General features: G+C 40.9%; 3 protein-coding genes across 6 annotated transcripts in view; 2 read left to right on the top strand and 1 right to left on the bottom strand.

Annotated features, from left to right (window-relative positions):
- LOC121859708 (leucine-rich PPR motif-containing protein, mitochondrial-like) overlaps window positions 1-9,125 on the top strand; it is a 13,523-nt gene extending 4,398 nt beyond the window's left edge. For 2 of the 3 annotated variants that reach the window (XM_042356631.1, XM_042356633.1), the window contains 6 exons: window positions 271-466; window positions 686-902; window positions 3,954-4,100; window positions 4,528-4,678; window positions 6,239-6,398; window positions 8,373-9,125. In XM_042356631.1, coding sequence (XP_042212565.1) covers window positions 271-466; window positions 686-902; window positions 3,954-4,100; window positions 4,528-4,678; window positions 6,239-6,398; window positions 8,373-8,515 — 1,014 coding nt within the window. In that variant the 3' untranslated portion in view covers window positions 8,516-9,125. The remainder of the gene's footprint in view (window positions 1-270; window positions 467-685; window positions 903-3,953; window positions 4,101-4,527; window positions 4,679-6,238; window positions 6,399-8,372) is intronic. The other variant, XM_042356632.1, reaches the window with a different exon arrangement.
- A 3,295-nt stretch (window positions 9,126-12,420) lies between these two features.
- On the top strand, window positions 12,421-32,965 carry LOC121859706 (leucine-rich PPR motif-containing protein, mitochondrial-like). Of its 2 annotated transcripts, XM_042356629.1 has the most exons (18): window positions 12,423-12,570; window positions 13,313-13,668; window positions 14,827-14,903; window positions 17,462-17,652; window positions 19,481-19,724; window positions 20,614-20,799; window positions 21,726-21,939; window positions 23,510-23,722; window positions 24,822-24,943; window positions 25,374-25,484; window positions 26,172-26,339; window positions 26,601-26,741; window positions 28,617-28,812; window positions 28,945-29,161; window positions 29,788-29,931; window positions 30,810-30,942; window positions 31,484-31,643; window positions 32,092-32,965. In XM_042356629.1, the coding sequence occupies exons 1-18, from the start codon at window positions 12,443-12,445 to the stop codon at window positions 32,232-32,234; spliced, it is 3,144 nt and encodes a 1,047-aa protein (XP_042212563.1). In that variant the 5' UTR covers window positions 12,423-12,442; the 3' UTR covers window positions 32,235-32,965. The 2 variants fall into 2 exon arrangements, with proteins under 2 accessions (XP_042212564.1, XP_042212563.1); XM_042356630.1 differs by lacking the exons at window positions 30,810-30,942; window positions 31,484-31,643; window positions 32,092-32,965 and adding an exon at window positions 30,541-30,795 and having other exon boundaries at window positions 12,421-12,570; window positions 29,788-29,978.
- Window positions 32,966-44,784: 11,819 nt separating this feature from the next.
- Window positions 44,785-64,479, bottom strand: LOC121859764 (paired box protein Pax-1-like). Its single transcript, XM_042356752.1, has 5 exons — window positions 64,440-64,479; window positions 61,993-62,034; window positions 50,219-50,399; window positions 49,729-49,926; window positions 44,785-47,804 (listed from the first exon to the last, which is right to left on the bottom strand). The coding sequence occupies exons 1-5, from the start codon at window positions 64,477-64,479 to the stop codon at window positions 47,156-47,158; spliced, it is 1,110 nt and encodes a 369-aa protein (XP_042212686.1). The 3' UTR covers window positions 44,785-47,155.
- Between the last annotated feature and the right edge of the window lie 7,610 nt (window positions 64,480-72,089).

Raw genomic sequence — 72,089 nt, 5'->3', positions numbered from 1 at the left:
AACTTAAAAATTATGGCATGGAAAATCTTTGTCAAATAGATGATGTTCATCATGAGGGACAAAAGGTGCTCATCATCTATTTACTATCTTGTCATTTAAAGGCTAACAACAGGCCTAGGGGAATCATTTTATTGTTCATAACCAATTCCCTTGCTTCAGGTACATGATAAATTGAAACCATTGACTGAGCTATAGTTTTCCAATTTTTTGGCAGTCTTCTGACATCAACCCTCACTCTTCTTATATCCCATCATCGGTTTTTCTTTACAGAAAGCAAAAATTAATCATGTGAAACCAAGTGTTGAAACAATGGCCAGGATATTAGTAGCCTACATCAGGAACAAAAATGTTGATGCAGCTATTAACATGTACACCAGCATCCAAGTGGCTCATCCATCATACACCCTGGACTGTAACAAAGTACTTGACCTTTGTACGCTCTTAGTTGAAAAGGGGAGAAGACAAGGCAAGGATTTTAAATGTTACATTCTAGAATTTAAGAGCTCATATATGACATTATGAAGAGCTACTGAAAAGTGCCATAACAAATGTTATTTTTCACTAATTTAAAGTTTGTAGAGTCAGGACCTAAGTTGATTGAACAGGTGTTTTAAGGTGAAATGCAGCAGTAATGGATTGTTCTCTATTTACTGCATTGTAAACAAGATATCTTTCTCACTTACAGAGGCAGTTAAGACTTTGAAAGAATATATACACTTAGATGTAACCAGGACTATAGATTTCAAGCAAATTAAAGAAAACTGTGGAAATCTGTTGACTGCTGCAGCCACAACTTGTGATTACAAGTTAACAAAGCAGCTGCTTGATACACTTCTCTCTGCAGGGCTTGTGAGGCCAGAAAATTATATTGTGGTACCCTTATTGCAGTGCAAATTAAACAGGTTTGTTATCTGTATTGTTTTTAATGTACAGTAATATTGCTGAGGATATTATAATTTGAGGAGCCTTTATACAAAATTCTGAAAACTGAAAAGAATCCAAAAATGGAAAGTTATTAACGGAGCCAATTGTATGAGCGTATGAAAGCCTGGGTATCTTTGATGAAAGGATAATTGAACTCTAATAATTTTTATGTCCGTAATTTTGGTTTATGAAGAACTGTACGTGCAGTAAAAGATCAACGTGTAAATTCCATTTGTAAAGAAATGAGGAATGTGAGAAAACTGTGCATTTGCACCACTATGCTATATCAGCCATTCATGTGATGTGCTTGAGCCAGACCCCCTGTTTATTAAACCCATAACTATAACAAAGACTGCAATGAAACACACAACAAGCTGCATTAATAAAGATAAATGTAGGCCAAGCCTACAGAGTAGGTAGTTAAAACAATCAGCTGACCTGGCTGCCAATGTATCCACCCATCTTAACATGTAACCTACAAACTTCAGTGTTCACACAAATCACTACTAAGTTAAAGAATACCCAAACAAAATCATATTTACAGTAAAAATATTTTAAAGTACTGGTATATAAATACAACAAACTAGCAATAATTGCATGTGGCTTGAAGCAGTAGCGTTAGTGAGTGAGAGAATGTCATTGGTGAAGTTTACTCAATGTTTTATGTACAGTTCATCATCAGTAGATTAAACCAAACATTGCTTAAGCCTAAAGTATTGAAGAATACCTAAGCAAAATTATCACTACCTGTACTATAAAAATATCTTAAATGCAAGAGGTGGGAAGTGGTGCTGTAAGTAGAAAAATTTAATTAATTAAATTTGAGGTCTGGATTCAGGCCTGTGTAGGGTAGCCTAAGCTTTGGCTATTGTAGTGCAAGTAAGTCTAGCCATCTGGAAACTGAAAATACAGTATCTGAAAACTAAAATGCAGTTGGCCCCAAGGTTTTTGGATAAAGGATCCTCGACCTGTAATAAATGTAATGTGTATTTTAGTAAATAGAGTACTGTATTCACCTCACAAGTGAAAGGTCCCAGGTTTTATTCTCAGCTGGCAAAAGAGACTGGGTTCTCTCCTTGCACACTAGCCCTTACATGCTCAGCAATAGAATAAAGCCCATTAGCTGATGGTGCAGCACTCTTTAGTGGACTACCAACACAGTAAGAGAGTGGGTGACCCACATTAGTGAATCAACCACTGTCTAGCCAATGTTCATCCTAATGGGAAAATCTTGCAAGCGTCATCATCATTAGTATTGCCATTTTATCGTAATTTTCCATGCTTGTGTGGGTTAGCTGTGATTTCCCGATGGTAGCTATCCATGGTACATGGTCTCTTGCAGCCTCTCATCAGGTTCTTATCCCTGTGGTTGTTTCTTTTAACCTTCTTCCCTTATCATTCTTGGCCTACCCCTACCTCTCTTCCTTTTCACATTCAGATTCATGAATCTTTTGACCCAATTAGCCTTTACCATTCTCTCCACATGCCCAAACTACATTAACCTACTTCTGTGCTAAACCATGTCACTACTGTACATTATTTTCAACACCCAGCTGCCCTCACACCCTTAGAATCCATTCCGTCCTTCCTTTTTATTTTTCTCCACTATATCTTTAATATTATCAGCTATCAGCATTAAGACATCAATACACAGCAAGTCCCAGGGCAGACAAGTTCCAACATTTCACAATACAGTGTACCGTAGTGTATCTAACACACTGACAAACCAAAAGGGGTTCAAAACAGATCCTTGATTGACCTCAACTTTCACCCCAGATTCTTCACTTTCCTCACCATTTACTCTTACAGAGACTCTTGAGCCTCAAATAATGCTATAACCATTTGTACAAGAAAACTTCTCGACCCCTAACTTTCCCATTGCCCATTTCACTACTGTACCTCACAAGACACTGGAAATCCAAAGTTACAAAAAAATTTAATTTGTCCTATGATTAGATTTACAAACAAAAATTCTATTGCTCTGAAATTTATTTTTTACCCTTTTCATAAATTTTCTTGTCATGGTAAAAGTATGCTAAATAATACAGTACGTATATATTTTTTTGCTACCAATATTCTTGCTTATTTCACTAACTTTCTTCAATATTCTTTAACACTTAAAGTCTACAAACAAACTTTCAGTGTGTCCTCAATCTCCTACAGGTTCCATAATTTTCTCCTCAAACTCACTGGGGACAAGTAGACTCATCTCCACCAGCACAGTCACTCAGCCAGTTGCTTGTTTGTCCAGTTTCTCCTCATTTACTCTCATGTACTACTGTAATGTATGATAAATTAAATAAAAGGAACTTACAATATTTGGTATTCTTAAATTTCATTGCTAATTATGTACAATATTATAAGAGAAAGTGTGGAATTTGGAACTGAATAAAATTTTGGTGGTGTGGATATTACCAGCAATGCACGAGAGAGTGTGAGTGTAGTGTCAGTTAACTGACAACAGTGTTTGCACCATATAACCAAAGCAACATGTATTTAGGATGATGTAATAACTCATCAGGGGTCGAGTGTGAGATTTTTTTTTGTAGAGATTCTATTTCCAATTAGTACTGTAGGTGTACTACTATAGAAATATTATAGATTTTGGTGAGCATTTCATACTGTTCACTTTGTTTCAAATCTTGTCTGGATTCTCATAAGTACAACACAGGTATGAAATCATTATTGTATGGAAAGTTTCACTTATTATGAATATTATTGGCTTATGATCATTGTACAGTATACAGCGCATTTAAAGTTTTTCAGGCAGGGAACCCTTTCATAAATTGAAGAATGCTTGTATACTGTATTTACAGGCTGTCAGGACGATGGGACCCACTTTCAATATTACTTTGTCATTATGCATCAAGGGAAAACTTAAGTGAAATTGTTTTATAATTCTCTTGATGGTTCGGCATGGAGAGCTGCCACCAGATAACCCACACAAGTCTAGAAAATGGCCATAAAATGCTGCTGATGACTTGTTCTGATGTCTAAAAACCTTGTTAATACTTTACATTTATTTACAGTGGTGATATACCAGGAGCAGTAGAAGTTGCCAAAGTTATTTACAAAACTTACAAACTTCTCCCCAAGAGGATGGAAATGCTACTTCTACTCCTTCATCACTATAAAGAATTAAGCATGAAAATAACTTTACCGAGTTCTGTCAAATGGTGAGTCCTCGATTTTTTTGCCTAGTTGGATAAAGTCAGTGTCTGTGCTGTTGAGTTTTGTTAAAAGTTTTATAAATAAGAATTATAGAAGAATTATGACATTTTATTATTGAATTATTAAATAATAATTATGTTCGATTATAAAGCAAGGTTTTGAATGACCCAAGGGGATGAGGTGTGCTTGTGATGTGTGATTTGTTGTGTGAATTATCAGGAGTAGGCCAGATTCTGAAATTGGTACACTATGACTGAGCAAATCTGTTCCAGCAGTTGACAAAACCATAAATTGGAAAAAAAAAAAGTGTGGTATCGAGTGATTTTTGGGAAAGCATGTGGCACTGGGTTGTGTGAAGCAATGAGGGTTCATAACCACCGTGGGTAATTGAGAGTGTACTGTAAAACAAATTCTCCTCTTATTTATCAACAGTGGTGATGAGCAGTCTGACACAGCCAATGGGCTTTTGGAGCAGATGTTTAGCCTCATTGTTCATCAATATGGGTCTTTACAAGCTCAGCATGATTTGATGTTTGCCTGCTTGGAAACAGGGTGTCCTGATGTGGCTAGAAATGTTTTACAGGTTAGTTTAAGGGACACCAGAGAATTGTTAGTTTTATAACTGGAACAAGCTCCACTATTTAGTGAAGCCCACTAATATTCTTAATTTTGCTATCTGTATGGCACTTGACAATTGGACCAGAAATTTAGTTGCCCATCATTAATTTCTTACTAAACCTCTCGTAACAAGAAAAAAAGAGTGTTTTACCTTTACGGAGCAAGTAATATCTGTTCGCCGGAATCCCTCAAACCCGAAACTCTCCGATAGCCGGAATTGAAATTTTCTCGGAAAATCGTTCTCAAAGCCAGGAAATTACAGCTTTGGGAACGATTTTCCGAGGGGCACATTTTCTGAAAAATTCCAAGAAATTTTTCCCAGTACAGTAGGGTCGGGATATATAGCAATTTTTTATAAAGATTTTTTTTATATCGCAACTACCAAAATTATCGACATTTTTCAATATATAGCTATAAATCTATTTATTTTGCGAGGGAATCGGGCAGGAAATATTTAAAATGTACTGCCATGGCAAACAAATGCGTTATTTGCTCACCAGAGGCGCCACCGTGGCTGCTCACTCACACATTCATGCTCGCCCGTACAGTCTTTCTGATTCACCTCTTGAAAATATGCAATGGCGTAAAGCTGCGATATCTGGTCCAATGATAAAGAATGAGGAAATGGAAATACAGACACGTCTGCTTCAGCGAGAAGGACAGCCAGCAAGTGAATGTAAATTCACAGCTAGCCAAGGTTGGCTTCACAGCTTCATCAAGAAAGTGCTCTGCACCAATTGTTTCGGCTAATGGAGATATCACTGTACTGTAGTTTTACCCTCAGTGGTATTCATGTCATAAAGTTGTATTTTTTTCAGAACAGATGAAATGGCTAGGCCAAGTGTTTGTCATGAATAATACAGATTTTCTCATCAGTGGGGTTCCCAAATGAGTTAGACCTGTGTGTTGCAAGAGTGAATTTTCTCTTCTTTTTTTTTTGTAAGCATTCTTTCATTTACCAGATAAAATAAGTATTGGAACAGATAGTTTAATATTTGATTGAACTTGATGGCAGTAATGTTAATGCACGTGCTTCCACCTAAAGTGCTTCTCCAGTAGCATTGTAACATGTGAAACAGGAAAGTTGTGGGAATACCCTTTATAAGTTAACATATGAATATTCTTGTTATATGAAAATAATTCATTATTAGTCCATTATATGAGGATTTACAACAGCAAGGGCATATCACTGGATTGCTCAATTTCCAATTTTCTATGTCACCTCATAGCCCCAACATTCCTCTTTTAAGATAATGGTGTCAGGCAATGTGGATATGCCTCCAGCATGGTGCAATCCCTAAAAGAAAACAAGGGCAGAAAACATTGAACTGAGTTGAGTGATTCAGACATAGGCCCTTGCTCTTCTATTCACCTCATATGTCAGAATTGGTTGTTTGCAGTGTGTAAATATTACTGCACACAGTATACTTTCAGCAAGTCTTTCATATATTTTTGGTGGTTATAATTATGTACAGAAACACATTATTAGCTTGTTCTGTTACTCTCTTTTTTCTCTTTTTTGCAGAATTTAGATGAAGAAGTTGATGTACACCAGCTGACTAAAATGTGTAAATTGTATTCCAAGATGGAGCGAGAAGATGCTTTACTACATCTCCTCAGTGCCTCCAGAGGAAATAGTGTCATTAACCGCCAAATAATCTTTTGTTCTCTACTTGATATATACAGTTAGTCTTTTCTTAAGTAGATGTTAAAGGAGAACATGATGAGAAAAATTATAAAATCCCTTTTCTCTTTGTTTATACAACCTTAGAGAAATTGACATACCCTGTTAGCCGGAACAATTGGTGGAAAGTTTTCCAAGAGTCTAAGAGAGTCTAAACCAAGCATCTCACCTCGACTCTAAACTACGCATCTCCTCATTTCATCTCCCAAGGACAAACACTTTCCCATTACATTTGGACTACGGGCACGAACAAAAATATTTATGTCTTGCCAAAAAGTGTATAAACTGTTATTCACAGTATCTGTTCTAATACTGTTAGAGAGATGATCCAGATAAATTCTCTATAAGACTATTCTAATAAAAGATCCTTTAACAAAATATTTCAGCACAATATAATAATGGGGACTCAATCCTTTTATGAAAAAATTAAAAAAATTTTGATACTGGAGCCCTTAAAATCAGTTCTAATTAAGTTAGAAAACTTTACCTTTTCCCAAAATTATCCTGAATAGTTTATCGTAAGTTTGGTTAAGTAAGTACAGGGTATATTAAAAAATAAATCTATATGATATGGGTGTGAATGGAGCTGTGTGTCACAGCCAAGACAGTGAAATTTTCTACGCTGCACTGGGGAAAACTTTCCCATGTCTAAACTACGCACCTAGCACAGAGCTGTACATGTGTTTATTTATGCAAACACCTTTGTACACCTAAAATATATTGTAAATAAAAAAATAATGTATACTACAACTGTACTGTATATACTGTACTCACCAGCAGATGCTGTCATCTTGAGCCTATAGTAGGCACATGCTCTGCCTAATGTAATACGTAACTGTAATTACTTTTTACATTTTACCACTTGTGATGGAGGTGGGGTAGGGAATTAGTAGGTCTCATGCTACTTACCTGACCTGATACAATGTCAGGTCACCCAGTGTCAGGGTGGGGGATTAGTGGGTCTTATGACCTGAAGATGTCTTGAATATAGACAAACACTAAGGTGCTCCAGTGTTTCCCACTTACTGAATGTACAGTACAGTATACATAACTAATAATTTTTTACATCTTAACACTGTTTTAACACTGTAATCTTGGCTGATTGTGTCCTGACACAGTAATGTACAGTACTGAACAACACAAATTGTAAGCAAAAACAGCAGCTAGCGAGGGAACAACCTTATACAATTGCAGCAGAATATGAGCTAAGAGATTCAAGCAGCTAGACCACCCACACACCTGGCACATGGGGATTTGTTGGAGCATGATGCAATTTCACGGAACTCTGGGACAATTTATTCCCAGGCCCAGAATTGAGAGGTTTGGAGATATTTTCTTGGAACCTTCTTGGAGTTTTTCTGGAAAATGCACCCGGAATGGAGAAAGTTTTCCCAGAATTTTTCCAGCCTGATTTCTTTCAGTCTCTTGAGAGTTCCGGGGATCAGGGATTCCGGCTAACAGGGAGATTACTACAGTACACCTATATTTGAAAGGTTAAACACATGAAATACCTTAGTGCATGTAAGGACAAGTAACCAATTTTCTGTTGAACTTATATTTTGATATATCAAAAGAGTGAGAATAGATGTTGAATTAAATTGCATGAAAAGATTGAGGAAGGAAAGAGAAGACTGGTAATTTGAATAAATGTTCAGAAATCACTAAACGAAAGCAAATGAATGCAAATCAGCATAACATAAAATAGCTACCATATTTCAGTATTCTTGTGGAAAAGATTGAAAATTTTACTTAGTAAAGTTTTACTTCTGGTTCCACGAATTCTATTCACCTCTGATTATATTGAATATACAGTACAGTATACTGTATCTGTACCTTGTGGTGTGTTTGTATGCTGCTGCAGTAGATATTCTTTTAATTAGGTTTATGGATTGCAATTTGCATCTTTTTATATAAAGATATCACATTGCTTCCTTTTGAAATGGAATATTCAGCTAAATTATTACTTCTTCTTCAGATGCACAGAATGATGGTAAAAAAGGACTATCACTTTGGACGTTGATGCAGGAGGAGAATGTGTCTCCATCAGACCCTTTCCTCTCAAGCCTTGCAACACTTCTCAGGACCAATAACATCATGATACCATTCAAAGTTCAATGACCTGGCAAAGATTATCTTGTCTATGAGACTATCATTGGCAATTTTTTTTTTATGTAAAATATATGTCAGGGTTATGTTTTGCAGATATTTATACAAAGAACAACAGGAACACCACCAATAACAACTATAAAAAGGTTCAAGTAATGTTCATTTGGAATGCATAGGAGGTGGGCATTTATACCTATACTGTATGTTAAAGCCCAGTGCTGGGATTCTTAAAGGATTGTGCTTTAAATTTACCTCATAGTTATAGATGTGAAGAAAGAATGTGCCTCACTAGCTGACACAACAAGAACTTCCAAAGTAGCATAAAGTTTACATTAACATTCTATGTTCACATAACTCCATTTAGGAGACAAGTACACTTTACAGAATCGTTGTAAATCTGGCATCAGACTGCAAAACCTAACCCTTCTCATGTAGATGGATGCTTTACTACAATACTAAGAGACAGTGTAAACAGGTAATAGGAGATGCAGTAAAAGCATTATTGTGCAAGAAAATTTTGTAGAGGATTGAAGAGTAAAATAATAATGCCCGTATTATTAAACAACATCTTTCATTGAAGAGGGTCGTCGTGTTTCAACCCGAGTTGTAAACTAAGTGAGTCCTGAGGGACACCGCAGTACAGTACTTAACGGGGCGGTGTGGTGGTAAAATTAACTAATTCCAATAAAATTAATTTATAATATTGGAATTAGTTAATCTTACTGCCACACCACCCCGTTAAGTACTGTACTGCGGTGTCCAGGACTCATTTAGTCTACAACTCGGGTTGAAACACGACGACCCTCTTCAATGAAAGATGTTGTTTAATAATAAGGGCGTAAGACTGTTGGATTTGCAAAGATTGTCTTCATGTCTTCTTGAAAACTTTGTGAATACAGAAACCTTGAATTTAAAAACCTCAATCAAGTGGGAAAAAAGGGGTTAGGTTCATGGTACAACAATGACTGCAATAAACACTGTCCCTGTAAATAATAATAATCTATAAAAAGTGATGTTATTTTTTTTACTTCCCTTTGATGATGATGATAATGATTTGAGGTGTTGTGTGTGGCAGCAAAAAGTATGTGAAATTTGCGTTTCAGAAGTGTTCATCAAAGTTTTAAAATGTAAAATAGCCATCCACTATGATATACAAAACAGTATTACAGTATTTTCACCCTTTTCCACAATTCTATACATTACTATCTCTAAAAAGATTAGCCTGACATGCTGGGCAGTAAATCATTACAGTATCAGAAAAAACTATGAATGTGAAGAGGATAAAGTAAAGCATCACAACTTTATGCTGATCTGAAACCCATGCAACTCTGCTTATACTGACCCAAATCCAAGCAACATTTTTTGTTGTTGTTGTTGTAGTAGGCATTTTCTACATTATTAAAAAATAGTTGTGTTTGTTGCAAAATGTGTTGTGTCTATAACAAAATTTTTTTACAATTTGGGCAGCAAATTCATAAAGTCGTCAAGGTTAATCTGGTGAAGTGAATGTGTCGATCAGTGTAAAATTTGTTGTCAATTGCGAATGATGATAAATTATTTTTGTGGGAGTGGAGACGAGGTGTGGGTATACAACCAACATGTCACAATATATACAGTACAGTATAGAAGATTTAAATTATTGGTGTCCAGGACAGCGATTCACCACCCATAAGGCAATGAGAGAGTGTGGTGAAAATCTCTAAGGCAGTCTGTTGTGACACTAGTGGCTACTGAGGAAACTTGAAAATAAATTGAGTGGAATAATAGTTAACCCATGGAGGAAACAATACGGGCATAAGGCACGCTTGGGTATAATGGTAAAACAGAATTTGTGTCACATAGGTATAAGGAAAGATTTTTAATGACGGTGATTGTGTATAATATCCTCCATTCATAGGAAGAAGTGTGGTGAGGAATGCTGTAAGGCAGCACAATGGACCAGAAAAACTGTAAAAAAAAAGGTAGAATAAAAAAAAAGTGTATTTCTAGGATGTAACACTGGAGTAGCGAGGGTGCCACTGAGGTCAACTTTTACTTTTACTTTTATCCTCTTCGCCACTGATCAGCTTGTTAGCCGCTTGGTTTATCGGTCACGACTCTTTTCCTTTATATTCTTCACCAAAAGGTCGGCTCGCTAGCCGCCCGGGCGATCGGTCACGTCTCTGTCACGCACTGTTGGCAAATACTGGGCATGCACCGGCTCCTGAATGTACCTGAACCCGCTCCAGTGTTGGTCAAGTCTTCTCTTGAAAGAGCTCACACTCGGTGCCGTCACAACACTTTCTGGTAGATTGTTCCAAGAGTTTACAACCCTCACTCCGAAAAAGTTTGCCCTCACGGTTTTCCGGACTTGCGGCTTCTTCAATCTTGAGCTGTGACCCCTTGTGGGGCGAGCGTCCGCCAGCTCCAAGTAAGGACACTCAACTGAGTAGTGCCCCCTGAGATGCTTATAAACCTCAACTAGGTCCCCCCTTGCCCGTCAAGCAACAGCAGGATAGCTAGGGCACAAAGACTCCCCAGATCTAAGTACATATTGAAATTATATTTATTAAAAGGTTGTGACAATACGTAAATTCATCTCATTAGCGAAGTGAATTTTGTTCAGAATAAAGGTATGCATTACAGAAGTTTACATTATCACCCCGCCAGCCACACTGGTCACTGAGGTCGATGGGAACATCATGATAATGTAAGCAATTCATATATTTTAAAGACCCTTGATGTTAGGTGGTGTCTAAAATTAGTTAGTACAAGTTTGCTAACATTCTATCCTCATTTAGTACAGTTATTAAAAAAAATAATGAGAAATATACATAAATTAGGTATGTCATTATAATGGAATAGAAGTACATCGCTTGTATTGTGAAATAGTAGTGGAATCGACCACAGCCTAACAAACCTTTAACTTACCTAACCTAACCAAATCTAAATTAACATATTGGCCAAACCTCACCTAACCTAACCTAACCTAACCAGACCTGAACCTATCCAAACATTACCTAACCCTAACCTAACCTAACCTAGCATATCCTATTCTACCCTTACCAAATCAATATATACTAGGGGGTCCTAATGATCCTGTAATCCATTTATTCTAATACATTTTTGCTCTTAATCTGTAACTAAATATTCATTTTGCGAAAATTGAATAACGTTCCATTAAGTGATCTTTTTGTTAACAAATTTTGTATAAAATAGATTAATTTAATTTATATAACTGTCCTGAATTAATTACATGTTAATTATTCTATACATTGTTGTTGTTGCTGCCGTTGTATTATTATTATTATTATTATTATTATTATTATTATTATTATTATCATTAATATTATTATTGGTTAATATTACCATCAATAATTTATACAATTCTAAGATATTGTTCTTCTATGACGTTTCCCTCTCATATGACCTATATTATTGTTATTTGATTAAAGTGACACTCAGTAGTACTACGGTAACCCCTTTAAACTCATTCAATGTCTGTACTTTAATTCCCGTATTTAAACTCATTCACCAAACTGTTTATTTACCTCCATTTTCTGTGTCGCGGTAAAAGAAAACTGAAATTTGAAATGGGTGGACTTTATTATTATTATTATGGTCTTAAGATATAGCAATTTTTTCTTCTTAATTTTATTTCATCCTATTCGCTGCTGGTCAGGTTGTTAAGCACTGTTGGCAACCATTGGCGTCCACAGGTTCCCCCACAAGAAAGCAAGACTAGTAACTTTATCCTCCACCACTGAACGGCTCACACCCATAATCCTGAACTTATATAAAATTTTCTAAGTTTACCGTTGATATTCGCAGATAATAAGGCTTTATTGAAGTTTGTTATTTAAAGATTTAGTATGTTGTATTCTTACATTTAAACCTTAAAGAACGATGATCCACGAAGGTCTTTACTGACAACAACACGGCCGTTTGTTTTTGTTGACCATGGCCAGCCGCCTGAGAGTGTCCCTCCTGCAGTGTGTTGTAAGACATTATGGCATCAGGCGAGCACCGCTACAACTTGCTGTAGTTAATGGATACCAAAATAACACGACATCAAGAGTATTTTATAGGTAAGTATCGTGAATGGAATATTAAGTGTGATAATGTAGTGTAATGTACGGTAGTGGAGACAGCTGACTGTACATTGTTTAAACGCCTTTTAAAGTTATTCAAGAACAGAACAACTCAAGTTATACAGCCCAGCAGCAGACGTAAATTTGCTGTAAAATTATTGGTGATAGTTTTCTTTTTCACCGTAACTATAGTTACCTCCAGTTTTTCATAGACTACAACATCCTTCCTTCCAAAAGAGACTGTCCAGACTGCGGGAACCCTTGTGCTTTACGACCAGCGAGTAATTTGTTCCAGTGTAACAAAAAATAATTAATAAGAAAAACAAGCAGCCACATTCACTAAGACCATAGCACAATCCTTCATCACTACCTTATCGCCTTGGCTGTTTTGCTCATTTTCTCACTGCAAATATAATTTATCCCGTTCTCGCTGAATCAGTTGATAAAATATAAAGATTGTGAAGATAAAGTGAACCTTTAGCCATGTCTGCACAGTAGCTGCCTTTTTTGTGAGCTCTTCTCAGATACTTCAATACTCAAATACATTTGAGTCTTAGTTGTCATAGCCAAACTTAACCCAATCATTCAACTTGACCACCAAACAAGGCATGAATGAACCTGAGAGTGGAGCTCATTGTACAGGTTGCTTACTGATAACTTGTTAACTTCTGTTATTCTAACTGGTCAAGTGCTTTATTGTACAAAATATACAGTAATTTCTTTTCTTTTTCTCTTTCAGGGCAACCGTACCTGAAACCCCATTACCTTCGATAGACAAACGTATTGGAGGTAGACTTCTGAAGCAAGATTTAGACAGAAATAATGAAGCTTCATCTCAGATTAACCCTGACAAGAAAGAGAAAAAAGAAGTGGAAGAAACACTTAAAATTTTGAAAATGAAACTAGAAAGACTTGGACGTTTGAATGTTAGTGACATTGAGCGATGTGTGAGAAGTTTGAAGAACCACTTGGAGGAACTAACGGATGATGATTGTCTAAAGCTTCTGCAATTCACCCTAAGGATGGCGGAAGACGATTATCGACCCTGTGCAAATGTTGTGTCATGTGTTTGGATGCTGTGCACTAACAGATCAAGTTAGTTCATATTCTGTACACTATATACTGTAGATTTTTTTTCGGTTCACACATATTATTCCTTATCTTTTATATTTTCCTTATAAAGTTCAGGTAGTTCAACTTTATTGCAAGTGTTCCATTTCAGCTGATATAAACAAAGTTGATCATCTAATTTACCACTCAATTGCCAGTCTACTAAGCACCCAAATATGGAGAAAAAAAATTCACTGGGTAATCACTCTACACTGTACTGGTATTCATAGAAGCATTTTCCTTTTGTGTTTCATTGAGGGTTGTTTCCATGAAAATAAGAGTAGCATAATATTGTCTGTTAATCTGTTTGTACATGCAGTATACAGGTTTAGGGAGCCTTGTTTGGAACTAAATGTCATAACCTGGATGTCTGTGAGCAGTGGTGTTCTATATACTGTATACTACTGTACAATTGAGAGGCACATGTTTGTTCTCCCTCTCTTGGCCATTTGTCAAATTATCTTTCTTCACCACACTTATGTCATATAATATCTCAATTCAACTAAAAAAAAAGAAAACCATCTCCCTGTTTCTTCATACAAAGTGTTCCTTGTGAAGCACTGTTGGGCCTTTTTTCACTTATACATGATTTGGGGCAATTTGTAAAGACGTAATTGCATAGCTACATGTGTAAACAACTCTTACTGTAAGCTTCTCTGCACATATAGAAGGTTCTCTATTGATTCTTTCTCGTGTTTTTTTTTTATTTTTCTTACCGTAGCATTGTGATAAAATGAAACATGTTGCATACTCATAAATACTGTACAGTATTTTGCTCTTAAAAAGAAACTGTAATAAATCGAAACTGTAAAATGTGAATACACCTGTACAGTATGTACAGGGTATGTGGTAAAGGAGAACTAATGGTATGCTGTAGTGATTATTTAAAATTGATTAGCATTATTATTTACAGAAGCTTTTTTCTGTTTGTTTCCACAATATTATTTGTGAGAAATCTTTTCCCATAATTAAACTTCTTCCTCAGGCAGTTATTTTTTTAATTCATTACATTAATATTTTAAGAAAATTTAAGTGTATTAGAATTACAACAGATATATGGATACAGTACAGTATACTGTACCATACTGTGATGCATGTGTAAAATTTGTTAATAGAATTTGTGCAACATTTAAATCATTTCAGGTGCAAGTCTTACAGTGGAACACTTTGAGCTGTACCTACGTACAAGTCGACTTGCTGAGTCTACCTGTACATCTGAGGTAAAAAATGTTTAAGAGATTAAAGTTTGTTATTGATACCATATTTGCAGAACAGATTTCAGGTAATATAGAATTTAAGTACTGTACTGTACAGTAGTACTTGTATTTTTTTTACATTATTTTATAAAGATATTTAAATAGAGACTAAAATATTAGATGTATCTATGAAATTTATGTATACCTGTAGAAATTTATGTACCTGTAGTATATTGTTGGGGCTCAAAGAAAGTTAATGTTAAACTTGTACAAAAGAATGCTGAATGTAGTAAGGTTTGCTTTGAGGAATGATTCAAACACTGCTACCTGAGTAGGCAAAAAATGCTTTCTGAGATAATGGATGAATGTAGAGTTATGAGAATGGATTGAACAAAGAATTAATTACAGTCATTGAGGACACTGAAAGTTCACTTCTTATATTATGTATGAAAGTTTAAAAGTTGAAGGTATGAAGAGGTATGTGTGACTGTTTCTACATGTTCTGTTAGCACTTTTCTGTTACTGTCTACAAGTGATGTAGGTCCCAATGAGATATTTGCGAGAGTATTAAAATAATGCAAGGAAGACTTTAGTATGCCTTTAGCATACTTGTTTAACATGTCATTAAAAATGGGTGTAGTACCAGAATCCTGGAGGAGAGTGAATGTGATACCGATTTTCAAGAAGGGAGATAGATCACTATACTCTAATTACCATCCAATCAGTTTAACATCAATAATAGGCAAATTACTGGGAGCAATAATTTCAAACTCAATTTAAAATCATCTCGAGAAACACAAGTTGATCAATGATTCCCAGCATGGCTTCACAAGTGGGTGTTCATGTCTGACAAATCTATTATCATTCATTTCACCTGTTTTTGAAGCAGTGGATGACAGACATGATTATGATGTGGTTTACCTTGACTTTAGCAAAGCCTTCGACAGGGTCCCCCATGAAAGACTAATATGTAAAGTGGAGGCTCATGGAATTGGAGGAGATATTTTAAACTGGATTAGGGCATGGTTAAAGGAGAGGAAACAGAGTCAGCATTAATGGTACTAAATCCGATTGGGGTAGTGTCACTGGTGGAGTACCCCAAGGCTCACTACTTGAATCATTACTATTCATTATATTCTTAAATGAAATAGACAGCAGCATAAGTAAATTTGCTGATGACAGTAAAATAGGGCATGAAATTAAATCTGATGAGGACTCCACAAAACTACAGGAAGACCTTAACAAATTTTTTGCATGATCTGAAAAGTGGCTGATGAAATTTAATGTGGACAAATGTAAAGTCTCGGAGTTTTAAACATAAACCAGATATCAGATGAACAATGTTGATATAGAGAAATCTGACTGAGAAAGATTTAGGTGTAATGATAAGTAGGAATCTTAAACCAAAACACCAATGTGTATTTTCTCGAAACAAGGCTAACAAAGTACTTGGGTTCATACAATATCTTGCACGTGTGAGATCTCACTTGGATTATGCAATTCAGTTCTGGTCACTGTACTACAGAATGGATATCAAATCCCTAGAAGGCATTCAGAGGAGGATGACAAGACTAATCTTGGGTATTAATAACCTTGAGTATTGAGACAGATTAAAGCATCTGAATTTGCACTCCCTCGAGAGATGTAGAGAGAGGGCCGATATGATTGAGGTGCAAAAATGGAAGTCAGAGTTAAACAAGGGTGATATAACAAAGGTACTTAAACTATTCAACCAGGAGTGAACTCGTAGCAATGGTTTTAAATTAAACAAATTTAGATGTAGGTGTGAGATCGGCAAAATGTTACTCAGTAGAAGTAAAAGTATCCCAAATTCAATGAGCTCAAGTAGAAGTAAAAATGTATCTCATTCATAAAGTACTCACGAACAATAAGAAACCCACAATATGATACCTAAAAAAATAAGGCAAACTAATTACAATACATATACTGTATACAGTTGGTACAATGCAATATCTTATGTATTTGGGGGGGCAAAAATGGCCACCCCAGCTGACTCGCAAGCCATGCCTGGCATATGATTTGAAATTTTGATCAGACCAACATTTGGTTAAGTGAATACAGTACTGCATTATCTTTGGATAGCAAAAAAATGAGGAGCAAGAATATAAAACTTGGATAAGCAAATTTTAAGATTGCAGGGATACCTATAGTCACCCATGAGGATTGTCCCCCTCCCAGCATATCCCACCTGAAGTTTACTAACACCGACACTACCTGGGGGCTAATCTTCAGGTGGTCCATAAATGCTAAAATTGCGAATGGTCATGGTCTTGACTACATCACTGCTTTCTATATAAGTTATGCTCCACTCTTCCCTTTTACTTATGATTTCTATGCTTCTTCAGCTACCACATACAAGAATGACAAAGAAATAATATACCTGTAGATAGGATATTGTTTTGGGTATTCTAGATAATGTAATGTTGGTTAACCCCTTCACTACGGGGATGCCAATTTTAATACTTGTACAGTATTTTATTTGACTAATGTCAGTCTTATTGCAATTCAGTAGTTGGTCAGGAATTGATTTCATGTATTCTTTTAATCTTTATTTTAAACAGGATATACTCAGCCTGTTGGAGAAATACCACCTCGAACCAAGTTTTGAAACCCTGGAGTTATTGATATTAATGATGGGTGACCTTGGAGACCTGGCAGGGGCTACCAGTATTCTCACCTTAATGAAGCAAAAAAATTTACCAATCACAGAGACTATATTTAGTGCCCTTATCATGGCACATGGTGTTAACAAGTGAGTTTTACATATTTAATCCTTGTATGTTCTCTGACAAGTCATTCTGTGCATACCTGAACTCAAAATTTTGTATTAATTCACCAAGTGTCATTTCTAAACACAGTCTTAATAATGTAAAATACTGTAGTACTGTACAGTATTTCAGCATAATCTTTCATTTTACAAATAAGTCTGGAATTCCCTCTTTTATCATGAAATGAAATTGGTATATATTCAATGTTGGATGTGGGAATAATGTACAATCAGGGTAAAAAGTCTTGAACACTTAGCAATATCTGGCATCAACTTCTGAGTTATATATATATGATTGGGATACTGTATACTAATAACACTACTTGTTATCACATATTATGCTTGAATCACAAAATGGGATAAAACTCTCCTTAATACCCAAGACCTTCGGGTACTACATGCCAATTACTGTTAAAAATGTTCAAGACTTTTGACCCCGACTGTACCATGATTGTGGTGTGCAAGAAAGAAGGGATGATTTTAATCACAGTACGTATACATGTCTGCTCTTGTAGGTGATACAGTATACCTATTGGTTACTGGTAACTTCCTTTAAAGAAATATTCTACAGTATTGTTTTGTTGATCTTTTTTAACCCACTATAGACTCCTTGTCTCTGCATAAATTTATACAAGTCTCTAACAGGTGTCACTTTCATACTTATTGCAAAGTTTTATACATACTGTACTGTGCTACATTTTACCACACTGAGATGATCTTTCACACATTCTGCTCATCCATTCTCTCCAGATGTTCATCACACTTGCCCCTCATAATATGTTTCAGTGACTTGTGAATACCATCTCTCTCTCTCTCTTAACCCATAGATGGTCAATTAATTTAACCTAAGTTGTGCCGAGATGGTAAAAGATTTTCCACATTCTTTTTGTTGGCTAAAACAATCCTAAAGGACCCTCAAAATCACATGGTAACAGTAAAAAGCACACCTGTAAGCTCCTTGCATGGTTTAAAAGTCCCAGGTAGTTGAACGTTGCCATGCATGCAGTGTCATTCAGAGATACCAGCATGTCTGCTACCACTTTTACTTCATTATGTTATATAATTATCAATATTGTATACCTATAAAATTAGTTCTATACATGTATATACACCATGTATACTGGAAGCACAAAGTTGCATGTCAGCACCCTGAAATTTTTCACTGGGAGATATGGCAATGCTGCAGTGTGGAAGGCGGGAATATGACGCTCTTCCCTTCACCACACGCACACACACCCTTGTCTCTGTTTTTGTGGCATTCACACATTCATCTATTTATAGCCACAAGTTGCCAGGTCTTATAAAATGAGTTATTCTACAGATCTAGACCCATAGGAGCACTTAACAAAGCCCAAAGAACCCTAGCTTAACATGATGTAAACTACGTCAGTGACCAATTAGTGTATGGCAAGGGATGATGTAATTTACGTCATTGACCATTAACAGGTTAAAACCCCATCTCATTTCTCTTAACCACTTACAAAATTTGTCTTAAAATGTATACTTTGTACAGTACATTGAAGTACAGTACAGTGCAGTGCTGTGCAGTGCTGTGCAGTAAAGTACAGTACAGTACAGTTATCAGCAATTCTAGTATAAGTGGTGCACATTTATCCTGCATATTTTTGAGCAAGTTAAATGGTTGTTGTCATCACCACCTGTTTTTGTATGATAAAATAATTTCAGAAGTACTATGTGAGGTAAATGATTACAGTATTAAGATCAGTAATAAATGAATTATTTTCTTTTTATTGCAGCAAAGGTAAATGCACCCAATTTATGTAGAACCGTAATTGAAGTTTCATTATTACAGGGATTGTAAAGGAATAGAATCAGTGTATGATGCCATGAGAAGTGTACAAATAACCCCCACCAGCATTACTTATGAAGCCTTGGTAAATGCATACGGAATTGCTGGTCAGATATTGCAGATGAAGCAAGTGGTTGCTCAGATGAAACAAGCCAGGGTTGCCTTAACTCATAGTCAGTTGGCATCACTACTACTTAACCTAGTCAAGAGCAGTCAAGCTGGAGTGGAATTTGAGAATATGGATTATGTAAGTTTTATGTTGCATCCACTTCTTGTCTCTATTGGATGCTGTACTGTTCCACAATGTGAGTTTGTCAGCATCTAGCCTTTATAATTTTTTTTAGCTTCCAGTTGGATATTTGCACGTGGGTTATATACTGTATGTATGAAATACAAAATAAGACTATTTTAGTTTATATAGAATTAAGATGATGAATTCATTCTCTAAATAATTGCATACACATTATTTGAGACAAGATTTTATTTTGTTGATTGTTAAGTATGGGGCTGCCAACATTCATATGGCTAATGATACTTTGGGGGGGGGGGGGCCTGTACGTTACAGCATTTGCTGGTAACACTATATTCTGAAGATGTTTTTTATTATTATTTTACACGTTCTCTCTGGTAGTGCATTCTTATATACTCCCGAGAGTATAGTGCATTTAAATAATAATCATTCTTTTGTGCCTTGATTGTGTTTTGGGTTTAGTAAGTTTAGCTATGGGATTCTCAGGTTTGTATTGTACACCCCTAACTGTTGATGCCTGTCGCTTTAACTTTGTTGAGAAAGTGTTATTTCATTACTTTTAAGTTATATGTAGTGAAAAAATAACACCACATGGATACAGGTATGCATGCGCACACAAACACAGTTTTTAACCTTTAAAAACTAACTTTGAGAAAAATTTAAATTGTGAAATTTTTGAGAAACTATGTGTTATCTTCATTACTTTCTTGCCACTTTTGTGTGAGGTGCATCATGGGGTACAGAAACTTTAGAGAAGGGGAGAATTATTAGAGGGAGTGGTGCAAGATGAATGTGTACAGTACTGTATAGTACAATACTGTATTAGGAAAGAATGAAGACAGCACATAGAAATATTTTGTTCATATCCTCACTCTTTTTTATCAAGATTGTTGAGCTGATGACAGAATGTAGCAACAAGTTGGACTTGTCCCGAGTGGTCCTACAGATGATACACTGTGGCCATGTGCGGGAAGCTGTTCATCTTCTGCCCACATTCCCACTGATACGTAGTAACAATCACCTCTATTCCAATGCCCTGGTCTATATTCGTGAGATGGTCTATGCTCATGTGGTAAGTGAAGTTTTTAATAAAATAGCTATAAACAAAATAGATGGCAGTTTAATTCACTTGTAAATCACAACATTTAAATGTACTTTTCTGATGATGCATTTGTTTATCATGTCTGCACAGGACTCTTTTCTTTGGGGTAACCTGCAGAGTGAAGTGTGTAATACTGTACAAATGAGATCAAAACAGACTCGGAGAGAAAATTGCTCCCATAGGTGTAGATAGATTGAGAGCAATAATGTTTTGGTTAGTTGTGGAGAGAGTATTAAAACAAATGGATTTTCATTGGAGCCAATTTTTTTAAGAGATAGGGCTGCATCACTAGAAAAGAACATACTGCATAATTGGAGTAAACTGCCATGTTTGTGTTTAAAGCTTTTACATTAAAACATTAAAGAAATCATTGTGTTATATATGCAGTAAATGGGAAACCCTGTATTTGAGGTTTATGTTCAGATAAATACAGTAATATAGTGAGCCGCTGCCAGAAAATAAAACATATATTTTGCCATAAATTTTAACAAATTTATCCAGAGATATTTCAATAATTATTTCAATTTTATCATGCATAATATTTCCACCAGTATACTGTAATAACTTTGTGGAGAAGCTTTCCACATTGTAATAACTGTAAGAAACATTAAAAATTTTATATTTGTTAAGTAATGGGTTCCTCATGTATAACCTATGTTGTTCTTGATTCCTGCCAGCCTGCACTATCAGAGAAATAGGCTTACAAAAGTGATACTTGTGGCAGTCAGAATTTTTATAAAAAGTTCTGTCAATGTCACCCTTCTTTAATTAATATACCGTACCTGGCATGGAATCTACTTAGAATTTATATTATTTTGTAATTTACCATCATTTGGTATTTATTTTATTTCACTATGAATACAATACAGTATTGTAACTGATACTTTTTGTAACAGGAACCCTGTCTGCTAGTTGAAATGTGTAAGGAGCTTCAGCACAAAGAAATAAACCTGTTTGCACTACAAGTCGCTCTCGAGTATACCTTAAGAGAGAAGAGGGAGAAATTGGCATGGGCTCTTCTGAAAGCAGTTAAGGAGAGTGGCAGCCCTATCCGGCAACACTATTTTTGGCCTTTATTTCACATGAACGCTGTGGCCAGTGAACCCTCAAGTAAGCTTCAGATAACTTGATGTAATTACAGTAGTAAAGTTTGTACTTAATCTTGGAATTTTCTGTACCTGGTGTGTGATCAATTGATTTGAAAAAGATAAACAAATGTTACACTGAATGAAAATTGGAATGTTTTAGATCAGGGGTCACCAAACTTTTTTCACAGTGGGCCGGATAACTGAAAGAATGACGAGCGCGGGCCGCATAATCATTCTGTTCAATACTTGCAAGCCAGAACAAAAGCTCTGGTAACGTCAGAGCGTAGGCGGAGCTACCACGAGCCGGGGAAGGACTTGGGATCAGGCCCGCGGGCCGTAGTTTGGTGACCCCTGTTTTAGATTGATTGCAGATGAGGATTTTTGAGAGAATGAACATGGAATCTTTTGGGAGTGAAAGATGGTGGGAGACTTTGAGAGTAAATGAAAATGGGAATAAATCTGAACATTGCATGGTGATTGGAACCTTCATGACATTTCAAATTTGTGATGAAAATGAATTGGATAGACAAAGAACATTCACTTTTTGTGACAGTTTTGGGATTTACAATATTACATGCAGCATGAGTTAAGATATGTAGACTTGTGTTAATCACTAAAATTGTTACTCATACAGTAGTTTCCCCCATTAGCCAGAATAATTGGCGCAGAGCAGTTCCGGGTTTGAGAGATTTCCGGGTATGGAGACAAATTTTTCTCATTCCTGGAATTTTTCTGGGTACTGGTTAAAGTTTTCCAAGAGTCTAAACTATATATCTTGCATGGAGAGATTTAACTGCAGTTGGACAGACACGGCTGTATTTATTTATGCAAACACTACTATACATGTAGTACAGTATAATATATTGTAAGTACACAAAATATACTACTGTACAGTATACATTATGCTGTACTCACCAGCAGATGCTATTTCGTATTAAAGTACAAACAGTATTTAAATCCTTGTGCATGCTTTTCCGGTTCTATATATCTAGTTATTAAGAAATTATAATGAAGATTAAGTCAAAAGAATTTACTACAGTAATAGGTACAGGAATTGATGTAAAAAGTTGTGAATCAATGTGGATGTCAGAGGTTCACTTTTATACTGTGTGTGCTAGTTGAGGATATGAGAAAGTACTACTGTATGTGCGTATACTTCTACTTGCTGTCTTAGCTCTGTATTTGATTGCAGTGCTTGTATTTTTTATGTAAAGAATTTTGTTTTCCTATCATGATACCTCTGCAAATTTTCTTTCTAATTTCAGTACATGTTTCATTCTTACTAAACATTTTACCCAAGGTTGTAGCATAGTGTGTGCCTCCTCAATGGTAAAGATATTTTTGAGTCCAATTAATCAATCGATTAATCAGTCAAAAGTGTCATCCTTATGTCAGAGGGTTGGCAACCACAGTCCTCCACTCTAAACATTGTTGGGCTGTTTTCACCAATCCCTCAAGATATTGCATCTCACCGAGGACCCAGTCTCTGCTTTTCCCGGGCCCTCCTCCATCTTCATCATCATACTAAACTAACACATTGATATTAAGGATTATTAATAAAAATATATTCTGAAAGCTTATTGTGCTTACAGAACTAATAGAGTGTGTGCATGAGATGTTAGAGATGGGTGAGAGCCCCAGCTTGGAAACACTGAAGGATCATGTTATTCCTGGTCTCACTGTCAACCACCCAAATTTAACCATGAAGATGCTCAACCGTGCAGGACTGACGGTAACCGTGGCAGCAACTCCATTACTGATTGTACTCATAAAAAACAACATGTATAAACAAGCATTTGAATTTGGTAAGTATTGTTTTCTGTAACACTGATTTACTCTATTTATTGAAGATAAGTAATACTGCATCAGTCTCTCTCGTTATAATTTTATTACTACTGTACTATGTCCTGTTGGGGATGATTCCCCTCCCAATCCATTAGCAGTGCTCCCCCTCCTACTCTAGCACACAAAGAATGTTTAATCTCTTTTTTATTTGGCTTTAGGGTAGGAATTTCTTTTACTATTTTTGCATGTGTGCATTGAACTAATAAAAAAAATATGAAGAACGTTTTATTTATCTACCTAAAATTATGACCTGAAAAATAGCCATAACATAACTCCTCTCAGCTCATCCTGTTAACTGTATAGATTTATGTTTATACAGTATATCTTAATATCAGATCTGGTTGGTTGGTACTGAAGAACATATTTTAATATACAGTGTAGTTGCCACTGTAGATTAAACTAGACTGCCCTGGCTTTTTGCATGACTTTTGCATGCCTTTCTCCTTATTACATCAACTTCACATTCAGTGTTATTGTTATATGTTATCTTTTGGAACTTTTCTTGTCAGTTCCACTCAGAGGCGTGTTTCCAGTCATGTTGCCCGTTTATTAATGTCTAAATAATGGGATAAGTGATCAGAACAACATTGCATCACTGGAGGCTCAGTTAAACAGAATGTGAACAGAACCACACCATGTATGGCACATATGAACACTTCATGTACCATGTACAGTATTAAACTGTATGAAAATAGAACCTTTTAGTTAGAGGTCCAGGCATTTTCTGATGGCAGGATAGCTGATATACTAAGACTCCATATTTTGCACCTAGTAGATAAGTCAACTCTTATGTAAACATCATCTAGACAATATACTGAAGTATTCTGTACCAATAATTAAGATGGCTTACACTTGCTTGCATGCTGGTGGTTTCTAATAGATGAACTTAAAAATGAGTTAGAAGATATCAGAGAAATGAAACTCCAGCTCTGGTTCTGTGGCACATTATTAGTGGGTGCATTAGGATGTTGTGCAGTAGAGGCTATAGTGTAACTGCTATTTCTTGTTGAAAATGAGTCACTTTATTTGAATTCATTGAGTTTGTAATTTCTGTTTCAGTAAAGGAGACAAAAGTTCCCTTCTCTCTCCGTGATCTAACTGCCACTTTAGCTAGGTCTTGGTCGACCAGCCCCCGGGCCATCATCACCTTGTTGGCTCTCCTCATTAACAAGAACAAAGAGGTAAAGTGGTTGAAGGGATTAATTTTAGGTTATACAACAAATATGGAAAGTATGTGACAGTTACCTTTTAAATTAATAGTACAGTACAGTACTCCAAAAAGAGTAGATATTTATATGCACATAATTGATCAAGCTTACTGAAGTGACTACAAATCAGATGAAAAGAATGAATACAGACAGTCCCCGGGTTATGAATGAGTTTAAAAACCCACTGTATCATAGCCTAAGTCCTTATACTGTATACATCTATAACCACTTCATTTAAGAAAAATATAGTAAATTAAAGAAAGAAATAAGTCAGGTAAATAAAATACAGTATTGTACTGTACTGTAAATTTAAAGTTTAACCTCGTTCATATTAGTGGATGTTCGTATGTTCATAACCTGTACAACCTCTTTTTGTTAAACTTTATATTATGTATAACTTCAGAATTCGACTAAGAATGAGTTTGCTGAAGAAGATTGGGGAGGACAGTTTCTACTTGATTTAGCCACTTCAAGAACTGGTCTTAATGATGAGCAAATTTGTCCTCTGTTTGAGGTTAGTAGTTGGGTTTTTGCTTCCTCCCTTTGTTACAGACTCTAGTTCAGTACCTAGAAGAAACTTAGTCTAGAGTCTTAAGAATTTGGAGTCTGGCATATCATAAGGAAAGCAAGACCTGAAAATTTCTGGTATCCAAGTGACCAGAGATATATACCCAGAACAGGAGGATAGGCTTACTTCCTTCAATGGAGGGATGCTTAACTTCAACACAGGGTCACCACTTTTACTATTTTATTTGGCTAATGCCAGACAATTTTATTCACCAGAGAGATGCCCCTGTACAAAAGGTGTTAAAGAGTAAAAAGAAAGGAGAAAAGGGGAATGAAAAAAGGCATATGACATGATTTGGGCAACTTTTCCCATGAAGTTTAGTCTTCATTAAAATTTTGGATGCCAGAAATGATTTTTTCTTTAGGCTCAGGAAGAAGGTCCTCTCTCCCTCTCTCCTTTTTTATAACTGCATGGTGGACTAGGGAAAGTACACATACCAGTGTTTCCTCTGAAGGGCAGTATAATTTAAAAGTGACCCATATTCAAGTTCACAGTTGTTTAGTATACCACGCATTGTAACAACTTTTACTCTTTGTTTTGATATGGAAATTATACATTATCAGCTGAAATAAAAATAAATCTCGTAGCTTAAGTGCTATAGTGTACATATACTTGATTCCTCCGACTCTTCAGGAACTACGGAAAAACAACATTGGAATCTCAGAAAATTCTGCTGACCTATTGATGACTCGGTCCAACAGGTCTATACAGCAGGCCATCAGGAATAATATCAGTATTATTCTTAATCCTAAAATGGGTCAACCTCCTAAGGAACAGGAATACAACATTCTGCCTCATCCGGTAAGTGGACAAGAACGAAATACAGCACTGTATTGTAGTGTACTTATCTCTCTCTTACAGCCTGGAGCATCTGCCACTTTGTTTTATTCATACATTGTATAAGTTTTATGTTATTCAGAAAAAAAAATAATCAAGTGAATGTGACACTGAGATGGTTTTAGCCTTACTCTATTTGGAAGTCTCTATAATACTACATTTTTCTGTTGATGATTTTGTGGCCAAATCAAAACTAATATTTTGTAATTAATATTCCTCATGTAGAAGAGTATGAGTACAGAGGAACTGGATGGTCACATGGTTGAACTTCAAGCAAAAAGTCTGAATGTGCGAGGAACTCTCCGTAAGCTGCTTCTCCAGCAAGCTACCAAAAATGAAACTGAGAATGTTTTGAGCCTCATGGAGGTAGGGCAAATGGGGGTTTATTTTACTTCATTCAGCCTAAGTGATAATGGAATATAATTCTTACTGCTTTGTTAGACATGTTTCAGCCACCTTACATTCATACAGGGAAAAGGTTTGGAAGGGTGAAAAATTATTCAGTCTTCAAGTACAGTATAGCAACTTATAGAAAGTGTATTTTTTACTGTTTTGCTTGTGTTTACAACCAAATATGATCTTATATAAAAATGTACCTTTTAATTCTTTTCCTTCTTTCATATTTCTTTACACATTTTATATGCCTCAGCTCCGCTAGTTGTTATTAGAACTGACTTCCACTGGGATATATTTTTTTTCACAGTTAAACTGTGTAAGAAGGCTGCCAGTGATTCTCCTTTGTATTAAACCTTTTCATACAAATGACTGTAACTGGTATGAGAGCTGTGATGTCATTCAAGACGGTGGCCAGCATTCAGCTGGCTGGATCTCGCGAAACTCACTATATTTTACGCCAATTATAAGACTTGGTTACATTAGGTAATGCTCGCGAAATTAAAAACGTGAAATGAAATCGAGCGAAATATGAGATCTTACTGTACAGTACTATATAGTATACTGTACAGTTATTGAAAAACAATGTAATGGAGAAGACTCCCCTACCCCGCAAATGGTGTGTGCCCGACCTCAGCACTACCCCTAACAATACTGCTGCGTACCTGCCCAGTCATAATGTCTGACGATGCCCTTTTACCTACAATTTTCTTGTTATGCATCCTGGTGTTAAGCTTTCAAACCAACCTTTGTTGGCTTGGAGGCTGGTGGTCATTTGTGAAGTACAGTACCAGCTGCACTGCTTAATGTCTCCACAAGATGGATGTAAATACATCTAATTTTCTGGCAGATCATGTTGCTATTCAGTCACTTTTCTTTGTGTCACATCTTCAGTGCATAGAGAGAGCACTTCTTCTGCCTTTTCTAGGCAAGGATTACAGGTCACATAAGCTACTTTTGTACTCCTGGTGTACTTCTTACCACACTGTAGCCATAATGTACTTTCACTTTTCTTTATACAGTAGTTCTCTCTGTTGACTCATTAGCATGAAAAGGACTGCCAACAGACGCTACACTTTCACCACGTGCAGGTTGACCAAGCAGTTCCATTCTCTGTTCTAATGACATTATGGTACATTACTTTCCAACCCCATATAATGAGCTTGTTGAGAACAGTGTCAGTGATATTTGCAGGCCAAGAGTTTCTGTCGCATTCTTTCTGCTCTGGGTTAAAAACCTCCTATGGTGGCCATGGAAACTTGCGGATACTTAAAACTTGAAACTATGGTTACTTAAATCAGCAAATGGTGAGGGATTACTGTGAGAGTGAAAGTGGGTTCCATAGGCATGACTGCTCGTTAGGGACAGTGTGGATATAGCACACTTTATACTTAGCCTTTAGTGCACAAGACTGGTACTGCACTCAACCATATTCACTTCCTTAAGTGCCCAGGAATCAAACCACTGATCCATGGAAAAGGAGGCGAGCACTGTACCCACTTGACCGCCACACTCCATTAGGGATTACTGTACAGTGTGGTACTTAATTTTATTATTATTAGATAAAGTAACTGGCTTACCTATGGTATCATTATTGAATTGGGGTCTTCGAGTTGTAAATTGGAGTAGCAGTCAAAGTAGTGTTCCTTGCTCTTATTAATTTGAGTTAAAACTGCCCAGTGGAAAATAGTATTGATAGCCAGTAGTGTTTCTCTTACAGTAATCAATAAATAATTTATTTCAATTTTCAGGACGTGTTTGCTAATTTTTTAGTTTTAATTTGCTGTTAAGGAAAAACTTATGAATTGTGCAGTGTTTGATTTTCCTCTTATATTTTACCATTTACAGAAGGCAAAGGAGGATGGGATTAAGCTAAGTGCGGGGATGATGGCAAGTATTCTCATGGCTTATGTCACTAACAAAAATGTTGAAGCAGCTATGAACTTGTACTCCACAATCCAAGTGGAACATCCATCATTTTCCTTAGACTCTTACAAAGTTATTGACCTTTGTACACTTTTAGTGGAAAATGGGAGAAGTCAAGGTGAGGATTTTGAAATACATGTACCTGTACAGTATAATATTTTAGCATAAAGAACTTCAAGTTTTCATGGCACAGTAAGTAACCAAGGTGTGTCAAGACACAGTATTTTATACTTGATAACTTTACTTGCAGAGGCAGTGGCAATGCTCAGACGGTACTTAGAGACGGAGAATAAGAAGACTGTATTTACCAGACAGATTAGAAGAAATTGTCGAAATCTGTTAATGGCTGCTGCTTCAACTTGCAACTACGAACTGACTAAGGAAATATTTGACACACTTGTTTCTGGGGGCCTGATGGAGCCAGATAATCTTGTTCTTGGAACCCTGGTGAAGTGCAGACTAAATAGGTTAGCTTTTAATACTTATTCATGACCATTATTAATACTGATGTACGGTTGTGGACAAAATTACTTGAACACTGGACAGTAATATATCTGGCATCTGCTTCTGGATCTTGTATATGGTTGGTTTGTATGTAATAACGCTGCTTTCATCACATATTAAGTCAGAACAACAAAATGGAAAAGATAACTCCTTAATACAAAGAAAATTCTAAGAAAATACATTAAAATTTCAAACCTCCTCACCTAATGATCTTCAAGTACATGCCGACAATGGTAGTGATTATTATGGTATCTTTCAATTTCTCCTTCCAATCCTCATTCTCTGTCATCCAGGCAATTTGGAATACAGTACAGTAGTTAGAAATGGAGTATTGGACATAGACATTTAGATTTAATATTTTTCATTCCTGTTCCCAGGTTTTTCTATATCTTGAAACACAGTACTGGACTGATATCCAATAACCATTACCTTGTCATTGCACCTGTACTTACATTATTGATGCTCTTCATGCTCCAAAGAGTCAAGTATATATCAAATGATAGATGAATAGGATTATGAAGTACTGTACAGGTAATATGTTTATATTTTATGAAAGATTCTGCTTAACAGCTTTTTTTTTTAATTACAGTGGTGACCTACCAGCAGCAGTTAAAGAAGCAGAAATTATCTATAAAAGTTACAAAAGTCTCCCCATGAGGATTGAAATTCTTATTCACCTCATTCACCAGTCGAAATGTCTGAATGAGACAGTGAATACATCTACTGTGTCCAGGTGAGGCTTTGACAAATAGTTTTTGGCAATTAGTCCAGGGAGCACAGGTACAGTGACCGCTTAACTTAACTTGCTAACGAAATTTGTTAACTGCTTAGGATCTTCAGTTAACAACAAAAATTGTACATTCTAACCACCTCAATGTTTTGTTGACTGACGCAACCACTTTAGTATCAGTCCGCAATACATTAATGTTCTGGTAAATTTACTATTTAGTAATATCAAGGTTTATACTTTCAATAATTTTAAGTTTATATTAATTTTTGATTTAATTATTGAAATAAGGTAAATGCTAGTTTGCGCATCAGTCTAAACACCGTCTGTTTCACTGAGGTACATCTGTTGAGACTCTTCCATTTTCTGTGTTTTTTGTCATTTTGAAATATATTTTATTGAATATATTGCGTGGTGTTATTTAATTCTTTTACGAGAGCTAAAATTTTATTGATGCATGGGTGACTCTCATGTTTCTTTTTCCACCATTCTAAATCCATCATCATCATCATCATCCGGAGCCTTCACATACACACCTGTAGTGAACTTTACCTTTTGTTAATTTAAATTTCGTGAGTGGAACATACAAAAACATGGTTACTTTTTTTTTGTTGTGTACTTGTTTTGTGACTGGAGGTCATTGATTACCCAGATATTTTGGATACATTGTACATAGACCTCTTTCCTTTAAATAAATATTTTGTAAGAGGAACTATGTATATCCAGTAAGTGGCTGTTTTTAAAGCATTCCATGCTTACTTACACAGATCTTCATCTGATTTTTTAAATAATTGATGCTAGTTGCATTACTAGAAATTCTGTATTGTGAGCTATGTAATTGTACATATCACCTTTTATGTGTAACTTTTTTTGTCGCCCTCTAGCACAGCTGTTGATCTTCTGGAGCAAATGCTGAATATCATTGCTCAATTTCTTGGCTCTAAACAAGCAAAACATGACTTGTTGTTTGCTTGTTTGGAAGCCAAGCAACCCAATGATGCAAGAAAAGTGTTACAGGTTAGTAACGTTGATTCTTATTGTTAATGTAGAGGGTTTGTAGCAGCAAAAGACAGTGAAGATACAAGAAGGTTTAATAACCTTTTTCTTGGTATGGGTGCTAGTTGGCCAGGCAGGTACTGATTCCAATTCTTAATACAGTATACCCTCTCAATAAGGGACCTCTCAATAAATGGTACAGTATTCCCAATAAGGGACTCCTTTTTATCTGGTATAATTAGTGGATTCAGCTGGTAATCTGGTTATGGGAACATTCTCCACTATTGATCAGGCCTTTAAATTGTCCCAAAACAAACAGTTGAAGTGCATGGTACTAAAAGCACATTCAAATGACAGGATGCTTTGAAATTTAGTTGAGGGATACGATAAAACTGAGCGTGTGTGTGCACCTAGTTTGGTGAACTTTATGGTCAAGGAAAGGGGCAAAAGCTTGCAAGTTTCCTTTGACATTATAATTGATATAATTTAAATTATTTGTTAATTTTTGTTTGCAATTTTCTCTCTGATTAGTAATTGTCACTTGCATTTTTTTTGTTTGCAGAGCTTGGGTGAAGAACTGGATAGGAATCTACTGAATCGCCAGTTTGATAGATACTCAAAGCTAGAACAGGATGAAGTTTTACTGCACTTCCTGACTGCTTCTCGAGGAAATAACACCATTGATCGGCATCGGGTATTTTCATCCCTTCTCAACATATACTGTTAGTTTTAATTGCATTTACTTTTGATATTCCTAAAACTAGACTCTCTATCCATATTACATCCAGCAGTTAAGTATTCTAGCACCAGGGATGCTAGAAATGTGCTGTAGTCAAATCTAGACACCAGCATAGGAAGATAAAGCTTGAGAGAGAGGACGGAAGAAAGAGATAGCAAGGAGAGGGTATTAAAAAAAGTGGATAAAAACAAGAAATTAAGGAGAAGGAAAGGGACAAAGGAATAAAGAGAAGAAGAAAATTAACAAAAGGAAGAGAAACATTTTGGACATTAAAAAAGCTAAACATTTCAGTGCGAGAGTTTCTAAAAAGTTGTCATCTCAGACCTTGACAAACAAACTTTCCTATTCCGGCATGTCACTAAACAGCTGTAGGGAATAGAATATACGCTAAAGTGCACTGTATTGTTAACAGCACCACTTCTCTTTCACAGATGTCCAGAGTGCGGGTGCCAAAGGTATGTCTCTGTGGACCATGATGCAAGAGGAGGACTTGTCCCCATCACAGACCTTCCTCACTACACTCGCATCACTCCTGGCTTCTAATAATATGAAAATACCTTTCCAGATCCAGTGATGTAACCAAAATTATGCACCAAAATTCTTACTTAAAATACACTCACAAAGTCATATAAAAATTATTAATTAAACCACACTCACAAACTTTTGATTACTTATAACACACTTACAAAATTCTTAATTAAAACACACTCGAAGAATGGTAGGTAACACTTATTTAAAAGATTGGCAAACTCATGTAGCTCACTTGCCAGCCAGTTCATCAGAAATATTCTCTCAAATGGCATCAATATTAAGAAGAAGAATGTACACAGTCTTTTGAGAATTTAGACCAGAACTATGGAAGATAATCTGTACGTGATGAGGGCTTTAAGGGTGGAATGTGTAGTTGGAAATAGCTAAAAATTAGGAAACTAAATAGCAATATACAGATAGTAATGATGAAATGGATTTACTATACAAAGGATAATTTTAGTTTTTATTCCCTGGGATCACATTATTAACTTTATATAGTGTGTGGAAACATGACCAGTGAAGTGAGGTGTTAAGGAAGATGTGACAGTAGAGTGAGTGTATGATAAAAATTGCTTATATTGTAAATTTATGCAGTACTGTATATATGTGTAAATATGTTTGTTGCCCAGGTGAAGTGGAATATTGCCTTTTCTAGTCATTGAATCTACTGGTAATGTAGTGTAATGACTTTTTCTGTATGTAATGTATATACTTGTACTGTATAAAAGGAGGGGCATCATCTAGTTGTAAAAATATACAGTATTCTGTAAATTGGATTGATTTTCAATATATCCTTGTTTATAAAAGAAAAATGTAATGTTATATAAAGCTAAATCTATAGATGTGTTTTTGGTGTGAAAATTTGCTATCAAAGACCTAACTAATAACTTTCATATGGTTAACTCCCTGAGGTACTGTAGTGTAACATTGCATTTGGATAGGATGGGAGTACAGTGCTTTTAGGTGTGTGTTACAACAAACTATGAAACCCCAGCATACATGAAATAAAAGTTTCATACTATGTGTAACATTAGTGATGCATCTACACTGCAAACCGTATATTGCATGTAGTTAAGTAATGTACAGTATGCTCTTCTTTATTCTAATGTGTTGTGTTTTTCAACCCAATTCATCAAATAAGTTTGTGTACTTTTATCATCAGAATAAACTCTGTTGGAAATATTTCACCAATAAATTTAATGTTCAGTAAAATGGATTGGTCTTAATGTCCATTAGTGTACATTAACATCATCAAACTTATTTGTCTTATATCTTTTCCCACAACAGAGAGAGAATTACCTAAATTCTATATTTATAGTAGATCTCCTTCCATATACAGGTATGCATAATTCTCATCCTAACACCCCAAAAGTTAGTTTGGCCCACTTTTATTTCATGCCTACATCTATTCTGTAAATTTCAAGTGATATCTGTATGTATCTTTAAGACAATCATATTTGTATCATGAGGTTTAAGGAATTGGAGGGGGAGGTGTGGGTTTTTGGGAGGAGTGTGGGTTGTGTGGAGACTGGAGAGGCAGTGAGTTGTGAGGTGGGGGTGTGGGATGTGTGGAGAGGCAGTGAGTTATGAGGTGTGGGATGTGAAGTAGTGTAGTCCTTAACCGGTACTGGGATGTGAGATGAGGTAGTGGGATGTGAAGTGAGGTGTAGAGTTCAGGAAGGGAGCCTTAGTCCTCACTAATGATTCGTAGGTACACAACGGATGGCGTCTTATCTGTGGTGTTGACAGCCACTTCTGCCTCTTCCCCCTTCCTCTCTTTTTTTTTCCCCTTTTTCTTTTTAACCACACCCCTCTCTTACTCCCCTCTCTACTTCCCTCTTTATTTCTCATCCTTCCTCCCAAGTTTTTCTCCATCCCGCTCATATAAAGTATATCTCATTTAAAATGCATATGTTCATTCTGTATGAAAGTTTTATTCCTGTGTATCCAAATCATCTGCTTACATTGTGCTCACAGGTATTAAATTGTGTGAGCTAGTGACTTTATGATACATACACACAATTCTATAAGAAAATTACATCTTGTGGTTTATGGTGTCTCAGAAAAATATATACACTGCCTTACAGATTTTTGTGGAGATTATATTACAACAGCATCATTGTCCTCACTTGTTGATGCGAGGACAATATCCCTGTTGTAATAAAAGCATTCAAGTGATCTTCACGAAAATCTGTAAAGAAGTGTGTATACATATTTTGAGACACCCTGTAGTAATGTAATACAGATAGTTGCCCCCAGGTATAGTGTTCCACCCTTCAGTGGCCTTACCGAACATGTGGCAACATCAGAATCATAGTGGAACCTTCTTTACATATATGTATTACATCTATCATATACAGTACCACAAACCTCGAGTACCCTCACCCTTTGTCATCCTCTTTCTCTCTCCTTTTTCTCCCACTCTCATACGTCCCACTTTGTCTCTCTCTCTGTTTCTCACTTCTCCCTCATTGTCGTACCTTTTGTCTCCCCCTCTATCTCTCTAACTCTGTTTCTCATTTCACTTTCGTGCCTCACCTTTAATCTCCCTATCTATCTCTTTCCTATTCCTTCCTCCGACCCATTGTCTCCCTCTTTCCCATCATGACTCCACCCCCTTACTTTTTCCCTTCCTCTCTATCTCCTCTTCCTACCATATTCATATCTTCTCTTCCTTTTTTCTTTGCTCTTCCTCCATTTCTCCATCCTTCCCTCCTGTTTTTCTTACACTCAGAATAGATTATTTTTAAACAGGTTACAACCCTTCTAATGAGAGAGAGAGAGAGAGAGAGAGATTAGGGATAATATTTCACTATCTGTTTGTCTAATTCCCCAAACTAGCTGTACACCTCTCACTCTCTCTTGTGCCTATTATTAAAAGACCACAGCTGAAGCGGTACTTTGAAGAAAAAACCAGCAAAAATCGGTAGTGTTATTTTTTTTCTCGGTTATTGACAACCATCAGCTTGAGGCAGAAAGGTATTTTATCGGATGCTCCAGTCATGCCCATATTAAGATTTAATAGAGAAAACTGAACCGGAATCTAATTGTGTGTGTGGAAAGAATTTATTCATTAACATCACCATACATTGAATCTGTGTATATAGACAATGCAGGTATTCTATGTACATAAAATTCAGTAGTCCAGATATACAAGTAATGTACAGTACTTTATAAACAGGGCGGGTATACAAACAATAGTAAACAGTAATGAATATGCGATACAGTATACGTGTGTTCAGCGATCATGACAGGTGTTGAGGTATGTGTCAACAGGCAGCTTTAGCGAGGTCATTAATAAGAAAGATGTGCATCAACACATACTCTGACACTCGCTGTTATCTCGACGGACTAGGCGTTTACAGCAGCCCGTCCCGTTATCTTCCGCGACGACACACGCCTACCACCACGCCCCTTAAGGTCCCCACCCCATCACCCTGCCCCACCATGTCTTAACACTCTCCTGCCTAAATTTCTCCCCCTCGACCACCACCTATTTCACCGAGTTTTACCCAATATGTCTAAAATCTCTCAATTCCTCCCCACCCCGCCTCCTGCACCCTATGTCTATAAACTCCCCAGCTCCTCCTCACCCAGTCTCTTCTATCCTGTAAGTCTATATTCCCTCCTCAGCTCCTTCCCACCCATTTAAACTTCCCTTATATGTTCATTCCCGCCCCTAACACTTCCCGTCCCATCTTTACATTACTAAACATCTATACTCCCGGCACCAGCCAGGCGAGACACTGGGTATGGGATTAAATCATATAAATTTTCATGAATTATTAATAATTTCCCTATGATAAAAGCGTAAAACAATCTATAATATTATTGGTTATAAGTGACTAAATAGCAGTTAAAATATCATGAGCATCGGTTTCACGACGACTGATCAACAAAGTCTCAAGAAGTTAAAATTAGGAAGGCTGTGAACTCCCGAGGAGGCGCACCGTGCTGCTGGTGGATTAAACAATAAACACTGCACCATAACTCCCGCAGGTGTCGACAGTCCTTATCTGATTATCGTTACACGAGTCGACAGAGTCTAAATAAGAATGAAAAATCGTCGGGATTCACCTGACACCCCCTAGAACGTACTGATGAAGACATGTATCATGACCTCGTTAAAAGATCCGCGGATGTGATCGAAAAATGTGAGGTTTGTTAACGATTTAGATGTTCCCTTCTCGTCTTACATAGAGCTGATGGAAGACTTAAAAAAAATTCTAATTAATTTTTACCACTAAGAGAGTGACGTCCTGCTTGAAGTAAATGCTGAGTAGCAATTACAAATACACAAGATTTTAGATGATATTCCAAACTTGTCAAACACGTAGCTGATATATGCCTACAACTTTAAACCTTAATCCCTAGCCATTTTTCATGATAAACAACTACTTAATATTTGCCAGAGAAGTTAATTAACAAATACAGCATAAAAAGACCCCGACAGTGTCCCGTTCAGACAGGGTACAAGAAGGATAAAGTTACCGTACTCAGATTGTTAAACCAAAGTCTATGAACTAAAAGTGTAAACAAACATTTTCTTTACGTAACGAGGAACACTAAATGAAGCTCTAGCTGCTGTTTCGTCTTGATTCACTCAGTAGATGAAAGCCCAAAGGATTCGCTCAGCCTGATTTATCTCCGTACAAATACAAATGCGGCAGCTATGAGTACCAGAGGTTCACCAAACCCTCTTCGTCTGCGCCTACTGCTGCGTAATACAACTTTCCCATATCTCAAGTCTTTGGCATCACGGGAACGCACCAAGTCGTGGTTTTGTCTCAGTGATATTACGACGTTCTTATTACCTCAGTTAGATAGAAAATTTAAGTGTAGATGTTGTGATTGTAGTAAGTGTGGTTGTGGCTGGTGTGGTTGTGGCTGGTGTGGTGAGGGATGATAAAGAGAGGGGAAAAGGATGGAGAGGAGAGGGGTAAGGGATGGAGAGGAGAGGGGTAAGGGATGGATAGGAGTGGTAAGGGATGGAGAGGAGAGAGGTGAGGGATGGAGAGGAGAGAGGTGAGGGATGGAGAGGAGAGAGGTGAGGGATGGAGAAGAGAGAGGTGAGGGATGGAGAGGAGAGGAGAGAGGTGAGGGATGGAGAGGAGAGGGGAGAGGTGAGGGATGGAGAGGAGAGAGGTGAGGGATGGCTGGAGAGAGGGGTGGAGAAGGGAGGGTGATCGGATGGTCTGACAGGTCGACGACAGATCAGATAAAACCCCAACCAAGCCCTCTGTAAGGCTCTCCCGCCCACCCACCCACTCTTCCACCCACCCAGTATCCCACCCACTCAGTATCCTACTCTTCCACCCACCCAGTCACCTATTAAGGCTGGGAAGTAGGTGTAATGGTCATTCTACTCCGTAAAGTCTCTATACAACAGGCTTGATTAGATTATGTCAGCTTTGGAGAGATTTGGTTAGATTCAGTTAGAAGCCAGATGAATGGTTTGGAGTCTCGTCTTAAAACTTGGATCTACTTTATCATGGCGGAGGAGAGGGGGAGGGGGTGAGTTCTTGGTCCTTATATATATGGTACTGAACGTGAGACAGGCACTATGTAGTATGGGAGATGATGATGATGAGAGATGAATATTATGTAAAGTTTTCATACAAGTTTAGTGACATTGATTCAGCATGTATATAAACAATACAGGTATACAATATTGCCTACACAGACACTGCAGGTATACAAACAATATACCCTCAGTAGACAGTGCACGTAAACAAATTATGGTAAACAGTATGTCGATTCAATCAAGGATACCCAAGGATATATGCTAAAATCTGTCCATTTTAACAGGCGCTAGTATGCAAATTTCCTGCATATGAGTCAGTGTTAGGAAAGGTCCTCCCCTTCTCCCTCTCGATCTGCTCCCCGCCCGACCCGCGCTGACCCGACTAAATGAAAAGACGGTCAGAGTCGACCTACTGCCCTGACGGGGATGTGTGTGTGGGAGGTCCTGAGACGGGGTGATGGACACATGCGGGAAGAGAACGGTGGTGGGGGAAGGGAAGGAAGAATGTGAACGAGAGGAGCTGAAGAACTAGGGGGAGGAAAGAGAGGAATGGGAAGGAGGGTTGGGAAGGAGGAGGAAGAGAAGGAGGAGGAAAAGGAGAAGAGAATAAAGGACGGGAGGAGAAGGAAATGAGAATAGAGGAGGGGAGAAGAAATGATGGGCAGGAGAGAAAACAGTGGAGGGGAAGGAGAACAGAGGAGGGGGAGAAGAGAAGAAGGGAGTGTGTAGAGAGAACGTAAATAGGAGGGAGGAAAGGAAATAAGGAGGAAGAGAGAAAGTGCATGAAGGGGATGGAAGGGTAGGAGATAAGAGAGGTAATGAAAAGGGGGAGGGGAGAAGGTGAAGGAGGAGGCAGGAGAAGATAATGGAAAAGAAGTGAAGGAGGAGAAAGAGAGGAAATGAAAGAATGAAAGGAGAAGAGGAAAGAGGAGGTGATTAAGGGGCAGACAGTGGATGGGGATGAAAGGAGAGAGAGAGAGAGAGAGAGAGAGAGAGAGAGAGAGAGAGAGAGAGAGAGAGAGAGAGAGCATATTGGGGGTAGAAGGAAGGATAGAAAGATAACTCAGAATAAGGGAGGAAGGGAATGGAAAACCAAAGACTAAGGAAAGGATTAAAAGAGGATGAAGAAGGAGGAAGGAAGGAAGGAGGCAAAGGCGGAGAAGGAAGGAGAGATGAGGAACAAGAAACAACTGAGGTGAATTCTGCCTCATTAACGTAACCAGTCTTTAGTAACACATAAGAATTGATTCAGGCAGAGGTATGGTATATGTTATTAGACGCTTGAGTTCTCTGTGGTTTCAAATCGTCTATATATCACGTTAACACTACACTGTGAACTCTTATATGTCCTTCCCACCTGATGCTAACACACACTCTCTCTCTCTCTCTATTGTTGTACAGGACACTTGTCTCGAGGTGGTGGTGGTATGGAGTGTATGTGTGTTTTAATGTTGTATGGGTGTGGAGGGTGTGTGAGGGTGTGGAGGGTGTGTGAGGGTGTGGAGGGTGTGTGAGGGTGGGTGTGGAGAGGGTGTGTGGAGAGGGTGTGTGAGGGTGTGTGGAGAGGGTGTGTGGAGGGAGTGTGTGGAGAGGGAGTGTGTGGAGGGAGTGTGTGGAGTGGGTGTGTGAGGGTGTTGAAGGGGGTGGGTGGTGCACAGGTTCCTCACGACCCTCACTCATTCATTCACCCGTGGACGACCCTGCTTCCTCTCTAACCCAACCGACTCCTCTTTTACTTTTCCTCCTCCTCCTCCACTTTCTCCTTCCTCCTAGAGAGAGAGAGAGAGAGAGAGAATCGCTTACAACCTAATATTATATAGCAAAAAGCGCTGAAAATTTTCCTATCAAAACGGCTTTTTTCCCTTAACCGATTTTTCGCTTTCTTATGCGATAAAAACTGACAGGTTAGTAAAAGTTTCGTCACCAACACGAAACAACGAGATATAAAGTGGCGCCTCTCTCGTTAACCTTCACTTAAGTCTCAAATCTCGTGTGGTTAAGATCTCGACGAAGGTTCAACTGGGCTCCGGCGTTTTTCTTTTGTTTCTGGTTAAATTTAGACAGAATCTTTGCCATTACGTTTGTTTTAAGGTACAGAGTGTAAATCCAGTGACGAGGCAAGCTAAAAGGGAGTTAGGGAATCATTTATAAAGCAGACTACTAGAACCTATACCTATCCTGACCTAACCTGGACTATTTATCAATCCTAAGGCAGTGTTGGTTAGTCTGGATAGGATACAAAAGGATGGGTTATACGTTTGGTTGGCTCGTGTGTTCTGCTGCATAAGTGACTCTCAAACTTTATTTTTTTCTTATTCTCAAGAGATTTATAGAGACTTAAACTTGTTGCCTTAGATCTCAAACATGAAGTAACTATGAACGTGAAGCTTAGTCGACCACCTTTCATATCACAATGATTTTTTTCTCTCACGATTTGTATCACAGCATATGTATCACAATAAACATATTAGATGATGATTCTGCCAAAAAAAGACCTTAGTAAGTTAAACAGATCCTCTAGCTTAATCCTAGCCAAAACAAATTTCCAAAAATGCCTACATTTACCTTGTCCGCTGGGTGTACAGTGTAGGGCCTCCTGTAGTTTCTGAGTTCACCATCGTAAAGTGTTAATTCCCGGCCATTTTCTTCCGTTACCAACAAACACTAAAAGTAGCCTTGAATACGGGGCTATACAGCTTGAGTTGTTGAAACACTTTCCATAAAATTACTAAAACACACACACACGGGGACACGTCTTCCCTCACTCACTGTACACTGCATAAACTATGCTATGTAACAGTACTCTGTCCACCTAACCCAGACGTCTGGAGTCACGAGACGTTGTGAAGACAGCTGCTGATTGGACGAGACAATAATGGCGAACTCGGTAAATCTACAGCTTTTCATAATTTTACTTAATATTCTGTTTATACGAATATCGTTAGCTATATGAGCAGCTTATTTCAACCTGGAATAATTTCTGAAGGCAAAGATGTGAAAATAAGTTTTAAAAATATGTTGGTGCCCAAGAAAAATACAATAGATTAAGCAGTGTTAACGACACTCGGTGTCAAGACGGTCACACAGGTGTTCACGACTCAGTGAATCACTCGGGTTGATTCAAAAGTTTCGTCCCGAGCCTGACCGCTGGCCGGGGTAAAACACACCTATGGCGCGATGGACCCGCGGGCTTCTCCCATCACTTTTACGGTTTGTTGTTGAATAAGTTGCTCTTTTAATTAATTAGCTAACAATAAACTGAAACTAAAGAAATATAATACTTTCCATTATTTTGGTACAATTTTGCTGACCACGTCAGCATGTCGAGAGAAATTGGCGCTGGTAGGCATAGTCAGTGGGCACAATTCTAAAGTCAGACTCGCAATGTCATCATTAATGTATATTGCTACTTCAGTCAATAATGGTGAGCTGATTTGAGAATTGAAGTAGCCCAGTAAACTGCCGAGGTCATGCAGGTGTCCCTAAGCGTGGTGCAGAGAGCAAAGGGCAGAGGGCTGTATGCGAACCCCACCCCATACATCACCTCACACAGCGTCAAGAGAGTAAGTGTACTGAGTAAACTGGATGATTTTAACAATGGGTGTATCTGGAAAGAAATTATATCATTCTACGAGAGCAAGTGAAGGAAAGTCCAGTGAAGTTTGAAGGTGGAAGGATGACAATGTGGAAAGTTGTTTGGGAACTGGTATTTAGACATAAGACAGTGTCAAGTGGTAAGGCACTTTTAGTGACGAGAGATGACATAGTGGTGGCGAGGAACAAGTACCTCAGGTTAAGTGAAACGAACAGAAAAAAGTCGCCTTACCAACAGACGGGCCAAAGGTGTGATTCACTAACAGTTGCAGCCAAGAAGCAGTCATGTCCACTACTGTAATGATTTGTATCAGAATTATATGTTACTGAATCCTTAATGCACTATTATTACAACGTATTAAACATAAGTGACAGAAAGACCAAGGAATTAAGAAATAGTGAGAGGACAAGAGTGGAGAAATACAGTCGAGCTTTGTGCCTCAAACAGTGTTTCTCTTGGGGTGAGCAGTTGAACTATAGACGAATGGTAGGTCACCAAATAGACTCTTACGTCTCCACTCTCCCCCTCCTTTTCCCCGGTTGTGTCCGCCAATCATGAACGTTCATTTGTTCGTCCCACCATATGAGTTATAGGCGGGAAAAATAGCATTTGGGAGTGTTAAGATGATGCGCTCATTTATAGGAAATTTGTAATAATATATTCATTAGGAACCAGGTACAAGTATTCCTGGACACACCTGTTCGAAACCTATACTAAACCCGAATGAGAAACTTCACCGTCGTCTGTAGGTAAACAAGCAGTATCACCCTAGTTAGTTCATTTACCTCACGCACCTAATTCACCTAAGTTAACTAATTCACTTAAGTTAGTGGTGTTGTTGTGGTGTTGTGGTGGTGTTTTGGTGGTGACGTTGTGGTGGCACTATGGCGGCTGTGAGCGGTACTACGGCGGCTGTGGTGGCACGATGGCGGCTGTGGTGGCACTATGGCGGCTGTAGTGGCACTACGGCGGCTGTGGTGGCTGTGGTGACACTATAGCGGCTGTAGTGGCGCTATGGCGACTGTGGTGGCGCTATGGTAACTGTGGTGACACTAATGGCGACTGTGGTGGCGCTATGGCGGTTGTGGTGGCGCTATGGTGGCAGGGGCCAGGTCAGGAGGCACCTGTTTTTGTGGCACTGTTCCTTGTTATCTCATTTTAATTACTTTGACGACTTTACCATCACACGGGACCAGCTAATTATCTCTGGTCGTCCTGGTGGTGATCACTGTAGCTGATCACTGTAGCTGATCACAGGCACTACTCACCCCCTCTGGTCATGTCTTACAAGGAAAGAAAAAAAACAGCTATAAAAGCCTCCTGTAGGAGCACACGAGTACAGCTGGCCCTTCAGTCCCCTTAACTGTGGTGGGTGTCATCAGCAACGGCCCTCACCGACACACTCTAACGCCCTCCATGTTAAGATTTCCTCTACCGTCACCCTTGTCAGAAGTAACTACCGGTGACCTGCGTTGATTTGTTTGCTCTAAAAAGTGTGTGGCCTCAGGGTTCTCGGTAGCCGTTGGTGGCGCCCGACACGGGTTCATTACCTGTGTGAGCACGTCGCGACGGCCAGCACACGCCACGCACCTGCAGCCTCCACAGAACTGGCTTGAGGCACGCCCATTGGGAGGGACAAGGAAGCGGAAAGAAGGGAGGGGAAAGGGGGAGGAGGGTGAGGGGGAAGAAAGGGGAGGAGGGGGGGAAGTGCCATGGTTCCCCTGTCCTGGTGAAAAGTTCTCTTCTCCAATAAAGTTCCTTTCGTTTTTAAGTACAACTTTACAGTATATCAGGACGACTGACAGAGTTAGAAAAATTAAATCACAGGACGGTATTGTTTACTTCTCCTCCTCCTACTACTACTGCTGTTACCACTAACACCTCTGCTACGACTTCATCTCCTACTGCTAATACTGTTCCACTATTATTGCTACTACTACTATCCCTACAATTAATATTGCAATTATTACTACAACTACGACGCTACAACTACCTCTATCATATACCACTATCACTTTATCGCAAACAATTGTTCTTGCTCGCCAGACAATATTATCTTCTGCTGTAAATGTAATAAACCAAACGTAGCCAAAGGCGCTTACGAACCACATAGCGGATTATGACGTCATCCGCGCCACACGAACTGCGAATTAAACGATTTCTTGTTCGTGTCGACCATTAAAACTGGGCGGGTGACGTGTTTACGGGCTCACCATGTGTAAGGGCGAGCGGGGACCGAGTCGCGTAGCTCATTTGCATGTGGACGAGGGAAAAAACCAAGTAGTAATTTAGTTTTGATGGCAGTAGAGGGGGTTAGAGGGGGGGTGTGGGGATGGGGAGGTGTTGCAACGTGGGGGAGGGGAATGGGTGGTGGGGGAGAAGGGGAACTAAAGAGTGGTAGGATAAAGAGGGGTGTAAAAGAAAAGGGGAAGATGGTTGGAAGTGGTGGGAAGTATTGTAATGTGGGAGAGGGAAGAAAGATTGGAGTTAGGGGAAATAGATTGAGTGTCGGGGTGTTGTTTAGGGTTAAGTTAGGTTAGGTAGGAGGTGTTGCAAACTGAGGAAGATAAAAGGAGATATTAGCGATCTCTGGGACTGAGGAATATTTGAGATAAGGTATTTTCTTGTACTGTTAAAACGAAAGGAGTGGAGGAGAAATTGGAGAAAAGAGAGAGAAAAGAAAACAAGAGAGAAAGAAAAGAGGAGAAAGAGACAAAATTAATTAGTAGAACCTTACCTGTTCTGTATGGTGAGATATTGACCAGTTTCTGTAGGTGTTATTCCTCCGTCAGTTTTTTCACCACAACCTTCCACTAACACCACCACCATAACACCACCATGCCACCACTATAACACCACCTCACAACCACCATAACACCACAACACACGTCTACCATAACACACACACACTACCACCGCCGTGACCACCACTACAAGAGTTAATGACTCACTCCCGTCCCTGTGTGTGTTGGTCGTTCACAGCTGGACAAACCACCCTGGGTAATCACATAGTTCACTCCTTTAACTGCCAATTTACCTGAATTATATAGTAATTTGATATCATACCAAACCGTTATGTGTGTTTCATAGTCCTATTGTAACAACTTTCAACTAATTATATTATTTTTTAATTTCTTACGTTTCACTTTCAGAATCTTAAAATAATCCCCAAATTATTCTATATATATATATTTTTTTTTAGTTTTACAATATTTCAAAGTTCAGATATTTTCAGTTTGTTTTGTTAAGTTCAGTCTGTCTGGTTTTTTTAACGGGATATTAAAGATCATTTAATTCTCACTAGTCTGTTCTTATTTTAACAGTGATAGTTCTCTCTCTCTCTCTCTTGTTTCTATTGTCTCTCTCGGTTTCTTGTCTTTCTTTCTCCCTCTCTCTTTTCTGTTTCTCACTGTTCCTCCCCCCCCCTCTCTCTCTCTCTCTCACGTGCGGTTGAGGAAGACACAAACTAGACTCCAAGTGTTACCAAGTTTATTACGCTCCGTCTCATAGTATTGGCTAGTGTTATAAACATACTAAGAATACATTGGTTACATCTGTCATCAATAATACCTGGCTACACCTATTTATATGGCCACACCTTTATACCTGGCCACACCTGTATGCTTGGCCACACCTGTATATCTGTCTATACTTGTATACCTGGCCACAATTGTACATCTAGCTATAACTGTATGTTTGGCCATACCTGTATACTTGGTCACAGTATATACCTGGCCACCGTTTTATTCTTGGCCACAATTATTTACCTGTCTACACCTGTCATACATGGCCATATGTGTTATCATTTATAACTTATGTAACCACACCTGTATTTTCTGTGTCCACAAAGGCCATACGTGGCCATATACCTCATCAATAATAAGGGGCCATGTATCCCAGTTATGATAGAAGGGTCAAATATATCATCTATACATGGGCAGGTGTCATTATACATAGTTAGGTGTCATTATACATGGGCAGGTGTCATTATACATAGGTGTCATTATACATATTTAGGTGTCATTATACATGGTCAGGTGTCATTATACATGGTCAGGTGTCATTATACATAGTTAGGTGTCATTATACATGGTCAGGTGTCATTATACATGGTCAGGTGTCATTATACATGGGCAGGTGTCATTATACATGGGCAAGTGTCATTATACATGGCCAGGTTTCATTATGTTGCCATATGTATCATCAATGAACAGGTAATAATAGAAAAGAGTAAAAATGCTCCATGATACAAACAGGACACAGGGAATAATATTTACATTGACACTATTGCCTAGAGTTGATACATCAGTTCAGAGCTTCAAAGTCTGGTGTGTGTGTGTGTGTGTGTGTGTGTGTGTGTGTGTGTGTGTGTGTGTGTGTGTGTGTGTGTGTGTACTTTGAAGCTCTGAAGCGACGTATTAGCATTATTAATATTAAGAAAGGCACGGCGGACCCTTTTACTGATTGAGGAGACAACACCAACATTATTATATCAGTGTTACATAATGTTTTGCAATACATAGGTCTCTCTCTCTCTCTGTATGAGACATAACTACGTATCACCTTCTGTACACTGAAACTTAGGGTCTTAAAGGCTGATAAAGAAATATAGTCTTCTTGAATTTTAAAGCGAATTTTTGTTTTACCTAAATGGGAAAAAACTTAGGAACTTGTCAAGTCGTTACCTGTTAAGAGGAGTTACCTGTTAATAGGAGTTACCTGTTAAGAGGAGTTACCTGTTAAGAGGAGTTACCTGTCAAAAGGAGCTACCTGTCAAGAGGAGTTACCTGTCAAGAGGAGTTACCTGTCAAGTGAGTTACTGTATTAGAACATATGGTAAGGCACAGATTTATTACTTATTGTATAATGTATTGTTTCAGATATAGCTGTATCAATCTGTCAACAAGAAGGTAAAGTTTGGTAAGAGAGAGAGAGAGAGAGAGAGAGAGAGAGGATTCCCATGTACAAGCCATCACGTATAATACATAAAAAAAAAAAAATATAGTTTTGCAAGTAAAAAAATCCCGGAATATTACACACAGTATAGACACAACAACAACAACAACAACAAAGATGAATTAGATCTGCATGACAATACAGGAAGAGGTAGGTTACTGGATTCATTCTTAGCAAATGAAAGTCCCTTATTTATCTTGCTTGTGGTAGAGGCTCGTGGACCACTCATCTCCCTCCTCTCTCTCACACACACACACGCACGCACACACACACACACACACACAGAGTCCTTCCTCCTGCTCCTCTCTGCCGACACCTTCACACTGTCTTTATCAAATGGTTCTCATACGAGTATATTGCATTATTGTTCTATTTATCTATCCAGTGCAACAAGACCAAGAGTTTCTGATTCTTAGCCATTGTAGGTGTCTGTGGGGCGTAGTGTCACGAGGGAGATGAGAGGAGGACACTCAACTGACACGTCTCTGGTCAAAGCACAACTGAGTTTGGTGACGTGTCTCCTGCTGGCGCTGCAGAAGAGGTTCGTCATTAACGGCTTGGTTCTCCCGGGCGAGTATGTGCACCTTCGCTAAAAGGAATATTGTTTTTGTTTTAGGTTCCCCGTGAAGACGTTTGTAGTGTGTGCATGTGTGTGTATGTGTGTGTGTGTGGTAATTTACCCTAGTCATTGGTGTATGTGTGGGGGAGGGTCGATGGCAATGCAGGTGCAGGATGAAAGGAGCGTGATGTGGACACTGGGTGTAGTGTGGGTGTGGTGAGGAGGTGATGTACGCGTGGTGTGGACGCAGTGTGAGGTGTAATGTAAAATGCGGTGCGGGTGTGGTGTGGACAATGTGTGGGCGTGATATAAACACCGTGTGGGCGTGGGTTAGAGGGTTGCCGTCTGTGGCGTGAGGCCTGAGCCGCCCATCATAGAGCTCAATGGGTTGCCGAAACTGTTTTGTAGCCCGTTGGTGAGGCCGCCAGACAGCCCATTGGAGAGCCCATTAGAAAGGCCATTTGAAAGAGGGTTGGTGAGGGGGCTGGAGAACCCGTTAGCGAGGGAGGAGGAGAGGTGGTTGGGGAGGGGGTTGTGAGATAGAGAGTTGCTCTGGGGGCCACACGACTGCAGGTACATGTAGTAATTGTAGTTGTTGGCGTCCTGCATGTGGTGGTGGCGGGGGAAGCCGGCCATGTTGACGTGTCCCAGGAGGTCCGACACGGTGTGTGAGGAGGGCCAGTGGGGTCTCATCCCTCCCATGCTGCACGTCGACCCTGACACAGGCGGCGAAGGCGTGCTGGGCGTCTTCCCGCCTATACCCGACGACACACTGGTGGGCGGGACGACGGACTGCGGTGCCTGCGACACCTGCTGCATGGCCGCCGGTGGGGCCATGGAGGAGTAGGCCGCGGCTGCGGCCGTATAAGCTGCGGCGGCAGGATAGAGGGAGTTGTAGAGGGATGAGGCCGGGTGCTTGACCTCATAGTGACTCTGGCCTCCCAGGTGGTGTAGTGACCCGATCTTGTTCCGCAGGATTCTGGAAAATACTCGTTATTAGTCTCGTCGCCTTCACAACTAAACAACATCATCATTCCCCAAGTTTTAAGTAATATCAAGGTACAGCATCATCGTTTAGGTCTAGGATTGATAAGAACTAATACTGATAATCTGAAGTATCATCAAAGTATATACTCATCAGTCATCACAGTATGTGCTTTAGTCAATGTCAAAGTACAGTATTATCACAAACTAAGTTTAAGTTACAATAAAGTACAGGAAGGTAACTGTCTAGTTATATGTCAAGGTAAGAGGTCCTACCCTCACACTGTGTCCCGGCAGGTGGAAGCTTGCAAGGAAACGCACAGATGAGAACATAGGAAGTGACAGCATCTAATTCTCTATGTATTCATTATTTCACTATCACCACAAGTACAATTATCATCACTCTTGCTGGAGGATCACTTTCATCACCCGTGCCACATCAGCCAAGAGTGTCATCACATGAACAGCAGCACCACTGTCACCACCAGCACGGAGCTCTGACAACACTACAGTTATGGTCCAATTCACAATGGTTGTCACACACCACTCGCTGCATCACCCACGTCAACATCCCCACAGTCAACACCCCTCCTATACGACATACTCCACTTCAGTGACTCCTTCAGTAACCGACAAAGGGCGCGCCTCCGTGGCTTTGAATGAGTTTTGATAAAGTCTTTCGTGATAATATCTGTGGTAAAAGTGCTGCCTCAATATCACACTTCTATGATAATCAGGGAACTGACCACAAAGGACGACACACATTGTTAACTCGCATAGAATATAAGACGTAAAGGGAAATAAGGAGGAAACCGTAAATAAGGACCCATGCCATAGTGACTAAATGTTTAGGGAACGTCAAGAGTTGTTGTCAGAGGTTGATTACTTGAGTCTGTTGGTCGATGGATTAAATGTGTGAGAATAGATGGATAAGATTACTACGGAGGCCAATCACAAAGTAACTTGTTATTTTGGAGGTGCATGTTTATATCAATTGCTCGATGAAGGAAAAAAAAACCTTGAATAATGTTGAATCGATGGGAAATAGTTTAACATCTTTCTTTAGATAGGGATGAATCTTATCATCTTTTCCTGACGTGAACATTGATGCAGGAAGAAACACGCTGAAGAGTTTGAAAAGAACAAGAGAGAGTTCTGTAGCAAACTTCACGAGAACAGTTTATTTTGAACAACCATACTTTTTTTTCTTAATCTTTTGAGTTTTGATTTTCAGGAACGAAATTTCAGACGTTTCCAGACCTAGAGTGGGAACGCTATACCTGCCCGTCCTTCTGTTGGCCAGAAACAGAGGAAAGGAATTCGAGAAAGAATAGATGACTGAATACCATCACGTTAGCTGAGAAGAGGATTTTGTAGCTGTGGCGCAGGACGTGTGAGGCCACTTCGGGGAGTCTTATTGACGATATAACTTAAGTGGTCATCAAGAGAAGAAAGACCAATATTAAATAAATAAAAATCCCGATGTTTGACTCATTTGATCGTGATCCCAATTATGAATTTGTTAAAAATTTTCTTTGGACAGGAATGGATAAAAGAGAACTGATCGTTAAGAGCAAGAAAGACCGAACAGTTTATTAGTTCGGGATGAGATCAAGTAGGTGTTTGTTACGTCCCATTAATACCAAGGAACAGTGTAGGAGTGTTGGCTAGTTAAGTGAGGGTAAATGAGGCGAGGAATTATGCTTTTCCACGCCGACTTGGACAGGTGGAGCAGAATACATCCACTGCTCTGTTGCTGTCGATATGTTAAAGCTCTCCAGTTCGTCTATGGAGTCAAGTTGAACTTTCTGGAGAGTTCAGTGAGTGTTAAACCGACTTTACAACAGAGGAGCGACATATACAAGAGAAGTTATCACACAGACCAGAGAAACCTAACCTAACCTAACCCAAACCCTCACCTGGATATAGAGGACACGCTGGGAACATTGTACTTGTCACACACACCATCCTTCAGGAGCCGTTCCCGGATCTCCCAGGCAAAGATACCCGGGTCTTTCTGCTTGAGGTCCTTGATATAGCTGACCACCTTGGGCGTCGTGACTCGTGGCTTCGATCCCCCGATAGCCCCCGGCAGGATGGAGCCCGTCTCGTTGTACCTGAAGGAGGAGGGCGAGGTCAACTATATCCCATTCCTGTATTGTTCTTGTTTTGAGACCCGCATCGTTGTTTTACTTGATTAGACAAACTCTTATCATGACACCTTGACCCCATTACAGCTCACACCTGAATCATATAAACACTACCACGAAGAAAATCCCAAGATAAATAAAACTAAAAAAATTAAAATTAATATAGCATTTGTTTTCCCATCTTTCGTTTGTGATCCCTGGCGATAAAAGGAACATCAGGTATGACACACCTTAATGAGACTCATCAGAGACGACTCACCTGGCGAGGATCTTGGACACACAACCATGGGAGACACGTAACTGGCGGGAGATGTCACAAGGGCGTATCCCCAGCTGCGCCAACTCGATGATGCGCATACGTATGTGGTTCGGGAGGGGGCGGCCGTTGACGAAGACTCCCCCCAGCTGGTTCACCTCTCCATACTGCTGAATCTGTGGGTCTGTGGGAAGTACCAGCTGTTTTACTGTGAGTTATGCATACAATATACTTACAGTATATATACTATACATACTTATTAATACAAAGTGTGTTTCTGTTCCTGATTCATAATTTAGTAAATTAGAAGATATTTATTACCACAAAATGATAAAATAAATAATAAATTAATACTTAAATACAATCTTTATGATAAACAGTTAACGAATACAACACTGTAGGTTTATTTGATAATTTATACACTCATAATACCAATTAATAAAAAAAAGACTATATTTATCATACAATTAGTAAATTTTTTTGATTGATTATAACAATTAGTGCATGGATAGTACAGTAATAATAATAATAATAATAATAATAATAATAATAATAATAATAATAAAAAATTCCCCAATCAATGGTAGTATTGATTTGAAACAGTGAATGCCTTTTTTTTCTTAGAACGCTATTTTTCTGTTAGTTTCAGTCTGCCAGTTAGGCTCGTTCGCCGTATCAGCGAGACCTGGGCATCAACTCCAACACGACAGACTGTACAAATACCTTAATTTCTGCTAAGATTCTCGTCGGAACATCTTCAGGTATGCAGCGGAGCTCATTAACCTGGCTTGCTCCTGATTGGTCACTAATTTATGAGGTAATAAAGAGTGATTTTTCTGATTCGCAGATCCATTACTGACTGACCAATGAATCTGCTGGTAGGTAAAAAAGAGCAAGTTTCATTCGCTAAAGTGTTTTGCGCAACATATTACCTCCCTGGACAGATTACAGTGTTGGCTTTACAACAACAAATACAAAGGTTAGGATAATAGTTTACCTGATTTTTAACAATGAAAAATTTCAATGTGTTTTTGTTAAGAGTATAACACTATACCTCATAACATTATGTAATAAAATAAATCGCTTTAGTTCATAAACTCTTTATTTTCATCTACGAAAAAGAGTTACTTGAATTTTTTTTAATGAGGAAGGAGACTTATACTGCACCTCTGGCCTGACTCACTGACTTATCTTGTACACTGACAGTATATTAATCCTCTCACAGGAACACAAGTAATACGTCCTAACTGTAAACTGTGGGATAATTATTCTGATCGCTATCCATATTGTCTCTATATATGTGATGTGTTGTGTGTTATATACTGCACTATTGCTGACACTTGTGTAAACCAGTATTAAAGAATTTCTCTCCCTCTCGCTCTCTTATATATACCGTATACCGTATATATTCCTAGTGTATGTCTTGTATACTCGTAAAATTCGTAAAATTTGAGTATTCAAAAATTACGAACGAATTTATTTTTAATTTTGCTTCAGACTGATCTGACACTGATATTAAGCTTTCAGTAAGCTTACATCTTCCCTGACGTGGGTGAAGCCCAAGTCGCCGTCGTGGTAAAGGATCCCGCGTGGGTGCCACCAGTTCCTCCCCGTACCACCAGGCGGGTCAACATCTGGCCCGCCCGCCGCTAAACCTCACCGTACCTGAATGTTTAAACCCTCTCATTCATCTTCTTCTGTTTCATCCATTGTAGCTCACGTCTAAAGATTATATTTGTAATTATAAGATAAAAAGTAAAATTATCTTGTCTATTACTAAGGCACAAAGGAAAATGATTCGGTGTAGCGGACAGCAGCTCAGAAATGGCTTCCCGCGGGTGGCAAGGGTCGGGGCCAAAGGCTGCTGGCGGTCGCGGTAGACATATTGAGTTATTTCAAGGGTTATCTGGGCCGTCTCCCCTCTGACACCCCTTCATTACTTCCTCAAATGTTTAGCCTCAACAATAGGAAGGTCAGGAGGGGGCGGAAGGGCACACCGGAAGGTATTTGAGGGTGAAAATTGGCATCTTGTGGCCGCAACTGAAGCTGAGGAGAGATGCTCACGTCCTGGTTATTGAGAGGCGGGAAGTGTCCATTGCTGGCCAGATCTGCACTTCACTTTGTATGTGGTTGTAGAGTTTGATATTATAGGTAGTGTTTAATAGATGACTTTATCTATGAGAGCACCAACTTGACTATGGGCCGCTTGTATTGTGTGCTAAAGTACTTCCTGAGGCAAATATAAATCATATGGTGCAATATATTTGTAAAATACGACGGGAAGTAAAACAGAAATGGCCACGTAGTGTGTATCTCTTTATCCATTAGCTACTTTTTGTGATTACTATACTTATGACACATTCTCTCTCGACCTGGTACAGCTGCATGGTGGTGGTCATGCATGTTGAGAACTCCTGCAGCTATGCCGACAGAAGGGCCTGCCAGTTCCATGTACCTGCCTGCTAGCCTGCCAGTCACCCATCACGCTTATCTGGTAATCAGGATAGCTGCTGTTACCCGGCCTGGTACTTAATCATATGCTTACACCCTTGCATACTTCAAGGTAAGTGAGTGCTGCCTGACATATACACCCCAGTCCTGTTTGCTCACCCATCCATCCACCAGTCCATCCATCCAGGTATCCATAGTGTCACAAAGATCCTTATGTAATTTTCTCTTTTAACTTAGGTTGGGAGAACTGATCTAGTTAGTCTCTCACTTGTACTTATGACGCCATCAGTGTCTTACGTGGACCAGGTGTTATGTGTGTTCCCAGGTAGTGCCGCAGTTTCCCCCAGGTAGTGCCGCAGTTTCCCCCAGGTAGTGCCTCAGTTTTCCCCAGGTAGTGCCTCAGGAAGACTCTCGGTCCGTCACGGAGATAAATGACAAGCGGGAGAAGGAAGGAACAAGGAAGGTGAGGCATAAATACACGACGTTAAGAGAGAGAGAGAGAGAGAGTTCTATTAATCAAGAGACAAAAAAACAAAAATACCTCGTCTTTGGTGTATCAATTGACCTGTATACCCCAATACCTGTATATAACACCTGTACACCCCAACACCTGTGCTCCCCAACACCTGTATATAACACCTGTACACCCCAACACCTGTGCTCCCCCAACACCTGTATATAACACCTGTACATACCTGTATATAACACCTGTACACCACAACACCATCAACACCTGTACACCTGTACAACACCTGTATAAACCTGTACACCACAACACCTAAACACCTGTACACCACAACACCTGTACAACACCTGTACCACCTGTACACACACCTGTACACCTGTATATAACACCTGTACAACAACACCTGTATAAAACACCACAACACCTGTATAAAACATCACAACACCTGTCACCACAACACCTGTACATCACAACACCTGTACACCCTGTATAAAACACCTGTACATGTCACAACACCTGTACATTACACCACAACACCTGTACACAACATCTGTATATAACACCTGTACACCCTGTATATAACACCTGTACACCCCAACACCTGTACATCACAACACCTGTCACCACAACACCTGTCACCACAACACCTGTACACCACAACACCTGTACACCACAACACCTGTCACCGCAACACCTGTATATAACACCTGTACACTATAACACCTGGACAGCGCGAAATACAACAACTGTGCGTATAAGGCGAATATTAGACAATAACGGAGAGAGAGAGAGAGAGAGAGAGTTGTCGCGTGCTGTGTGTCGTCAGCAGACCTCACAACACTGTCCAGCCCTGGCCGAAGTGTCACCCCTTATCTCTCGTGTCTTTATCCGGCCTCGTCCGTACTGGCGGCCGGGCCCTATACGCTGACAAAGACAGCCCCTTCACTCTCATATTTCAAAGGCTAAGAATCCGGTAGAGAGCGAGTGACGGCCAGAGAGGAATTTCTCCCAAGAATTTAAATATTTCCAGATGTTGAGGGGAGCGGCATGGCTCACTTGACGTCATTTTTATTGTTTATTTATTTATAATCTCTCAATGTGTTGATGAGGTGGATTTTGTTTCCTTATTTAAGATTATTATGTCTATTGTTTTGGTCATGGGAAGTCTAGTTTCTTGTGCACCCCATCTTGATCGTGTGGGCGGTATAGGGCAGGAAACTGTGGAAAGATACCCAAACAGAACACAACTTGAGGGTCAGTGATATAGTTGATTCTAGAACAGTTGTATATTGTATCAAGTTATCTAAGGTGTGTGATATACAAGTAAGTCATCACTGATAATGAAACACGTAGACATATTATCAAGGGATTAAGGCAGTGGCAATATAGTCTCGCCTTTACACTATACAAGTCATGTGTTATGTGTCACTATAACACTAACCTGACACATGTTACCAAGACACTGCCTGATTATACATGTGTCAGTGTCTGTATCTCCGTGTATGTGTTACTACTGATACACCACATCATCATGGACTATTTACTCTTGGCTCCCGAGTGTCTAAGGAGAGGTCACTAGTACGTGTATCCATAGAGCAACAAGGTGCAGGACAAACAGGAACTCACATAACAAACAACAAACTTCTTCTCCTCTACTATATTCACCAAGATTTCCTCAGAACATTATTCTTTTTACATACTAAAAACAAGTGACTGTCTGTAATTCTTTATTTTAGGTTCAGGTTCGCTTAATGTGTGGTGGTAGGTAGCGCACAGAGGTATTCAGAATATGATACACCACCGTCTGAGGGGGTGGTGGTAGTGGTGGGGTCCGACACGTCACCCCCACCACCTCCAGCTAGTGGGTGGGAGGTGGGCTGAAGGCTGAGGATGACAGTAAGTGTTGTGGCCACGCTGGTGAAACACATGATGATGGGAGGAGGAGGGGGAGAAGGAAGAGGAGGAGGAGGGATACGGAGAAGAAAAGGGGAAATGGCAGGAGGGAGAGGGGAAGGAAGGAAGGTTGCTGAAGTGAGAAGAATTGGCCAAGAACTATTTCCTGTAATAATAATGAAGAGTTCTCCGGCATGTACAGGGGGTGATAGGAAGCCACGTTACCGGTATACCTGTACCTGAGAGCCACCAAGTACCGGGAACTAAGACCTGGGACTAGATAACTAAGACTAATACGAGGACAGTCTTCCCCCTGATGAGAGCATCGAGAACAGTTCCCCTCGTCCCCAGGGGAGGAGGGGGAGGTGTCCTCTTTCTATCAGTTGCGGTCGGAGGCACTCACCCAGCCTCCTTTAGCCTTCCCTCATTTCCCAGACAGTTAGAGGGGAAAGTGAGGGCGGTGAGGGATGAAACAATAGTGAAATGGGCGTTAAATAGCGGGAAGAGCGTCGGGGAGCCCCAGCAGATTTATCTGAGTAGTGTCATTCCCTTCAGGAGATCAAGAGGCGCCGCCCTGGCTCACGTGACGCCTCGCCCCCACCGACACACATCCAATTTTTTTTCCTCCTCCTCTTCCCTCGTCTTCGTAAATGAATAAAATGCGATGATGAGGGATCAAAGGGGACGGTAAGGTAGACGGTAATGAACTACAAGAAGTATTGAGGTAGACAGATGAGCGGGAATGGTTGAAAGTGACGTGTGATTGCTCGCTGTTTCGTGATGTTCAGAGGAGCAGAGGAGAAATGTTTGATGTTTTTGCTGCTCTTGGGAACGATGTGGTGAGATACCTAATGAGAGAGAGAGAGAGAGAGAGAGAGAGAGAGAGAGAGATTAATAACAAGAGAAGCTGAACTCCGAGACACACACACACACACACACACACATGTTATTAATATGAGCAGTCAAGGAGTGTCTGCTACATTACTGCATCAGGACTCTTACCAGTAAAGCATCACTACTGCTCTCAAATCACGGACGAACGTTCACTTGGCGTACACTCCATAAACATATAACCACTGTTGATTGCTTGTGCCGGCGTTGTTATTGTAATAGCTGTGGTGCATGTCAGTGTGTGTTCTCTCATCTGTACGTCAGTTTAATGAGTTGTAGGAACGATAAGTGCTCCCTCCCTGCCAGGTGTACGATGACAGCCAACACACGGTACTTGATTTCCCCATGCCCGGTGTATGATAACATTAGACGCGTTACTGAGATGATCCCTGTTTTACGATGACGTTAAATACTCCGCTAAACTGATACAGCTCCGGCCACATTGAAACACTTGAGGCACATCACTGAACTGACGTCACACAAATGTTCCCTCGCCCTGCAGCTCTGTATGCTGATGCCAAGTGTACGATAACTATCAACAACATATTAATTTGTTGCCATCAGTACGAGAACGTTGTGGATTTTTTTTTAACTTCATGCCAGGTACACGATGTTTTATTAACTTATTCTAGATGAACCATTGCTCACAAATTTGTTGCCCGGTGTACGATAATACATCAATGTTCTGCTAGACAGTGATTCATTACCTCACTACCAAATATATGATGATAAATTAGTTTACTGCCAGATATACCATGATGCATTATTCTACTGTCAAATATATGATGATAATGATCTTGTTGCTAGATGTACCATAATGCATTATCCTGTTGCCAGATGAACTATGAAACATTAACGTATTGCCAGATGAAAGATAATGCATTAACTTACTGCCAGATGGACAATAATGTATTAATATTTGACAGTTTTGTGATAACAGTTAAAGCACTCAACACAGATAATGTTCAAATATAACATATCACACACACTTGACCTTAATACTGCCTGGTGTATGATAGCATGATAAACAGCTCACTGCTCCTGCCTCATGTATGACAACTTCCCAACGTACCGGTCAGCTTATGTAAATTGAATTAAAAATCTTAAATCACTACCAGAATAAGGAGGTAATTTTAGACACCTCAAAGATGCTGACTGACTTATGGTAGCACTTCCTGGGGTCATTTATTTGTCATTAAGAGTACGATAATGCAGAATATATGATCTGACGACTGCCAGATCAGATATGAAATAATGTTCAAACAACTCACCGTCCACGCTGCCAGAGACACGATAACAAACATCACGAAGCAGTTGCCAATGAGCGATAAAGTGATACCAGATGTACAATAACACTATAGATGTCAATCAGTTGCTGCCATGTAGAAAACTGATAGAACATAGTGACGATATTTACAGAGGAACGATAATACTGTACACGGTAACACGGGTCCTTAGTGTGTTGTGGCGCTAAACTGTTGCCAGCTGTAAGAAAACACTTATCACAGTCCAGGTCAACGAGTGTAAACAAGTGACTTTATATTTGCCTAAGATAATAGACTAAAAATAACAATAACAAAGACGGCTATATGTCAACAATAATATAACAATCACAGCAGTACCGCCACTATCAACAACAACAACAACAACAACAACAACAACAATTACCACTGCCGCTGTCACCACTACTATAAAGAACAACAACAACAACAACAACAACAACAACAATACAACAGCTACAATACAAACTAGGGGGGGGGAGGTTGGGGAGGGATAGTGTCAAGTAGAAAGACTGTCAGAAAATGGCGACTGTCAACCTCACTCGTGTATGAAAGTCTCACGCGTCTCTCTACCTGTCATCAAAAAGGGGGGAGGGGCAGGTAGGCATGCTTTCCGTCCGTCCGTCCGTCTGTTAGTATGTGAGTTCTTTCTTGTGTCTGTCTCTGCGTTCCCCCCTCCTTGCATCAGCGCTCCCTCCCTTCCCCCCTCTCCCCCTCTCCCCCTCCCTCCTTCCCTCCCTGTGTTGGAGTGACGTCACTGTGGACTTGACCCCCTTCAACCTGCGTCACCTGTTCTCAAACTGCCTGTCCTAACATTCACCCCCCCCTCCTGTCACCCCTGCTTCCCTGTCTCCCTTATCTCCCCTGACTTCTCCCTGTCACCCCTGCTTTCCCCTGTCTCTCCCCCATCATCCCCACAAAGATACATACAGTCAAGTTTCCTCAGCACTAGTGACTGTCAGACCGTATCTAACTGTACCTCACTTACAATACAACTCATAGATGGAGTCTTAAAAAAAATCACAAGCTTAACTTTTTTTTACCGTAACTGGCGACAAGAGATGACACTAAAAAACTCACTTATAAAGACACATAAACATGGATTCTTAAATATTCTTACGCTAAAAATTATCCCCCTTAACTAAACATTGAGAACAGATCTAACCTTTTAGTAATTTAATCTAATAACGTAAGGATGGGTTACAGTAGGTGAGTTGTCTTAACCCCTGCTAAAAGAAGTTAAAATCGTATAAAGAATGTTAGAGAATTGTTGTCTTGGTCTAAGTTAAGAAATAGAGAACAAACACACGGTTATTAATGGTTAGAAAAACACCTAAAGAGTGGAGAAGTGTTTTGTGTGTGTGTGTGTGTGTGTGTGTAATGGCAAGGGTATGAGGACGAGGAGGAGGTGACGTAAAGAGAAGACAAAGAAGAAGGAAGACGAGGAGGAGTAAGAGAAGGGGGAAGAAAGGTGGAGAACGAAAGTGGTGAGGGGGGAAGGGGGGGGAAGTAGATAAGGTGAAAGGGAGGAAGGGGGAGGGGAAGGCAAGCCAAGGGGAGGGGAGGGGTAGAGGAAGGGGTGAGGTAAAGGGAACGTGGGTGTGTCTAAGGGAACGTCTAATGATGGGGGTAATAGGGTCACTGCGAGGGTGGCCAGACGGAGGCCCTGATCTATGGCTGACGGAAACATTTACACTGAAGGAAAACTTGTCTAGTATTACCGCGAGGAGGGATGGGATAATGGCTGGGATAGTTTGGGGTAAAGGCTGCGTTAGTTTGGGGTAGTGGTTGGGATAGTGGTTTGGGATAATGGCTGGGATAGTGGTTGTTTGGGATAGTTTGGGGTAAAGGCTGCGTTAGTTTGGGGTAGTGGTTGGGATAGTGGTTTGGGATAGTCGTTGATATAGTCTGGGATAGTGGTTTGGGATATTGACTGGGATATGTATAGTGTTAGGTATACAGTGTCAGGCAGAGACGGATTAAGGGTTTTATAGGCCCTGGGCACTTTTTTATCGTAGGCCCCTAGATTCCCTGATGAACCATTATGTGTCTTATTTTATCCTTACTGCCTTCAAACATTACACCAACACCGTGATGTAGGTCCCTTAAACCTTCGTAGGCCCTGGGCACTGTACCCACTGTGCCCCCTTGATAATCCGGCCCTGGTGTCAGGTATACACAGAGTCAGGTATACACAGTGACTGGCATACACAGTGTCTGGTATACACAATGTCAGGTATACAGTGACAGGTATACACAGTGATAGGTATACAATGTCAGGTATACACAGTGACAGGTATAGTGTCAGGTATACACAGTGTCAGGTCTACACAGTGTCTGGTATACACAGTGTCAGGTATACACAGTGTCAGGTATAGTGTCGATGAGTGAGTGGAAGGGTCGAGTGGGAGGTTGTGGTCGAGGGTCGATCTATCCAAGGCAGTGGAATCTATTGCCTTCTGTCCTGATTGTATAGCGGCTGGGAAGTCTATCAGCCACACAGCCAATCGACCAGCCAGCCACACAGCAAGTCGACCAGTCAGCCAAGTGGGCACAAATCAGGGGTGACAAAGAACCACATATATCTCCCGCCAGATCCCGTGTTTGACATACGAGGATTTGTAGTTTTGGCGCAACAACACTACTGTCAACCCAGCAGGTGTGAGGCCGCGCCCGAGCACTCGCGCCTGTGGACCACAGCAGCACCCGCGCCGTGTGCCCTCAATCCCCATCCTCAGCGCCCTCAGCCCCCAGTACCGCTCCCCTAGCCCCAAGCCTCCGCGCTCTTAACCCCCAGCCCCGCGCCCTCAACCCCCAGCCCCGCCCCAGCCCCGCGCCCTCAACCCCCAGCCCCGCGCCCCCTATCCCTACCCTCTCGCCAGCTCCCTGGCGCTTGCGTCCAATTATTTTAACTGCTGCTAAAACACGACAATTACGTGACGTGTAGAGCCCTGGAGAAACACATTTATTTGTTAACTATAAAAGGGATCAAGAGATATTACGAACCTAAAATTACTGAGAACTTCACCATGCAGTGACCGCCAGCTTAAACTGTTTGGTGATTCTTGAAACAAATTTAATGGTGACTATACGATCCTAATATTTTTGCAACTTATACGAACAAAATTTAACAGGGATTACGAGATTAAATTTGTAATTCTGAAAACGATTTTGCAGGTGACTACAAACATAAAATTGTCAATAATTTTTATTTTTTTAACGAATTCAAGAGTGGTTACGAACACAAAATACCTAAATAATGGGAGAGAAGGAACAGATTGAGCGGAGTTAAATGGACATGATCGGAATGTGTTGGCGTGTGTAATCGAGGGTTGGGATCGGCCAAGACAAGAGTAAGTGATACTGTTCATCTTGAGGCTCGGCAGATTCTCAGAAGATCGTAGAGGTGAACTTCAGACTGTAGAGATAAGAGAACGTATCTATCTGGCAGCGAATATGGCGGCGAAATTGTACCGAGACTCTTATCAGTTAAAATGGGGAAAAATATCATATGTTGAACCTGGATCTAGTATATTTATATTTTAATTCGATTTTTAAAGAATGACAGGAGAGTGTTAGTGCAATTTCGACGTCATTTTGTTTATCTTCTTCTTTTATCGTAGTTTAATTAAGCAAGTGGACCCTATATACCTCCCCGCCATTCATTTAATTAATAGCAAACTGGCAACAAATTCAAAGCGTGGTTGTCAAGTGTGTGTGTGTGTGTGCGTGTGTGTGTGTGTGTGTGTGTGTGTGTGTGTGTGTGTGTCACTGAGGGAATTTACCATCCCTCTGTTTACATGGTGAGGGGTAGGGGGAGGGGAGAGTTGACAGTGTATGATATGATGTTGATTGTATGTATGTATGTATGTATATTACCACACACTACCACACACACACACACACACACACACACACACACACACACACACACACACACACACACACTTCATCTACAACACTTCCTTGGGTATAAAACAACAAAGTAGATTGGTTTAGTTAACAAGAAGGTCCCCCTCTCCATCACCCCCACCCCCACCCCACCCTCCACCCCCACCCCACCCCACCCCCACCCATATATATAACCAGTGAGGGTGTCCTTAGGTAGAGTGTGTCGGGTGTGTCGCAGATCAAAGCACATTCCTGGTTTACGTGCCCGAGGATCTGTTGAACCAGGCTTGTTCTCTGGGTGCGGGACCCTAACCTTACCCACCCCAAGGAGCTAAATATATAAGGGGTTCCTCTCTCTCACGTTGGCCTTGCCCCTAACACTCCTCTGGACTTACCCTAACACACTCACTCTGGCCTTACCTAACACACTAACACACTCACCTTGGCCTTACCCTAACACACTCACTTAGCCTTACCCTAACACACTCACCTGGCCTGGCCTTACCCAACACACTCAACACTCACTCTGGCCTTGCCCCTAACACAACACACTAACACTCACTCTGGCCTGGCCTTACCCTAACTAACACACTCACTCTGGCCTTAAACACACTCCTCTGGCCTTGCCACACTACTCTTTTCACTCTGGCCTAACACACTCACTCTGGCCTTAAACACACTCACTCCTTGGGCCTTGCCCTAACTCCTCTGGCCTTGCCCTAACACACTCACTCTGGCCTTGCCCCTAACACACTCAAACACACTCCTCTGGCCTTAACACACTCACGAGATCGTTTAGTGGTTAGCGACCTCCCCGGTTCATTAAGAGATTATAGTGACTTATTCTAATAGTTTACCTGTATCACCTGAGTAACCTAATTAACAGGTATCATAGGTTATCTTACCAGCATCCAGCAAGTAGGCAGGACCCTCCTCTCTCAGCTTACCTGTGGGTAGAAAAATCTTCGTCAGTACACCTGTTCACCCTTTCCTCTATCTCAGTACCTCCTCTTGTTGGGGGAGGACGAGTGGAGTGGGGTAGGGAGGTGTGGTGGTGTGTGGCAGGACGGGTGTGGTCATTGGCGGGGCACGATGGTGGTAATAGCATGGTATGGGGTAAGATGGGTGCAAGGTAGTGGGGCGAGGGGAGTGGTTGTGGGGGGGCAGAGGGTGTGGCAGGGCAGGGGGTTGTGGCAGGCAGAGGGGTTGTGGAGGGCAGGGGGTTGTGGGAGGGGCAGGGGTAAGGGGTTGTGGCGGGGCAGGGGTTGTGGCCAGGGGGGGGGTGGCAGGGGGTTGTGGCAGGGGGTTGTGGCAGGCAGGGGGTTGCAGGGGTTGTGGCAGGGGGGTTGTGGGGGGCAGGGGTTGTGGCAGGGGGGGTTGTGGCAGGGGGGGGGGGTGGGCAGGGCAGGGGTTGTGGGGGGCAGGGGTTGTGGCGGGGCAGGGGGTTGTGGCAGGGGTAGGGGGGGCAGGGGCAGAGGGGTTGTGGCAGAGGTTGTAGGGTGCAACAGTAGCAGTGGTGTGGGAGTTTGTGTGTTGGCTCTGTAAGTTGACATTCCTGGGTGGGCCACACGTCAAACACGACCACTACATACATCTCTACTCTGCCCCTCTCCCTCCTCCCCCTCCCTTCTCGCTCCTCCCCTCCTCCCTCTCCTTCTCTCTCCCCCTCCTCCCCCTCCCCCCTCCTCCCCCTCTCCTTCTCGCTCTCCCCTCCTCCCTCTCTCCTCTCCCCTCTCCCTCCTCCACCTCTCCTTCTCGCTCTCCCCTCCTCCCCCTCTCCCTCTCCCTCTCCCCTCTCCTTCGCTCTCCTCCCCCACTCTCCTCGCTCTCCCCCTCCTCCCCCACTCTCCCTCCCTCCCCTCCTCCCCCACTCTCCCTTCTCGCTTCCTCCCCCTCTCCTTCTCGCTCTCCCCTCCTCTCTCCTCGCTCTCACCTCCATAATATCCCCCTTTTCCTCCTCTCCCACAACTCCTTCACACTCTCTTCCTCCTCCTCACTCACACTCCTCTCCACTCTTTTCCTCATCCTCTCCCACACCCCCTCCTCCCCTCTCACTTTAATTACTCCTCCTTATCTCTATTATGACAACTCGGTGCTTCGCTAATCCCGTTCGGACACATGACACGGAGTTTTTCCCTGGTAAATGGTTTATTGAGCTTTAGGAACTGCCGTTAGTGAGTCCGTCGTTAGTGTGTGAGTGTGTGTGAGTGTGTGTGTGTGTGTGTGTGTGTGTGTGTGTGTGTGTGTGTATGTGTGTGTGTGTGTGTGTGTGTGTGTGTGTGCGGAGGAGTAGGAAGATAACATTACAGGCGAAACTCAAGTGTGAGGACCACCCGACCCCATCAGGAGATAATGACACGGCCCACCGAGGCGGGAACGTCCATAACCACCAATATGACTTCCACTCTTAAGTGTTTCAGCCTCAACACGATGCCTGACTTGGGGTTGGGTGGATGGTAGACGGGTCTAGTGTCCGCACCACGGGGTATGGGAGGGGGAGGGGGGGTGGAGGGGGGGGCTCACTGTCAGGAGGCGTCTGAGGGTGGCGTGGGTTGTATGTCGTACCAATGGATCCCTGCAGGAGACGATGGAAGGGTCTAGTCCTAGTCACCGGACGTCTGTAACAACTAAGAACACGGGGTAGGGTATCCCATCACTGTCACAGGGTGTTCGGGGCATCTGAGGGGGCGCTCCCTGTCATGGGATGTGACACCTCAAGGGGCCCCACACTTTCCCGCCACACACACACGACACCTTCACCTAAAACATATAATTTCATGCCCTGCTTGTTGTGGTGCCGTTGAGAATATATCAAGAAGAGAGGACGTTCCTTCAGTTACACCTGCGACATACCTGTGACACACCTGTGACACACCTGAGGCACACCTGCGACACACCTGAGGAACACCTGCAACACACCTGCGACACACCTGCGATAGGAAAGTGTGGTTGATCCATCCATCTGCTAACCACACCTGAGTCACGGTAAGTGTATAGTGGTGGAGGGAGTCAGGCAGGTGGTGTATTGTGGGGTGGAAGTTACGACCCCAGGCACTGTCATGACCCCCAGGTAATGTCACGACCCCCAGGCACTGTCACGACCCCCAGGTACTGTCACGACCCCCAGGTACTGTCACGACCCCCAGGTACTGTCACGACCCCAGGAACTGTCAGCAGAAGAGGATGGATAGTTCAACTTGTCACTTAGGAATCAAACATCACAGCCTACACATGTGTACCTCATTAAGTAAAGCCACTCACAAGCTGCCCCCGTCACTCACGAGCCTCCCCGTCACTCCTCACTCGAGCCGCCCCCGTCACTCTGAGCCGCCCCGTCACCGCCCTCACTCACGAGCCGCCCCCGTCACCCACAAGCCGCCCTCGTCACTCATAAGCCGACCCCGTCACTCACAAGACGCCCCCGTCACCGCCACCGCCACTGACAAGCCGTCAAACAAAGAATCAAACAAGATAAAAATGCAAACAAACAAATATCCATCTTAATACCTTGATTGCCAAACACTCATACAACCAAACAATGAAACGAGCCTCAAGCAAACAAGAAAGCAAGGAACTAAACAACAAAACAAACATATCACATTCAAACAAACAAACATCTAAGCTTATAAAACACTCAAACAAACATCTAAGCTTATAAAACACTCAAACAAACATCTAAGCTTATAAAACACTCAAACAAACATCAAAGCTTATAAAACACTCAAACAAACATCTAAGCTTATAAAACACCCAAACAAACATATAAGCTTATAAAACACTCAAACAAACATCTAAGCTTATAAAACACTCAAACAAACATCTAAGCTTATAAAACACCCAAACAAACATCTAAGCTTATAAAACACTCAAACAAACATATAAGCTTATAAAACACTCAAACAAGTAAACAGTCCTTGATATTTTAAGAGGTGCAAGACGTATACGCGAGGGAGAGATAATGAGGCAAACAGAGACGGAATTAGCTCAGTAAACACTAAGCAAACAACACTTGTATCTATGTAAACAACGTTTGTAATAATAAGAAAAAAATATGGCCGTGTAAACATAAATTATGTCTGTAAATAACACTTGTACCTATGTAAACAAAATTAATATGAACTAAAATGTGTCTGCGTAAACAATGATAACAATATCAATAAGAAATCCAGCGTAAAAAAAACAATGATACCAATGTAAAAATTATAGCAATTTAAATAAACAATAAAAAATGTAAATACAAATAAAAAATGTAAATAAACGAAAAGTGTAAATAAACAATAACACAATGAACGTAAAATTAAATTCTTATTAATGCTGAAGAAATCAATAGAATTTACACCAATAGAATTCATACCAATGTAAAAATATTCGATAGGAGAGAGAGAGAGAGAGAGAGAGAGAGAGAGAGAGCTATTATACTCTCGGCACCTGACATCTGGCCACAGCTGGGGGAGGGAGAGGGGAGAGGAGAGAGGGAGAGGAGAGGGAGAGAGAGGAGAGGGCAGGGGAAGGGAGATGGGAAATTTCAAGAGATTGAAGACGGTAAAAGGGAGAGGGAAGGGAACAGGTGAAGAGGAGGAAGAAGGAAAGATGGAAGAGGGGGAAGAAGAGGGGAGAGGAGGAAGAGGGGAGAGGAGGAAGAAGAGGGGAGTGGGAAGAAGAAGAAGAAGAAGAAAGGTAATTAGACAAGACAGAAGTAGATCAGGTGAGACGAGTATAGCTCGACTGTGACCCACACACCTGTGACCCACACACCTGTGACCCACACACCTGTGACCCACACACCTGTGACCTACACACCTGTGACCCAGTAAAAGGTACTTATATAATATAATGACCCACAGTAACACAAAGGCTGGGACAGGGATGATCCTCTTGACACTTATTTGTCTTCATGAGTTAACGTTTGGATTATCACAACCGACTGCTTCTTTCGGGTGACTATTGCTCCATCTCTAGGCCGAGCTGCAGGTCTAGGCTGTGACGGGCGCGGACAGTGAGTGAGGGTCTAACAAGGGGCAGTGGTGTTCGTATGGCTGTGGTTCCTGAGGGCTGAATGAGGTGGTTTGGAGGGTAAGTATCTGATCCTTAACGAACCCTCCCTTATGTTCGTCTGCCCTACACATAATGTTCTTCTTAAGAGTTCCCGGTGTGTGTACAGGACCACCAAACTTTATCTCCGTGTGAAGATCGTTGTTGCTTCTATAGATTCTTGTGGTGAGTGACTGAGAAAACCGGAACGTCAATTGATGAACAAAAATAAAGTCAGTGTCAAGATGTTCATGTTTGTCTCAGCCTTAATGTTGTGTTGTGTTGCGTTGTGTTGCATAGCGTTAGCTTACGTAGCTATTTAACTGATACATATCCCGGCCTGCTGATTCTCAGACACGTGTTAGGTTAGGTTAGGGAGGAGACAGATTCATACACTCCATGCCCTGCGTGTTGGTCTTGTTAAGTACTTTCTGTGTTCTACTCCCTTCCTCCTTCCCTCCCTCCCTACTTCCCTCCCTCCCTTTTTCTCAAAATCCTCATGTCATTTTCTTCCCTTCCTTAGCTTTATCTTCCCTCCTCCGGCTTTCCCCTCCCTGCCAGTACACCTTTCTTCCCTCCCTCACTCCCTATGGGTCGAGGCATCAGGTTGACTTTCCTCAGCGCACGCCACTCACGGGGTCTCGCACCTGCCGCCCGACACTAATTATTACCTTGGGACCCTCAAAACACGCCGCCGGGGACCAGGGCCACACGGGTCCATATTTTGGCCATGAAATAGTGGCCACACGACCATCAGAATTACGGTAGAAGGCCATAGGTTTGTATGGGCCACTTGAAGCGCTCTTTGATATGAATCCTTGTCATATTTCTTAAGGTGGTCGGGGAGAGAGAGAGAGAGAGAGAGAGAGAGAGAGAGAGAGAGAGAGAGCAGCAACAGGTGTGAGGACAGGGCCCCGGGGAGGACAACATTACTGGGTGATGTAGACGGCAGTAACACAGACACAAGACAATCGCCGATAAGCAGGAGTTACAGCAACAACCTTGACGATAAAATCACTGGGCGTTTGATCGTCTCTTTGGCCCGAGGTTTACGATGACATTTGAGCTTGTACCAAATTTGTTCCGCTTTCATTTCTTAATACATAAAGTATAGCCAAAAGAAGGTAAATATTTATGGAATGTTGTTCTTCCATTTTTATTGACACGAAGAATATAGGAAAAAACGAATAAACACGCGTATGAAAATATGCGCATCGCGTTACTCTAACATTTTTCTTGATGTAGTATAGCAAGAAGAAGGTAAACACACATATGTAAAAATGCCCATCACGTTGCTCTTCCATTTTGCTGTTGTCGCGGTATAGTTGACGACGCAGAAGAGTGGCGGGTGGCGGCTGGCCGAGGTGTAACTTTCCCTCCAAAACACGCAGCGTCAGTTACCTGTCACTCGACACACATGTTGCCCTCGCAGCTGACTACCGCGGCACAGCCGGGCAAATAAATTGGACCGAGTGCTGTGGGGATACTTCCTGTGCAGCTGAGTCTCGAGAACTTTACAGGTAAATAAACAAACTGTGTAACACATGATCAAGAGATCTTTCCCCTAAAGTCGAGTCTGTGTAATTTTACAGATAAATACAGAAACAGTGTTGAATACATTATGGCAACCATTCGTTACATCCGAGTCACAGTAATTAACAACAGTATGTAGTGTTGGGTGAATACAACGAACTTTCTCTTTTACAAACTTTTTCAGGTGACTAATAATTCAACATCGGCCGATTGGTTACAGTACTCGCCTCCAGTCCTAAGGGTCACTGGTTCAAACCCATAATACTTCCAGTTAACCTAGCTGTGAATAGGTACTCTACCCACCCACGTGTCTCCAACTTTACAAGGAAATACACCAGCAAGTTTTCAGGAACTCAGAAAGTCTCACAAACTCAACAAGAAACTTAAACAAACAGTGTTGTTGGTGGATCTGGTGACGAGGAGGAGGAGGCGGAGCAGGAGGAGGAGGGAAGCAGGAGGGGAGGAGGGGAGGAGGGGGGGCAGGAAGAGAAGGGTAAGAAGAAGGAGGAGGGGGGGAAGGAGGCTTTGAAGTTTCCTACCGACAGTGACAGTGTAGGTGCAAGAAACTGTGGTGGAGTGTCTCGTGGTTCACCTGGCACCTCCACATTCATTAGCTGGTGCAGGTGGAGGTGTGAGTGGCGGCTGAGACGGTGGTTAAATCCCGAGTTGATGCCTCTACTGCTACCACCATCATTACCACCACTGCTATCATCATCACTATTACCACCACCCCACCACCACCACCATCACCACCACCACCACCACCACCACCACCACCATCTCCTCAAGACTTCATAAATTCTCGACTCGTAGATGATAAATAAGTAAGGTGAACTCTGTTGCTCGTTAAGGCCAAATAGAGTGAATTAAGCTGTCAAGAGTAATGTACTCAGACCCTCAGGTGGAGATGTCACTCTATAACACACTAATGTACACGAGTGCAATCAATTAGCAGGTGACGACGAGGCTGTCACTGAATGATGAATGATGTTTCTTGTAGACGCTGTGAGGGGCACACACACACACACACACACACACACACACACACACACACACACACACCAAGAATCATAGTCATCGTATAACTTAAAAGGTAAACAAACACATAAATGATTGTCGTACACTGAATCACAAAATTATCGTACACAAATAGTATAGAAATTAAACTCGTACACAAATAGTATAGAAATTAAACTATGACACGTCCTCAGTTAAATAAGTTGACTTAGTACTAATTAGGCGACAAATATGAGGACACGAGAACTCTGGGAATATTCTGTCTGTTAAGATCATCGACACGTAACTGTGACTAAGTTATTATATCCAGTTAAGTTAAGTAGAATTTTATTTGAAAGTTGTGTTTGTCTTTGAGAGAGAGAGAGAGTCTCTTAGAGTGCCACTTTTGATGCCAGTTTGGGTGCCATGGTTGTGTGGCAGTGTGGGTTAGGTTAAGGGGAGGGGGAAGGGGGATGTGAAGGAGGAAGGGGGAAGGGGGAGATAATAGTGGAAATGCAGGGGGACGCGGTTGCCATGTCTAATTATAACCTTTAGAACACATAACCTAACCTAACTTAACCTAACCTAGCCTAACCTAACCTAACCTAACCAAATAAAAGACTTGGCGTCACTGGGCAAGAGGTTCTGAATGTCTTATAAGATGTTGACTAAATTTATAAGCGTCTGCTGCCCTTGAGCGAACATAAAGGAACAGTAATTAGATTCTGCCTTTCCGCTTTCACTGTCACAACTTTTTTAAAACATTAGTTGGTGATGTAAGAGGGTGGGTGGGTGGGTGGGTGGGTGGGTGTAAGCAGGCAGGTGGGTAGGTGGGTGGAAGCACGTAGATGGGCATAAACAGACAAATGATGCAAGTAGGTGGATAAGTGGGTGGAAGCAAATAGGTGGGTAAGTGGGTGGAAGCAAGTAGGTGGGTGGGTGTGTACAGGTGGGTGTGTGTGTGGGGTGGAGAGCAGAGTGTTTATGTTGAAGATGACATCAAAACAGTCTCCCTCCACTTCACACGTCCTCAGCAGAGATAACATCCAGGAACCACATCACTTGGCTGTCCTTTACGACGTCACTGTGAGTTTGTGTTGATATTTATTTATTTATATTCTAGATGTGATTTATGGTCCGTGTGTTTAGAGCAAAAGAGATTAGAGATATATTAGATCGTTTCCTATTTATTTTCCTTCGTTGTAAAGTGAATATTACCATTTCATAGTTGTGAGGGTACGTGTAGGAGTAACAGTAGGAGTAACAGTAGGAGTAACAGTAACAGTAGCAGTAACAGGTCAAGGTGGAGGCCAGGGGAAGGCTCACCAACAGCGACCATAATATACCATTAGGTGTCCCAAGAGGAGACACCACGCCCCCCCCCCGTCCACATAATTAGGTGATTACAAGGCATCCCAGTCACGGTGTCTGAGGCTGGCACGGCACAGTGCCTCCCTGTGGTGCCTCTACCCAGCCCTACCACCAACACCAACCACAACTACCACTGTCACCACTACTAGCAACACCAACCACAACTACCACTGTCACCACTACCTACGTCCAACACAGCCACGAGTATCAACATTTGGATCGATGAAGTGGAAAGAGAATTATGACAACTGAATGTTTATGTGTGTCAGAACTACCGTAACTACCACAGCTACTACCATTACTACTACTGCTACTACTACTAACGATGCTTGCAATGGTTAAGGTGATAATAATGTTGGTGGTTCTAGTATAGGAGTGGTGGAGATCGTAGTAGTAGTAGTAGTTGTAGCAGTAGTAGTAGTAGTAGTAGTAGTTGTAGTAACACTATTGATTGACACAGAAACCACAAGTGTCAAGATCAGAGATGACACAAGACACTAGATGTGTCATGTGTCCCCCCTCCCTCTACCTCCACCCCAACCCCCCACCCTCTACCTCCACCCCACCTCTACCCCTCTACCTCCACCCCTACCCCCCACCCCTCTACCTCCACCCCTACCCCCCACCCCTCTACCATCTACCATAGGAAGCGAGTACGGTGACAGGTGTGGAGGAGGAGGAGAAAAAGGAAGCTAAGGAGGAGGAAGAGGAGTAGGAAGAAGAGGAGAGGAAGAGGAGGGAGTGGTACCATCCCCCCCCTCTACCTCCTCCTCCTCCTCCTCCTCCTCCTCCGCCCACGTATTACCTGTGTGGCAGTTTCATTAGCGCCCGCAGGTCTAATGTGACTCTCGTGTTTAGCACAAGGAATATTAATGCTTCATGTGACACTTTTTTCAACCTGAGGCACTGTTGGTGAGTGATGGTAGGGGGGGAGGAGTAGAAGGGTGGAGGGGAGGGGGGACGAAGGGGGAGGAGGAAAAGGGGAGAGGAAGGGGTAGAGATAGGGAGAAGGGAGGGAACAGACGAAGAAGGAATAGGAGGAGGAGGATACACCGATGGAAAGGTAGGGAGGAGGAAGAGGAAGAGGAGGAACAGGAGGAGGAAGAACAACCTCATCCCATGTTCGTCATTTACTTCCTCTTATACTCTATTTTCCTTCTCATCTCCTTTCACCTTCCTCTTCCTTCTTTCCTCTCCCTCGCACACTTACTTTCTCCCCTCTTTCTATTCCTCTCTGATTTCTGTTTCCCCTCTTCTTCTTTCCTTGTCCCTCCGTCTCCTCTTTTCCATATAGATCTTCCTCAGCTTCTATTACCCTTTTCCATCCATTATTATCTCCCTCCCTTTCTCCTCTTCCACTCTCTTTCTCTCTCTCTCTCTGTCTGTCTCTTTCTCTCTTCTCTATTCCATCCTGTTTCCCATTCCTGTCATTCCCATTCTCTCCCTCCCCTCACCCACTTTCTCTCCCTCCCCTCACCCACTTTCTCTCCCTTCTTTCTAACCCTCCACGGATGACCTCCAAGGTAAGGTCAGGTCAGGTCAAGTGGGGTCAAGGGGCCACGTGTGAAAGACGAGGTGACAGTACCATAGGGTTGATGAGGGCACTGAAGGTAACTGTCTCTCTTCCGTCACTCCCGTCTACTTACTGGAGGGGTGGAGTGACCTACGTGGACAGGCAGTGACGTGGACATGGGAATGACTTGAGAGTGGGCGTGTGAGTGACAAGGCAGCGGGCGTGTAGTGAGTAAAGGGAGCTGGGAGTAAGGGGCGAAGAGTGAGGGGAGAGGGGTGAGAGGGTGAGGAGTGAGAGGGGAGAGGGGTGAGAGGGTGAGGAGTGAGAGGGGAGAAGGGGGATAGGGGTGAGAGGGACATGGGGCAGAGGGGTGAGGTGGGCGTGGCCAGGACTGGTATGGCCGTCCCGTCATGGGAAGTGACCGCGGGAGGGAAGGAGGGAGAAAGGGAGGCCAAGGGAGAGAGAGGGGAAGAGATGGGGGTTAAGGAGGGAGGAAGGTAGAGAAGGGAAGGGAGAAGATGGGAGGAGTGAAGGATGAAGGAAGGGAGATAATAATAA

This window comes from Homarus americanus, unplaced genomic scaffold (genome assembly GCF_018991925.1).
Source record: "Homarus americanus isolate GMGI-L3 unplaced genomic scaffold, GMGI_Hamer_2.0 scaffold27231, whole genome shotgun sequence".
NCBI lineage: Eukaryota > Metazoa > Arthropoda > Malacostraca > Decapoda > Nephropidae > Homarus > Homarus americanus.
The sequence above is the reverse complement of the archived record's forward strand: the minus strand, read 5'-3'. Positions and strand labels throughout refer to the sequence as shown.

What these genes read in the sequence shown, in the direction of transcription:
- LOC121859706 (XM_042356629.1), top strand. Translation starts at nt 12,443, where the DNA reads ATGGCCAGCCGCCTGAGAGTGTCCCTCCTGCAGTGTGTTGTAAGACAT. An exon ending in ATGGCACATGGTGTTAACAA is followed by an intron (nt 17,653 to 19,480) that starts GTGAGTTTTACA and finishes TCATTATTACAG; the next exon opens with GGATTGTAAAGGAATAGAAT. An exon ending in AATACATCTACTGTGTCCAG is followed by an intron (nt 29,932 to 30,809) that starts GTGAGGCTTTGA and finishes GTCGCCCTCTAG; the next exon opens with CACAGCTGTTGATCTTCTGG.
- LOC121859764 (XM_042356752.1), bottom strand. Translation starts at nt 64,479, where the DNA reads ATGAGTGACGAGGGCGGCTTGTGGGTGACGGGGGCGGCTC. An exon ending in TGCCTACTTGCTGGATGCTG is followed by an intron (nt 50,400 to 61,992) that starts GTAAGATAACCT and finishes TACTTCCCACAG; the next exon opens with ACCCACAGATTCAGCAGTAT. An exon ending in AGCGTGTCCTCTATATCCAG is followed by an intron (nt 47,805 to 49,728) that starts GTGAGGGTTTGG and finishes AGTATTTTCCAG; the next exon opens with AATCCTGCGGAACAAGATCG.